The sequence below is a fragment of the Parasteatoda tepidariorum genome, chromosome 5 (genome assembly GCF_043381705.1).
Source record: "Parasteatoda tepidariorum isolate YZ-2023 chromosome 5, CAS_Ptep_4.0, whole genome shotgun sequence".
Taxonomy (NCBI): Eukaryota; Metazoa; Arthropoda; class Arachnida; order Araneae; family Theridiidae; genus Parasteatoda; species Parasteatoda tepidariorum.
The window spans coordinates 49,486,115-49,558,203 of record NC_092208.1 but is presented as its reverse complement, the minus strand read 5'-3'; the positions used below and the strand labels follow the sequence as shown (position 1 = coordinate 49,558,203).

General features: G+C 27.1%; 5 protein-coding genes across 15 annotated transcripts in view; 2 read left to right on the top strand and 3 right to left on the bottom strand.

Moving 5' to 3' along the window:
• Nucleotides 1-10,887, top strand: part of LOC107442647 (uncharacterized) — an 88,985-nt gene extending 78,098 nt beyond the window's left edge. Inside the window, exons 2-3 of the mRNA XM_071181443.1 lie at nucleotides 1,421-1,534; nucleotides 9,404-10,887. Coding sequence (XP_071037544.1) covers nucleotides 1,421-1,534; nucleotides 9,404-10,240 — 951 coding nt within the window. The 3' untranslated portion in view covers nucleotides 10,241-10,887. The remainder of the gene's footprint in view (nucleotides 1-1,420; nucleotides 1,535-9,403) is intronic.
• Nucleotides 10,888-19,974: 9,087 nt separating this feature from the next.
• On the bottom strand, nucleotides 19,975-24,958 carry LOC107442646 (sex-determining region Y protein-like). The gene is made up of 4 exons (XM_043049732.2): nucleotides 24,944-24,958; nucleotides 24,203-24,322; nucleotides 22,764-22,925; nucleotides 19,975-20,795 (listed from the first exon to the last, which is right to left on the bottom strand). Exons 1-4 carry the CDS (start codon nucleotides 24,956-24,958, stop codon nucleotides 20,094-20,096), a joined length of 999 nt encoding a protein of 332 aa, XP_042905666.1. The 3' UTR covers nucleotides 19,975-20,093.
• Nucleotides 24,959-38,704: 13,746 nt separating this feature from the next.
• On the bottom strand, nucleotides 38,705-50,127 carry LOC107442650 (methionine sulfoxide reductase SelR). Of its 8 annotated transcripts, none has more exons than XM_016056274.3 (5): nucleotides 49,999-50,127; nucleotides 48,744-48,889; nucleotides 48,022-48,142; nucleotides 46,109-46,281; nucleotides 38,705-41,483 (listed from the first exon to the last, which is right to left on the bottom strand). In XM_016056274.3, exons 2-5 carry the CDS (start codon nucleotides 48,880-48,882, stop codon nucleotides 41,326-41,328), a joined length of 591 nt encoding a protein of 196 aa, XP_015911760.1. In that variant the 5' UTR covers nucleotides 48,883-48,889; nucleotides 49,999-50,127; the 3' UTR covers nucleotides 38,705-41,325. The 8 variants fall into 8 exon arrangements, with proteins under 8 accessions (XP_015911760.1, XP_015911757.1, XP_015911758.1 ...); XM_016056271.4 differs by having other exon boundaries at nucleotides 38,705-41,519; nucleotides 49,999-50,126; XM_016056272.3 differs by having other exon boundaries at nucleotides 38,705-41,519; nucleotides 49,926-50,044.
• A 153-nt stretch (nucleotides 50,128-50,280) lies between these two features.
• LOC122270812 (mitochondrial transcription termination factor 5) lies at nucleotides 50,281-55,593 on the top strand. Its single transcript, XM_043049663.2, has 3 exons — nucleotides 50,281-50,737; nucleotides 52,837-53,173; nucleotides 54,372-55,593. Exons 1-3 carry the CDS (start codon nucleotides 50,355-50,357, stop codon nucleotides 55,194-55,196), a joined length of 1,545 nt encoding a protein of 514 aa, XP_042905597.1. The 5' UTR covers nucleotides 50,281-50,354; the 3' UTR covers nucleotides 55,197-55,593.
• A 450-nt stretch (nucleotides 55,594-56,043) lies between these two features.
• Nucleotides 56,044-71,118, bottom strand: LOC107442649 (NKAP family protein CG6066). 4 transcript variants are annotated; one of them, XM_043049684.2, is made up of 9 exons: nucleotides 70,943-71,073; nucleotides 68,951-68,963; nucleotides 66,984-67,566; nucleotides 63,645-63,722; nucleotides 62,523-62,572; nucleotides 60,247-60,396; nucleotides 59,703-59,772; nucleotides 58,111-58,260; nucleotides 56,044-56,289 (listed from the first exon to the last, which is right to left on the bottom strand). In XM_043049684.2, the coding sequence occupies exons 3-9, from the start codon at nucleotides 67,556-67,558 to the stop codon at nucleotides 56,124-56,126; spliced, it is 1,239 nt and encodes a 412-aa protein (XP_042905618.1). In that variant the 5' UTR covers nucleotides 67,559-67,566; nucleotides 68,951-68,963; nucleotides 70,943-71,073; the 3' UTR covers nucleotides 56,044-56,123. The 4 variants fall into 4 exon arrangements, with proteins under 4 accessions (XP_042905618.1, XP_042905601.1, XP_071037539.1 ...); XM_043049667.2 differs by lacking the exon at nucleotides 68,951-68,963 and having other exon boundaries at nucleotides 70,943-71,118; XM_071181438.1 differs by lacking the exons at nucleotides 68,951-68,963; nucleotides 70,943-71,073 and adding an exon at nucleotides 70,755-70,807.
• Between the last annotated feature and the right edge of the window lie 971 nt (nucleotides 71,119-72,089).

Genomic DNA, 72,089 nt, shown 5'->3' with positions numbered 1-72,089 from the left:
AGGATAAAAATTTTTTTACATTTTTGCTAGGTAAAATAATAAAAAAATTGGAAAGAGAGGGGGATATGAATGAAAACTATATTCAGAAGTATTCGATACTAGTATAAAACTATTACGAATTAACGTATTACAAAGTTAAACTAATACGAATGTAGTTTTTCAACAATAGTACTTAAGCCCAAAAAAAATTTAAATTTTTCGCAACATCCTAGTCCGAATTTCAATAAATACTTGAAGCTTTATTTTTTAATCAAAGCACGAATGGAGCTCATTTTATTTTCCAGTGACAAAGCCTTTCGAAAATTTTTATTTAAATTGCCAATAAGCTCTTAAAATAAACTCTTATAATACCAATAAACTCTTAAAAATTGCCAATACCAACAAACTCTTAAAACTTAATGCCGTAGTGTTTTAGGTCCTCAAAACACTTTTGGTGCATTGAGAAAAATAATATCATCAAAACTACCAAAATATTGTAAAATTTACCGTGTTTATGACTTTATGGTATGGTATAAACCCTATTTTATTGTTATGATTTAACAATAAAATAGGGTTTTATAATATGTGATGAAATTTGGTAAATGAGATAAAAGTTAGTAATTTTATCATAGTACGCATATGATATTTAAATATAGAATTAACTTTTTCTTTAAAGATGGCACTGAGGAATGTCGAAAGTACCAAAATATGGTGAAATTTACCGTGTTCCCGACTCTATGAGTGCTTTGGTAGTGATTTTGGTAAAATTAACAATAAAATATGATTTTATAATGTGTGATAAAATTCGGTAAATGAGATTTTGGTTATTTTATCATGATACCTTACAGCGGGGCACAAAAACCATTTATTCGGTTAAATATACTTTTCAGTTTTTTTTTTTTACTAAATATACTGTAAAAAGTTCAGTCTGAAAATCAGAATTTATGGTAAACCGTTTGTATATGAACGGAAAGATTACCAAATGAATAGCTTAAATACCATATATTTTGGATTATATTACCAGAATTATGGCTTATCTTTTTACCAGAAATATCATCATCAGACAGTACGGTAATTTCACTAGAATTTTTTTATCCGTGTGCAGATTCTGATTCTTCTTCAAGACATAAACTTGAATCCTTTTTACAGAGTTTCTGAAAACTTACTGACCCGATTTTTGATACTCTGTGTCACAATTACTCTGTTAATAAATAAAGTCCATTTATGTATTTGTTTAAACCATAACACTTTATTATATTAATAATAAATTATCTTTTTATTAATATTTAATATTTTTACGAAAATATTTTTTTAACTGTTTGCATATTAATTGTAAGTAAAGCAATAAAAATAAAAATAAAAAAAACTCATTGCTTCGAAAACGTTTTTTGATTTTCTACTGAATTATACACCTGTAACATTTTGTGATCTTTCGTTACAGACTATTCTATTAAGAAATTTTCAAAGAACATCAGCATTAGAAGACGGAAGGAGGTATGCTTCTCCGGCAAAGCGTCTCGAAAGTTTCACAAGTAGATATACAATACCCACAAACGTAAGTATTCATTTTATTTGCACAACTTACTATTGAAAATCATAAATCAAAAGTTAAGGAAACTTTTAATACCACTTCTTTAAATTTAACTTTTAATTTTAATTACTTTTAATTAATAACCTTTAATTATATCCGTTTATAGTAAAAAAACGTACTTTTTCTCACAACTATCTGATTTGAAAGATGTTCACGGGATTTTTTGGATAAAACAATAAATAATAACAATAAATGCTTTATATTGTTTTAATTTTTAAGCAAAAATGATGTTAAAAATTTTAAAACATATCCAGTTCTGATATCTAGAAAATATACATAAATATTCAGTAATATTAATAACTGACTTATTGTATATTCACTTATCTAATGTGGTTCTCATTCTTTTTCTTTTTTTAATTGAAAATTTTTAACGATTGCCTTTTAAAATGATATAACGATGTTGCGTTTATCTAAAAACAGTATATAGATAGAAAGCTGTATAAATTTATGTTAAAAACCCTTAAGTTAGCTGAAACTAGTGAATTTATTAGTTTTCTTCCATAGTCATAAATTCTATAAAGTTAAATAGTACAGTTAACTCCGTTACAAATCAATGAATTTAATTTGTATACATTCTTTTGTAAAGATAATTTTGAATGACTCATATCTTGTTATAAAAAAATCATTTCTAAAATATATTTTCTGTTCCAACAAGATATATAATTAGTTCCAGATTTATATAGGCTAGACTTAGCTCCTCTTCCATACTTCCAGACCTGGAGCATCGCGAACTTTAAATCAGTTCCTGAAAAAGTATATTTCTTTTTTATTACACTTCAGTTCATTATGTTTCTCAATAAGTAATCTATTTTTCTGATTATCTTTAGACAGTAAAAATTTTAATAATGGATCTATTTCTTTGCTGTTCCTGAAAAATGATAAGTTAAATGTTTCTATTGCAATTAAAACAATCAAGAAGAATAAAATACTTACATTTTTACTTCGGAACAGTTATAGATATTATTGGCACTCAAAGAAAAAAATTATGGTAAATTTACCGTACAGTACCGTAAAGACATTTCTAGTTTAAAAAAACAAAAATCTAATTCTGGTTAATAAAACCAAAATATACGATATTTAAACCATTCCTTGATAATTTTTCCGTTCATATGATATTGATTTACCGAAAATTCCAGTTTTAAACTTTATAGTTCTTATTACCACACATTTAGCGAAAAATACAAAACTTAAGAGTAAATTTATTTAAATAAATGGTTTTTATGTCAGGCTCTAAAGTATCATGACAAAATTAAAAAAATTTTAGCTCATTTTACCGAATTTTATCATAGATTACATAACTTCATTTAATCTTTAATTTTACCAAAATCATTACGATGTGCTCCAGTAAAAATTATCGACATTTTTGGTGTTCCCATAGAGGCAGAAACACGATAAATTTTACCATAATCCAGTAGTTTTGTCCATATTTTTTTCTCGATGCATCATAACAGCTGGAACAAATTCATTTAAATCAATCTTAGTTATTCGCAAAATGCGATATTATTGAGCATTTTTTATCCATTTGATAACTTCGTTGTCTTTTTTATTATTCAATGCCAATTCCTTTTTGGTCTCTTTCGGAAAATAAAAGACTATATTAAAAGTTACCACATTCTGAAAATAAAAGAATAAAAAACGCTAACAATGACGGTGATGGATCTGTGCAGTTCTTGGTCACGAGTTTTCACACTGATGTTAATCTGGTGATTGCTTTACAAAGACACGGAATGCAAAAAGAGCAGTTACTGTTTTCTATTCAAACATTATTCCTGTCCAAACAAATGCTACTGTGTATCAGATACTGTTCCAAAGATTGAAGTTTTGAAACGCTCAATCTATCATCCAGCTTGAAAGGTTTTAGAATCTGACACTATTTATTCAGTGGCGTGATAACTTGAGGAATTATTGAATTCGTGCTTAACGGGATACTTACAAAGTCTATAACGTTGAAAAAATGTATGTGGGTATCAATATCATTATTGTTATCTGCGTTTAAATAAGCAAGCGGAACTTTCAATAGTGTTTTTGCGTGATAACTACAACATATCTAAAAACAGCATACTGAATTAAGTTCGTGCTTAGCGATATGCTTTCGAAGTTTACTGTGTTGTCAAATTATACCCGGAGAAAAATATTTTGGTAAAATTGCCGTGCTTTTTGGTGTTTCCAGAGAGTCAGAAATAATGTGCATTTTACCATATTCTGATATTTTTTACCATACTTTTTTCTCAGTACCTCATAACAGCTGGAACATATTCCTTAAAATCAAGCCAATATTTAGTTATAATTCGCAGTATGCCATCTTGTTGAACATTTGTTATCCATTTGATGACTACGTTTGCCTTTTTTTATTTTTCGAAGGCAATTACTTTTTTATCTCTATTGCAAAAGATTTTATTAAAAGTTTCCACATTTTGATATAAACAAAATTTTAAAAAAAATAATAATAACTAAACGATAGCGGTGATGGATCTGAGCAGTTCTTGGTTCACGCATTTTCACACTGATCTTAATCTGGTGATTGCTTTACAAAGACGCAGAATGCAATAATAGCAGTTACTGTTTTTAATTCAAACATTATTTTTGTCAAATCTAATGTTACTGAGCAGCAGATATAGTGTCAAAACTGAAGTTTCGAAACACTCCACCTATCATCCAACTTGAAGGGTTTTAGAATCTGACACCATTTATTCAGTAGCGTGACAACTTAAAGAATTTTTGAATTCGTGTTTAAAGCGGTACGTTATAAGTCTATAATGTTGAAGAAATATCGATATCATAATCCGTGTTTAAATAACAGTGTGGAATTTTAAATAATATTTTTTGGGTGACAACTACTAGAAATCAAATTATACACGGAGAAAAAAAATCTGGCAAAATTACTGTGCTTTTTGGTGGTGCCGTAGAGGCAGAAACGCTATAAATTTTACCATATTCTATTATATTTGACCATACTTTTTTTTCTTAGTATATGGAGAAATAATTAATGAATCCATGGGGATCAATATCATTATTTTCATCTGTGTTTAAACGTAAGAGTTCAAATAATGTTTATGTTTCAACATAACTGAATCATATTTAACAACAACATGCAAAATTAAAGTCGTACATAGCAGGTTTCATTCTAAGATTAGAGTAGTGATAAATTATATGACGAAATTATTAAATAACTCAATGGGAATTAACATTGTAATCTCCATCTGTGTTTAAATAGCTTCGTAGAATATCTAATAATGTTCTTGTTATTACACACCAAAACTGGAGGATATTAAAATAGTTAATTAAGCCAGTTGTCTGTTAAGCGGGTCATGAATATTACGGCTCAACGATTATAAATTAATAGCACGATAAAGGCAATGTAGTTAGCATTACACATCAGTTCAAAAGTACGTATTTAACTTAATACAAGCCGTTAATGTAATATTAATATAAATTTATAATCGCTTAAAAGCATTTACTATACGGTATTAAATAATCTCAACAATAAGTCGTATAAAAGATCTATAGCTTTTAATTAGGTTTTTCAAAGTAACTCAAACGAAGATGGAATTTCAACATCAAGGTTCAATTATTACGGCATATTAAATATTAATTTTAGGTCTCAAAATGTGCTTTCATATAAAATAACATACAAAAATTTTAAATCAAAAGTAAAGACAATATTTATTTGCTTTAAAATTCATTGAATAAAGCTAATTTGTCCGACATTTGTAAAAAAACATGCTTATTTTATTACTCATTCTATTGTCTCATGAGTATAATCAAATATAATAAAATTTATTGCATTTTAATAGTAAATATTGATCGATATTTTATTCATTGTTTAAAAGGATTAGGATATCAAATCACATGTTCTTTCACAGTGACCCTTGTATTTAATGAGTAAGAAATGATAAGACCACTATCAAAATCATTAAGAAATATCAAATGATTTGTGTCTTAAACAGAACAAATCCTGATATGTTATTAAATTAATGTAAAGGTGATATTCCTTTTTTTACATTATAAGCGCAATAATGCTTGTTAAAGTATTTTTATACGCTATAAAAAATTTCGATTGATAAACACGCATTACGAAATATTATTAAGGATTTCATCAATAATTTTTTATTCTTAAATAAGTTATTTAATTATTTTTAGCTTGAAAGTGTTCTCACAATTAGAATTGTGGAGAAAGAAATAAAGGATAAACTATGAAAACTTAAAAAAATTGAAAATTCTTTTTTCGAGAAACATTTTTGGTCTGGTTTTCATCATAAAAATTTCCTTTATGAAAATTAATTATAAATTGTAAGAATAATAACTAATAACAAACTAAAATATTTCCTAAAAATCAATTAAATTTTTTTATGACAGAATTCTTTATGCTTCCCATTTACTTAAGTATAGTATCGAAATTAAAGGATAATTTTTAAAAAAAAACACATGCTGATGATTGGTTATTTAGAGCTTATTGACATACTACGCCAATGCATCACTAAATGTATGAACAGCCTAATAGTCAACAGCTGATTTGAAACAGCTCTACAGCAAATAATTATAGTATTTTTAATTATTTGGCTCTAATCAACAATATGCGTCTAAATCAGAAATGTTACAAAAAATAGAAAAATTTTACCGCATATATTACACTGACTAAATCCAAGGCCACAATTTTTCCCGGTAACAACATGATGACAGCATGGCAGCACTAATATAAAAGAATGAAAACTCAAGTTGCCACTTTTCCCGTAGTTGTAGAAAATATTAGTAATTGAATAAAAAGTCTTTAGAACCAGTTAAAATTTAGGTCTTTATTTTTTAACTACTTTGAATATTACAAGAAAATAATAGCATCAAAGTAAAATTTAAAAATTCTAAGCAGTGTTCTCTCTAAGCATTTTTAGAAGGTCGGCCCACCTTGCCTGCCCTTTGATCCCTATAAATGCCCTCTCACGGCCCTTTTTGTAAAAATAAGCCGCCATACCTTAAAACACTGCCTTTTTATTCATATTCCATTTTTGAGAAAAATTAATTAACTGTTTAAATAATAATTACACGCACAAATTATCCGTGTTTATAGGTTTAATTCTGATTACTATAATAAATATTTACTTTGTTGGGATTATTCCGAACTGGTTAAATTTTTGTAAGTTTTTCTTTTTTGAAGGGAGTATATTAATAAAAAGATTTATTTGAAGAATAATTTCAAATTTTGAAATTATTCTTCAAATAAATACCTGTTTAAAAAAATCCTCTTTAAATGTTTATTTTCTAATAATTTTCAGTACAAATTATAGAAAAATTGTTTTAAGCTGTTTATCAGAAAATATATTTTTTTTAGTTTACTTTTTTTTAAAAAAAGTGTATGCACATAGATTGTCTCTTAGCATGCCTTTCATTATTATTTATGAACTACAAATTTTTCTCTTATTTAGATAATGAGTAAAAATTGCTTTTTGAAATATAGTTATAAAATAGTATAAGACGGTAATTTAAAAATTGTAGAGGATCAGATTCAGTTATTACATGATATTACACGTTTTGATAAATATTTACGGTGTTAAGCGAGATCTCTTTCAAAAGTCAAAGTGCATTTTTCTATGAGAAAGCATCCTGCCTTTTTTATTCCTGAGGTGAACTCGGAACTAAGCACATATTATGTTTTTATATAAACGGAATTAACCACTACCCGTGACGTTTACAATATCTCTACGCATTGAACTTGCTTTAGAACTATTTTTTTTTTCATTTTTTCAATAGGTAGTCAGATGTACCCGAACCAACAGGTTTAGTAGCATTGTTATAAAGAATTGTATCATCATTATATCTCATTATCTTGTCATTCCATTTACAGTCTTTCTACTTACAAAATTCTTGGTTAGAAGTTGTCATTGCAAACCGAAACGAGCATTAAACTTTAATTGATAATCTAAATATTTAAAATTATATTGTTTGTTCTCTTAATCAGTCGAACAATAAAATGAAATAAATACACTTAATTAGTTTATGTGCATAATTTTTTTATTTGTATTTCGGGACTTTTTAAATAATAGAACTAGAAAATTAATATTAAATTTTATAGGAAATAAAATAGAAAAATAATACAAATGAAACTTATGAATTAGAAAATATTCTTAAAAATGTCCCCAAAATATTCGCTAATACAGAACTTTACATCTATATTTAAATTCTACTTACATTAGTGTGACTTGCTTTTTATTGACTATATGTTTAAGTTGCTTTTTAGAAGCTGAAACGGAAAATATTATTGATTTTGCCATTAGCCAAGGAATGTAAGTTCTTCATAATTTCAACTTCATAAGACTGTAAAACTTCATAAGACTTTTTAAATTTAAAAATAATTCATGTAATTGAAATGTAATACTTTTACTAAATAAAATCACTACGCCATTTATTCAAATTCACAGAGCATTATAGATTTTTCAGATGGATAGTTCATACTTGATTAGCTATGCTACAATCACTATGCGAAGCATAACCATTCATTGTATGACGAATTAGTGTTGTAATAAGATTCAACTGTTTTTAGTATAGTGAAAAGTCCTAAGACTGAAATAGGTTAAAAATAGTGCTCGTGATAAAATTTTAAACAACGAAAAGGGAAAATTTTAATTAAGATTTGGCCACTAGCCAAGAAAAGTATGCTCTTCATGAAACTTATCCGGTATGTTCTGTCTTGAAGATACGCTTGTTTTGTGTAAACTTTGTCAGAAAAGTATTTGACACTGCTTAAGTTAAAATACCATTGCTTCATTAATTAGATATTACAATTTGACTCTATCCACTACAAAGTTATCGTTTAATTACACATTCTTATAAGTAATTTATCTTTTCCATCTGCGACAATAGCGCACAATATTGTTAATTAGGTAACCTAAACCCTGCACAAATAAGTATAATTTGCCCCCCCCCACCACCACCCTAAATAAAGTTCGCCAACTACCTCAATAAGAGTTGACTGATTTGATTACCAACTGCTCAAGAGGTAAAATTACTGTTTTACCACCAATGTTGTGGAAAAACAAACATCTCATTTAAAAAAGAAAATTAACCAGTCATGAGTTCTAGCCAAAAATACGCTTTGCATTTTTAATTTTGAGCAATCTTATACTTATCTTGAGCTAATCTGTACAGCGATCTACTCTGATTGATCTTTAGAGTTATCTTATAAAGTGTTTATCGGCGTTAGCTGTGGAACGGTGAAAAAATGCGAACATTGGAATAGTAGATATCATACATTAAAATATGATAGTACACTCACAAAAATGATCTAGCACCTGTTGGGAGATTCTCATTATTCTTACTGATTAAATTATCTATGTAGTTAATTTTTTTATTATAATACTGTCACATTAAGACCTAACAGACGAGTACTAAAATATTATCTCATTATTCTCAATTTTAAGAATATTTAAACTCAACTGCATTTCGACAAACTATTGATTGATTCAAAAAATATGTTTATGTAATATATATATATTGTTGAAACAATTATACGAACTTCCAACGGAATAAACTAAACGAAGTAAACGAATTAAAAAGGAACGTGGAAAATCAAATCAAAGTAATTAAAATTCACTGGCCTTTGGCTATTTCCTATTCTCTGTTCTCAAGTTGTAATGATATTAGTTTAACAAACTTAGTGAATTTACAGCCAGAATAGATTCAATAAGGTTATCAAGTGATAAATATTCTATTTAAGTACATTAAAGTGAAACGGAAACAATACGGTGCACTTATTCCTTAGGACGAATAAATCAAGCAATCGCTATAAGGCTAATATCTTTTTTTTTACTTTTATGACTTTCTCTGTTTCTTTTCTAATTTCAGGATCCTGCTTTAGCAGCCAAACTTCCATTCACTTTTGGTTATCGATTCACTGATGATTACGGCACCACACAAGTTCGAGAAGAAAAAACGGATCCAGATGGTGCCAAAACTGGTTCATACAGCTTCATAGATCCATCCGGAACTTATAGAAGAGTTGATTACATCGCAGATCACCGTGGATTCCGAGCTACCGTTAGAACTAATGAACCAGGAACAGTACCAGTAGATCCAGCTCATGTGAGTGTTCGAGTCGAAGAAAATTTGAACAACAATCAGCCACAATTGCAACCAATTCGAAATTCACCACAGCTGGAGTATAGCAGTCACATATTTTCTCGCTATAATTTTACTTCGAACCCTCCCCAAGAAAATAATCATTTTAATGAGCCATTACAAAATTTAAGAGTTGTGGATCAAAACTCTTTATACAACAATGGCCCTATATTTGAGGCTCAGAGGAATTTACCCAGAAGACAACAAGATACATACAATCCTCCGTTTGGTTCGAATGCAAATTATTACCAAAATAACATATCTCCTAACAAACCACCGGTTTTCCATCAAAATGTGCCAAATGATTATAATTCAGAATTGAAATCAGATATTTACTTTGATGCACCGAATGTCAATCAAGAATATATTTTCAGAGAAAAAACATCAAACATTGGCTCTAACACTCCAAGTTATTCTTTGATTAATCCGGCCTTACCACCTAACCGATATCCAAGACGACTCCGGAATCCAAGACCTAGACCAAAAGACAGTCCACAGTATGAAATCCATACTCCTAAAGGCTTCGAAAATTATCCGGAGTTGCCATTGTATAGAGATAAATAGTTGACAAAATATTAAATTGTTGGTTTAGCTTTCATGCTAAGAGTAAATTTGCTTAAGAATGCTGAGACATATTGTCTCTGTTTATGAAAGATGAGGCATGTTGTCTGTGATAATTTGAAGGTAGAATGAGGCTGTGTCAGATCGACCAGAGAGAGCTACGAGCTTGATTTAAAAGTTGTAATCGTTTGCAAGTTCAGTCCTGATTAAACTTTATTATTGATGTTAGGAACTGAATCAGCTTAGAACAACAGAGAAGAAATCGTATTTATTGCTGGTCCTGTGTATTTTGCAGCATGTAACGTTTCAATAATGTATCAGGACACTAGTCTTTTGGGTATAACCTAAAACTTTCATGGAAAAAAATGTGTAGTATTTGCCATAGAACACTTGACGGAAACAGTCGTATTAAAAACAGTTTTGACATCAGTTTTCACAAACTATAATTTGGTCGTAACCAACAAATGGTCACAGAGGAAAAGAGAGATAAGACAACAAAATGATTACTTTTCCATACTTTTAGAAAAGAAAACAAACGTGCTAGCTATGAATAAAACTGTTTCAGAAGTTTTGAAAAATGTAAATTAAGAATTCTATTCAGCACTACAAAAGATATGATTAGCTTTGATGCAACTTCCAACAAAAAAAAAGGATATTTGAAACTAACAACAAAATAATTAATGTTTCTAATGTAAAGTTCTTTCCAATAGTTTACAATTGACCAAATCTAAAATCAAAAAAATCCTTTTATATCACATAAAAATATTAGTCTCGGTTACTGAATCTTTTATTTTGACTTCTTATGCTATTTACAAAGGATTTTTTTTAAATATCTCATAAAAATTTTAAATATACCTTAGCAATTAAAGAGATGAATTTCCGATGTCTTTTAAAACTATACACACCTAAGTTATCTATTTGACGAGTTTAATTTTGCGAACTCAATACATGTTGGTTATAAAAATTAAAAATAATAACATGAACATAATCTTCAGAAAATCGCAACTGGCTTAAAGAAGGTATCAAATATTTACTAATTATTAAGATTATTTAAAACTAGAAACCTAATATATCCGAATAATTGTTACTTTTTACTAGTTTAAAAATATTATATTCCATTTGGGTTCAGGCATTAAATCACAAAGATAAATTGCTGCGAATACCATCTTACAAAATAACATTGCTTTAATAATTAAACAAAAAAATATAATAAGTACACCTAAGTAAATGTAGAAGCAAAGGCTTTGTTGGCACCATTATGCGTGTGTGTTATTTTAATCAGATTGAAAGATCTTTTTTATTTTAATTTTCATAATAACTATTTTATAATCATAATAATAGTTATTAAAAAATGGCTAAATTAAAAAGTGACTAAATTAAAAAACAATTAATTAATTAGTTATTAAATAGTACTTACTTACGAAGTAATTAAATAATATATAACTAATGAGTAATAAAATAATATATGTATATAAATGATAAAAATTAACGAAATAACAATAATTAAGTAAAAATAAAAAAATAAATGCTTAATTATTTAAAAATAAAATCATCAAAAATTAAGCAATTACAAACAATCTTTTTGAAGAAGTTTTTTTCACTGATATTTTGCGCTCCTTTAATTAATAAATAAAAAACTAAGAAGTTTCTTTAAATATCANACATTTTTCTAATTAATTACAAAGACATAAAAGTATGGTGGGGCGGATAAAAGAAATAAAAAAAATTCAAGATTATAATTTCCAAGAATTTTCATTAAAATTTGAAAAGTATTGAGCGATAATTTAATTTACGAAATTAACACACCCTTAGTAATGCACGAAACGAGAAATGTGTATCCCGACAGCTTATAAAATTAAAATTTATAATTTTATCTTTTCTATTTGTGCTTTTAAAGAATTGCGTTAGTTTGCTACTTACGTGATCAGATTGATTCATATAAATGTTTACTGAATATTAACACAACTAATCATTTTATTTACAAATTTTAAGTGTTTAATGGAACACACACAATAGATGAGTACTTGAGATAAAACCAGACCAGTTGAGTTTTTCTTGGATCATTTTCTTACTAAACTTTTTTAAATATTTTGTTCAAGCTTGCGATTGTAAATAAATGAAGCAGAAAATATTGCACTCTTATATTTATTATATTTTATTTGCAAATGACATCAATTTAAATAACATGAAATAATTTATATGTTTTTGTTATTGTTTCCATTATTTTGTTTGGAGCACGCTGTTGAATAAACCATTTTCCTGAATTACTTTTCTTTTATTTCATATCAGAAACAAATGCAGTTACAGATAAAGTGAAATTATTCTTTTGCATTATTCTTACAGATATATTACTTTCAAAATACATACACATCTATGAATTTAATGAAAATATTATTCTAGTTATAATAAAATAAAATAAAAATTCATAAATACCCATTACGGGAAATTTAAGTTCAATCTTTGCCGATACAGTTTTATTACTCTTGATTTAAGGCGTAAGCTGACAGATCTTAAGTGATGATGTGACATATGTTAGTTTAAATTTATTGACGACTACTAGATTAAATCCTTAAATACGCCTATCCTTTCAAATTATTGTCGTAAACGTATCTACTTTGCTGCAAGCAAATAAAACTTTGAACGCAAAACTCACTAAGCAATTCCTTTCTATAATTTAATATTGCAACAACTTAACATTGCCAGACATTTTAATAACAAGTATAACTAAACTCCGCTTTGCACCAAATTGAAATACAGAGCTTTCTTTGTTTCCATATTGCTTTCAAATAAAGTACTAAACCGATTTCATAATAATAAATCTAATTTCAATTTAAAGGACGGCAGAATAATTTGCCTACTCGCCTACGATCTAAGCGTGCAAATAAAACCGAAGACATAAACTAATCTTTAAGGTTGTGTCATCTCGTTCATGAAATTATCACATTCAATTAGATCTGAAATACGTTCGCAAATAAAACTGATTACTTTTATACCCCGAGGATTTGTGTTGAAAGGTCAACAGCAGATTCACTTTTGGAAGAAAAAAAAAGAACTGCAACCTTGCCCATCAGAATCTTCTTCTGTTCAAGAGAATAAATATAGGCCAGTTTGCTGCTACACCCCCAGAACTCATCACTTTGCAAGAGCTTATCACTCTTCAAATGTCTAGATTGAATGGAATTTTTTTTTAGAATTTGTTTGATTCATTTCTGCTTTTAAAGTGAGTAACTTGAAAGTAAAACGACTGCTTTTTCAGGTTTCTTTTGTTTTATTTGTGCAATTAAAAGCTTAGATGACGAAGTGAATGTCTGCTTTTAAGGAATAGATTTTTGTTTCTGATCAAGTGACACGACTGTACAATAATCATAGCTAAATAAAGATTTACTTATCGAGTTTTATTAAAATTTAGGCAAATGGATCACGCGTCAGTTATCGATGATTTGTTTAGGAGGAAAAACACTTTGATATCAATAAATTGGACCTATCTTTAAATTATTAAGCAAAAAAAGAATAAAAACAAGAGTGGCGTAAAAATTTATGAATAATAATACGATCAAATCTAACGGTAATTTCGAGCGAATTTTTACGAAAAAAAAATTTCTGAACATTGGCTCCCCTCAGAATAACATTCAAGAAATTTGGATTGTTGCGTTGAAAAGCACCCGGGTCAAATGTTTACAGTAATATCAATTTAATTAAAGTGATTCACAGTATCTCTTACTGTAGAAATTACACTATATCAGGTGCTTTGTTCCGTAACAAGTTTCGATAAAAAAGGATTTCACGGTGAAAAGTACATCACCTGAGTGTCGGTACTTTTTACCGTAATTTGATTCGAGTGTTAGAACACTTCAATTTAAAAGCTAATGTTATGAACACTATCCCAAATAGTTATTTGTCTTCAGATTTACCTAAGTTAAACAAAATTAGAAACATTCAAGCGCCCCTCCTTCAATGACACTTCTTTCAAACTTCTTGTCAAAAGTCACAGAAGTTTTCTTGTCTAAAAGAACTTAAATATATTTTTAGATTAGCAAGTTCGAATTACTTCTTTTGAAGATATATATTTGTGGGCTGAAGATATATATTTGTGATATATATTTTCTTCTGAAGATATATATTTGTGATCATTATTCATCATAATGATCATTATTTCCCAAAATTCCTTCTTGTTTTAAAAATTGTGTTTTCAAAAGTGAAAAAAAATTTAAAATATAATAGCATGTTCACGTTTTAAAAAATAATATTGATAATTTCATGAAATAAATATAAAAAAGTATTCATACACAGAAAAGGCATATTTTTTTCTTCTGTTTTGTAACGCTTTTCCATAACTTTTAATCTTCTATAATCAAATATGTTTTACGAAAGGCCTTTTATAACTTAAATTATTAGATTTATTTTATGAATAGGCTATTTACTTTTTTACTTGCTATGATTTTTATATCCAAAACATTTCTATTTGACTAAATCACCACTCTTAAATTTTTATCTGACTTTCAAAAAGCCTTTCATAAAAAAAATCATTTATTTGTGATCGATAGATCTTGCAATAGCTCACATTTAAGAACACATATAGATGATATTGAAGTTATAAAATATAATAAAATTTGAATCATTTTTAATATCTGTACAGTAAAATCGCTAAAATAAAATTATCCATATTGGAATATGCCTTTTAATTGCTTATTTTTCAATTCTATTTTCAAATTTTTAGATTACAATTTGCTGTAATGTTCTCAAATCATTATTTCTAATAGCACAATAATTGTCACCTTGTAACAATTCATGTAATTTTTACCACACTTCTATGATTTCATAAACGAATAAATTTATTCTAATTTACTATAAGATAGATCAAGACATACTTAGACAAATTAATTATAAGATATATATTAAAAATTCAAATATAATTTATCTATTATATTAATATATATTAGATAAATTATATATAATATATCAAAATTGCACATAGTGAAAAAAATTCTGATAAAATAACCGTATTGTATGTTTATAACATTTCTGGTAAAAAAAAATTAATAATAATAATAAAAAAATAAAAAACATAGTTTTGATCAATAAGAACCAGAATATACGGTATTTAAATAATTTATTAGGTAATTTTTTCATTCATATAGTTTACCAAATATTCTGATTTTAAATATTACAGTTTTTATTACCACACATTTTGCAAAAAATAAAAAAATAAACTGAAAATAAAATTTAACAGAATGAATGGTAACTATGCCATGACATAAATTGTTATGATAAAATTACTAGATTTTTCCACATGCACCTAATTTTATCACGTTTTATAAAATCATATTTTATTGTTATTTTTACCAAAATCATTACCAAAGCGCTTTAAAAATTATCAAGCTTTTTGGTGTTCTCATTGAGCTAGAACCACGGTAAATTTTATCAAATTCAGGTAGTTTTGATCATACTTTTTACTTAGCGCATATGTATTAATTTATCCTATAATTCCTTAAAAATTGGATTGATATTATTTACAATCCTGTTTCAAATCACTGAAAGATTATTTAATATCTGATCTTTTTATATTACTTTGGTTACAGCTTACATATTTCATAACATATTTTAAATCCAAATTTATCATTCATTGTTCTTACATTTATTTTATTTCACTTTTCTCAATCCGATCTTTATAGGTCGTAATCATTGTTTTATGGAATCATAAACTTTTATTTTTCACAACAATATATTTCTGAGTACGCATTTTTGTGATAGTTCTTATTTTTTTATAAAATTATTGTATGTATTTTGTAATACTATAAACAAACTTGTCATTATTTTGTTATTAATATGAGAAAAAAATTTGCTTTAAAATTTGAAAAATTACATTTTATTTAAGCTGATAATCCTTCATTAATAGTTTAAAAATTATTTCATATTCTACTGCATAAAATATAACCTATTTACAAACATGCCCTGAAATAGACAGTTAAAACACTGAAAGAAATATTTATGAAAATACTTCTAATAGTTATTGTTTTATTTGGAACGTTAATACTTAAAACTTTCATATTTATTTAATTATAAGTAACAATAAAAACTTATAGCAAATAAATTATAATTTACATGTTTTCGACAACAGTTCTTGATCATGCTCCAAATTGCTTTTAACATTCAAAATAATTTACTTATAAAAATTCTATACATATTCAGGAATATTTTTAATTATTTTATGATTCTTTGACCAGCAATACTTATCTCCTTTTTGGTAAATTTGATGATGAATCCTTTTTTCCAATATTTGCGGTTAAATTTAACCTTTTAGCAGAGCGTAAGTTAAAACTCAATGCCATTAAGATTATGTTTTTTTTTACATTTAATTTTACAGCAAAAATTATAATCATACTGCATTGTAATTTTACGGTTGTTTTCTAGGAATCTCTGTTCTATGAATCTACTGTCAATAATCTTACGATTATAAAGCATTGTATGATTTGTATAACTGCATGTTTTATTACTCTATGATTCGAAATTTTCTTCAATATTTTAATGTTTTTTTATTTAAGTACTTTTGATCTGGAACCTTTTTTTTCCTAAATAAAATAAAAAAATTTCTTTACACAAAAACTTGAAACAGTTAAAAGTTAGCTTGCTTTTAAATGAATATTTAAAAAAAAATATGCCATCTCATAGAATTGCTACGATATATTCTGTTTCACTTAGTATTAAAACATACCACTGACATTATTTATTTTTGTTTAATTTAAAACCTAATTAACTTTATGTATATTTAATATATCTACCCAGACACATACGTAGCTATAGAATATGGATACGTGTTTGGATAAAAATATTAAATAAATATTTTCAAATTTATATGTTTCACGTATATTTTCAACTGTCAAGACATTCTAGTTGCATTTTTTAAACTCGGTGCATGACTATTTTGTAAGAAAAATACCAGATCAAATTTCGGTAAAAATACTCATATCCTGATTGCGGAATCCTTAAAAATTTGTCCTACCGCAAAATCTATTTTGCATTAAAATTTTATGTCGTGATTTTTACAGTAATATTTATGTAACTCTAGTGATTTTACAATAAATATTACTGTAAAAATTACGGATGACAGATTTTTTTTGTTCCGTAAAACGTTACTATAAGAATGAATTTTATGGTAAAAAGTACTGCCACCCTGAGTGTCTGTTCTTTCTACCGTAATTTGATCCGTAATATTTTTTTACAGTGTAGAGGACATCCTATGCAGTCCTCAGGGGTCAGAACTAGTAACACTCATCCTCCAAGCTTTTGGAAACATTGAGCGCTGAAATAGACACGACAACAACAACATACAAATTAAATAAGTAAATAATTTGTCCATATTGAAGTCCTAATCAGCTTGTTGGACAGAAACATGGTCTTGTATCATTTCAAAAGGAAAAGTTATTCTGCAGATGCAATAAGTTATTATATACGAAAACCTTTCATCTGCGATCAAAATCTGTTTCATTTATCAAAAGAATACTTCAAAATAAATACTTAAACAAATAGCTTTGAATAAATTGGTTCAATTTTTTACGTTACGGGAATTTATGCAAGCCTTCATATGATTTATAAAAATTTATTACTTATCATATCATGTGCAATTAAATAAAAATTGTATCCTGGGGGAAAAAAATAACTGCTAGACAGTTTCGCCATATGTAGGTTTAATCCAGTTAAATTATTATGAAACGCAAAAATCACATTCATTGTAAACAACAGACAATATATAACACCAGCAACAAATTTCTCTTGAAATAATAGCTTTAACCTTTGCAAACTCGTAGACATTCAAACTTCCCACATTGGTTGGATATTGAAGGTTTTTATACTCGTATTTGCAAAACCACTCATACTGCAAATTATAGACATTCTTTTTAGCATTGTGTGAATTTTTCGTTTAGAAATTCACGAAAGCGAGCACATAAAGCTGTGACCTTTCGCAACTATCGTATCTATGGTCATCGGCAAGAAGTAAAAAAAAAATAAAGTAAGCTAGACCACCTACTTTTTTGTAAAACAGAATCTAAATTACAGCTTTCGAATAAATAAAAAATAAAGTGAAATTCTTTTAATAGGGGTGTTTCTGGACAAAAAATTGCTAATAAAACAATGAAATGGCGGGTGATCCTGTTTTCGTTTTCGGCAATCGGGTCAAAGGAACAAAAATGAATGCAGATCTAAATATTAAGTCGTTCGCAGAACTGAAGTTCTTTGTTCTTGTTGTCATATTTTGACATATAAGGGATAGTAGTTTTTAAAGAATATGTATGCGACTTGGGCAACTTAGGTTGCACGGAATATAACACCAATTAGCTTGGTCTGCGAGGGTGGCAACAGCCTTGAAACTCGATACATCATCGAATGACTATTTACAAAGTGAGAATTGTTTTATCCTCACTAATTAAAATAAAAAAAGGAGGTTATAATAGGTGAAGTTTTGCATTAGGCGTAAACTTACGACATTTTTGGGAGCGCTGAATTTGTCACAGATTTGTGTTTACCCCATTAATAAAACTGACTGTAATATAAATTAAGAACACTATCTAAGAAGATAAGAGTGATTCATTTTGCAAAACGTAATTTATTCATATTTTTTAGACACCCACAACAATTTAGGATTCAGAATAACTTTTTCTATGGAATACCAAGTTATTTGAAAAACCCGATAATTACGCGCTGTTAAAAAAACTGGTTGATATTTCACTTAAATAACTCACTTTAACCGCTATAAAGAATAAGTATTGTAATGCAAATTCTGTCTTTTTACACAGGATTTTATGTTAATATTCCAAACGTATGTGAATAAAAGAAATTGTCACAGCTCCACAGTCTTTTAATAATTACATTACCTGTATTTAATAAAATATGCAAGTGTCATCTTTGTAAGATTTGTCAGACCATTAAAATGAGATAAAGAAAGAAGAAATTAAGGATATTTTTTTAGTTCAAATAGTATTTAAGTGCAAGTTGCAGCTTTTCGCAGATTTACCAGGACTAAAAAAAAGCTTGAACTAAAATATAGTTCAATTTTACTTCGTACTATTTAAGTTAAGTTATATAATTTAATTAACTATAATTATTCTACCGACATAAGGAATTCAGCAACTAAGTTTTAAGTTAAACCATGGATCAATTAATAAACTCAGTCAAAAGTTAAAATATTACAGAATACATCTTAATTTTTTGTTCTCAATTAAATTATTCTAGAATGAGTTGAGTCCCTAGAATGTTTTTTTTACTTATGCATCTCTAAATTGTCTGATTTCAGGTGTCTGATTTCGTCACACGAAATTAAGTTCTTGGATTATTATTTTTTTAACTTTCAAATTAAATGTTCGAAAAGGTTACATCTTTTAGTAATCTGTGAAATTATAAATTATGCAAATGGGGTTTCCGATTCAATGGTTTATATTTTCCTCATAAATATTGTCTGTTTGGAAATAATTTAATTTGATAAGAAAGAAAGTCTAAATCATTTAAGAACCAACTTTTATTAAATATCTGTTTATGAAGTTTAACTACTTGCTCCTTAAACGTTCTTAAACAAATGAATTTTTATGAGCATTAATGTGAAGAAAAAAAACTATTTTAGAACCATCAAGGCAAACATAAAAACATTTAAAAGTCTTACTAACGTAAATGCTTATATGAAATTAAACAAAAACAAATAATAAATAAACACATAAAAAAAATAGAAATCAAACATTTTTGTTGTTTATTTGAATATATACAAGTTTAAGAGCGAGATTATGCAAAAGTATGATGATGGAATGAATTTGAAAATGGAGAAAATAAGAAAACAATTTTGCATATTTTCAAGATCCATAGCTATTAATTAATGATTGTAAGTAGCATATTTACTTTTTGGTGGAGAATAAATAGGTACCCAAGAACTGTGCTCACTCTTATAACTTTTTCCCTTCATGGAATGATGATACTTTTCTTTATGTCTTTGTTGTGGGTAATGTTGGATCAGAGTTTTTGATGGGTAAGCAATTTCGTCATGGTACTGTTTTTGCTGAATCGGAGTTTTCGAAAAATATTCTTCTTTTTCGAAGTACTGTTGTTGAATCGGTGCTTTTGAAGGATAAACTTGCTCTTCCTGGTATTGTTGTTGCAATTGTTGAATCGGGATTTTTGGATAATATTGCTTTTTTTCATAATTATTTTCTTGAAATGATAATTCTTTTTGGGCAGGGAAATCAGGTATTTTTGAATGGTAAACATTTTCTTCGTGGTATTGTTGTTGCAAATGATGGGTTGGAATTTGCGGAGGATATTTCTTTTCTTCGTAATTTTGTTGATGGAAATGCGGTGTTTTTGAATGATATTCCTTTTCCTGATGATATTGCTGTTGCAAATGATGCGTCGGATAATCATATTTTGTATGCTGTTGTGTGTAAATTTGCTCCGGGTACTTTGTTTTGGCGTATAAAGTTTGCAATTTGTAGGGAGGTGGCTCAGCGTATATATGTACGTCTGCTGGGTCTTCATTTTCAACTCCAGGCTCGTTAGTCTTGATTTTCGCACGGAAACCCTAATTAAAAATAATAGGAAAAAAAGAAAAAGTGAAAAAACTGAACCAATAGTAAATTAAAAAATATAGAAATTGTTTCTCTACCTCTAATGCCTATAACTTTTCACTTCATTTTTAATAAGGACTTTAAAAACATACTTTAAGAGATATGCATGAACGGTGAAAAAACATTTTGGAAAAACTACCGTATCATTTAAGTTATTAATTCTTATTGCCACACATTTAGTAAAAAATAAAAAATAAAGCTTAGAAGTAATTTTAATCGAATAAATGATTTTTTGCTATGCTCTAAAGTATAGTAACAAAATTACAGAATTTTACCACAGTTAGCAAATTTTATCACAAATTCTAAAACCATATTTTATTAAGGATTTTATCCAAATCATTACCAACGTGCTTCAGTAAAACTTGCCACAGTTTTTAGTATTCCTCTCGAACCAGAGACAGGGTAAATTTTACCATTTTGTAAATTTTACCAGGATAAATTTTTCGAATTATTACAAAATGAGTCGGTCGGTAAAAATCACAGAGCTTGTTGTTCCCATGGAGCACGGTGAGCGTAAAGAGCAATTTGGTGTTCCATACTCTTTTTTGCTGTGTGAAAGTACATTTTATGAAGCCCAAATGAAACGTATGTACTTAAACTTTTGATGCTGGCTTCGGGTAAAGAAGTATAATTACTTTTTTGCAAAAATATATCGAAAGAAATCTTTCATTCTATTACCTTTCTTAAACTTTTTCAAAATTTCTCTCACGAAGTTTACCCGAAAAAAATTTTCAAGGCTTTTTCAGTTATCTTATTGTGTTTTAATTACAATTTCTTATATTTCCCTATCTTTTAGGGTAGACTTTAAAGAACTATAGTCATTTTTTCTTGGAACTCCTGATTTCATTTTGTTGAAATGACAATTTGCGAAAAACAAGAGAAGTGAAGATAAACGGATCATATCTAGTTTTCTTCATTATCTTCAGAATGTACTCCATTCTTCATTAATATAAATGGCAAATTAAGTTGCATATTAAAAATTCCTGAGGTGTAATACAATCACTTTATTAAAAAACTAAAGATATTTCAGATCAAATAGTGTGTTCATTGAATTATAAAATATTTTTAAGTTTCAACACATACAGATAGAGACGCAAATGTGATTTTAATGTTAGCAACAACATTTACCTCAAAACCCCAACAAAGTTTATAAATGATTATCAAATAAACCAAACAAGCATGAAATAATAGTAAATTTTGCTATGCTAGTTTATGTACTTTGAGGTTCGCATTAAGCTTGCATAAACAACCCTTTTATATTGAGATTGAATTTGCATTTACAAAACAAGGCTAGAAAACCTTCTGAAAGCGATGATGTACTATGATTCACAAATCAAGAGTAGAAAGCATTCACAAACAGAAAATAAATGCAACTTCTCAAGATCTATATTAGGTTTCAGAAATCATGACTAAAGCAAGATTTATTTCCGTAACCTTTTATATACTTTTTTTAACACTTTAAAAGTGAAGGTTTGCCTGATTATTAAGTTTTCAACACAAATAAAATGTTGCCTGGACAAAGCTATATTGTAATGTTTACAATAAAAGCTAAAAAAGTAAGATTTTTTGCATGTTTTTATTCAATCCTAAAGAAAACAAGCTCGGATTACTATTATTTCTACTATTTAAAAAAATTATAAATTACTCAAACTTTCCATGCCAACCAAAGGAAAATAAAAGTACTACGTTTTCGATAAGGTTACTTGCTATCCGGGTATGTATATTCTTAAGTATTATTTTTGATACATATTAAATATTTTTCTTCTACTCTTTCATTTAAAAAAAATAACGTTGTTATTAAAAGCAGTGTTCTCAAAATCTTTTAGTTCATGCTATTTTAGGTGGAGAAATGTTTATTTTACTTATTTGACTATTATTACAGATTGCAAGGACGAAATATTTTTTTATAAAAATAATCTTACCTCGTGATCAGCTATGTAATCAACATGTCTATAAATTCCGTACGCATCTGTATATCCATAAGAACCTTTTTTGTAATTGTATTCATCACTCTCTTCTTTGTGAAAATGAGCATTTCCTTTACCATCTTTAATTTCATAGCCGAATTGGTAAGGATCGGTTTTCTAAATAAGGAATATAATATTATATGTAATGATATATAATAAACTAATAAAATTTTAAGATGTTTTGACAGCAATGTTACAAAAAAAATTAAAAGGGTAGTAAAAAATTTTAAGTCTTCTCATAACTTGTTTTTCTAGGAATATTTTCAAATTTCTCTACTTCTCTTACTTATATTATCCAATTAAACTTTATTTTAAAAAATTCATAGTTTCGATCATAATATAGGATAAGCAAATAAATCGTCCCGGATAAGCAAACATCCCGAATAAACCAATTTATACAAATTTTAATGGATAAATGGTAGAAAATTTAAGATTATCATACAATTAAACATTAAGATTATCAGTTCAATCCCGTTAAACTGCAGGGCTAAAAGGAATGAAAGGGCTGGTTCACTCCTTTGAAGAAACTCTCGCTGCGCCAAACCTCCGATTTTCGCCTGTGACGTCACGGAGGCGCAAAGCTTGAACTTTTACTTTAAGAACGGAGCGTTCTGTCTAACTAACCGTAACTTAAACGCTTGTCAATTGCAAACAAGCTACCTAATCTTTCGTAAAAGTATGCATAGAAATAAAAATTTCAGAAATTCCGAAAATAATGATATTCTAGCCAACAAAATATAATACATGACTTAACTAAGTCCATTCCTATGTCTTGGGATATTGACCTTAACTAGGAAAAGAAAATGATCAATTCACAAGAAAAAGAAGGACTGAATTATATTGCTGGTTAGATAGCATTTCGCCTTAAAAATATTGATTCAAAAATTAGAAATAACATTTTCTCAGTACATCCAACAACAAGGGAACAATACGGAATGGATAAATTTTTCTAAGGTAGGATTAATTGTTCCGTTAGCAGCATGGATGGAAGTGCGTCCGAAAAAGTGTCATCAAAGAACTTATAAATGAATTAGAGGGACGATATCCCGCAGTGAATAAAACAGCAACACGATTATTTTGTCTAACTTTTGTATAACTTTTTGGCAAAAAAAAAAATTATTACGTAACTTAGTCTGTAAAATCAAAATCAAAGCATAAATATGTTTAAGTTTACGTACGCATTTTCCATTCATAGCACGTTCATGCAATAGTGAAGTGCATTTTTTTCTTTTTCTTATTCTTATTCTTTATACTTTTTATACCTATACTTTTCGAGTTCCCTAACTCGAAAGATGATAAAATTACATGAAATCAATAGAAAAAAGAAAAAAATTATAGTCACAATATCGTTTATCTTGAAAAAAGGCAAGAATGTTTCATATTCAATCACTTACATATTCGTGATGTTGAGGATAAGATGTTTTCAGTTCATATCCATTTTCCACAGGCTCTGTGATGTATTTCTTATGAGAAAATACTCCACAAAGCAAAGTAAGGAACCATATGTACGTTGTCTAGAAGAACAAAAAGGATACATAAATTTATTGTGATANTTCATAACTTGTTTTTTCATGAATATTTTCAAATTTCTCTACTTCTCTTACTTGTGATGTATTATCTTCACAGTATTATCCAATAAAACTTTATTTAAAAAAATTAATAGTTTTGATCATAATATAGGATAAGCAAATAAATCGTCCCGGATAAGCAAATATCCCGAATAATCCAATTTATACAAATTGTAATGAATAAATGGTAGAAATTTTAAGATTATCATACAATTAAACATTATTAGTTCAATTAATACAAAATAAAAAGTGCTAATAAGACATTTTAATTTTATTTAGATTCACAATTCATGTAGTTAAAAGGAAAAACATAGATGCAGTTTACCTGACTGTTTTGAATTATGAATTTATATGAGTTTGTTTCTTATTTACACTCTTCTGTACATTTGGCACTCTTCTGTAATTATATTTTGATTTAAAGACTTTGAATGAAATGAATTTAAAGACTGAATGAATTTAAAGACTGTGAATCAAGTCTTTGAATGAAAGTATAAGGTAAAAAAAAAATTTACGTAACTAAGTCTGTAAAACCAAAATCAAAGCACAAATCTGTTTAAGTTTACGTACGCATTTTCCATTCATAGCACGTTCATGCAAAATTGAAGTGCATTTTATTATTTTTCTTTATACTTTTTATACCTATACTTTTTGAGTTCTCTAACTCGAAAGATGCTAAATTACATAAAAGCAAACGAAAAAATAAAATAAAAAAATTATCTTCACAGTATCGTTTATCTTGAAAAAAAGCAAGAATGTTTCATATTCAATCACTTACATATTCGTGATGTTGAGGATAAGATGTTTTCAGTTCATATCCATTTTCCACAGGCTCTGTGATGTATTTCTTATGAGAAAATACTCCACAAAGCAAAGTAAGGAACCATATGTACGTTGTCTAGAAGAACAAAAAGGATACATAAATTTATTGTGATACATAACCCAACTGAACACAAATTGTACAACTATCAGAATTTGTTTCAAAACTATAAATAATACAACACCTGGGCAATTCAAAACATTTTTAATTTTTTTCCTCTTTAACACAACAACGTAAAGTCATCAAAAAAGTATTTTTTCATACATAGGAAGTTATTATTAGTCATGCATTATGTAGCATTGCGTTAGAAGTTATTATTGTTATTACGAAAATGCATTTTTAAAGAAAAAAATTTATTGATTTACAACATATTTTCCATAAAACGGCACTTTTATTTCTTTAAGAGGATAAGTTTTCTTTTAATAATTCTCCAAAAAGGTTATTAAATGAATATGAAGGGGATGGATGAAATAATGGAAACTGTTCTGCACCAATACATTTTTTCATATTTCTCAATAAATAAAAGAATCCTTTTATAACTTAAGAAGAGTTTAGATCATGCGATCTTATACTTCTCCTTAAAGTTTAAAGCTTTTAGAGGTTGAGGGACTGTCAATAAATTACAAACGGAAAATAGTATTTTTGAACACCCAATGCCAAAAACTGTAGGAATAAATTAGTAACTTGTAATAATTATTTTGGTAATTATATACGATAATTTCAAAAATTTCGTAAACCTAGCTTGATATTTATGGAGAGATTGATATTTTATGAAAAATAATATTCTTTGTAGTATGCTTTTTTGTTATAACTTTAAAAATATTAAATGAAATTAAGTCAAATTTTTGTAGCAATTTAAAATTAACTTGAAAATTATTGCTTTAAGAAATTTGTTTGAAATTGCGCAAAATATGAGTAATTAAGATAATTATTTTATAATGCGCATAAGCAGGAATTTTAAATTTTTTTTCTCATTGTAATGAATCGTATTTGGCAGCTTAAAAAAGAAAAATCCGACTTGAATATCTTAAAAATTTAAAAAGTTCCAAGCAATTTTCAAAGTAGTTTTTATACTTTTTAAAAGAAATTAAAATGATAAGAGGTTTTCCACATATTTTATTTTGTACTATTAAACAAGATTTATTAAAAATGGCTCCGGCAATGTTGGGGATCATCCTCCATTAAAGCATCTTTTCTTTCACCTGTTTTCTTTCCTTATACAATCATATTTTGATGTATAAACGCTTATTATGAGGAATTATCGTGTTATTTAATTTTGTCTTATGATTAAAAAATAATATTTAATAAATAAAATAATTTACGAAAATAATATTTAAGATATTCAAATCGAACTTTTTTATTAGCTGCTAAATACAATTCTCTACTAAATTTTGAGAAAAAAGTTTCATATTTTTCCTGCACATGTGCAGTATTAAAAAAATACTTTGATTTCTAGTATCTTACGCAGTTTTAAATAAATTGTTCTAAAATTTTAAAGAAATAATTTTTCTATTAATTTTAAATTGCTCTAAAAATTTTGTTTAATTTTATTGAATATTTTTAAAGTTATAACAAAAATCCGTTAGACAAAAAAATAATTTTCTATAAAAATGTCTACATCTCTATAAATATCTAAGCTAAGTTTACGAAATTTTGCGCAATTATCGTATATAATAACCAAAATAATTGTTACAAGTTACAAATTTATTCCTACATTGTGTTCAAAAACACTATTTCCGGTTCGTAATTTATTATCAATCCCTCAAATCTCTAAAGCATTAAACTTCATAGAAAATTGTGAGAAATCGCATGATATGAATACTTCTCAAGTTATAAAACAATTCCCAATTATTTCTTGAGAAATATGATAAAATATATTAGTACAGATGTGTTTCCACTATTTTGCCCAACCCTTGTGTATTAAAAATATTTATTAAGAATTATATGTTACACTATTAGAAATTTCTCGGGAAAATGGTTAAATAGCAATTTTTTTAACTGTAACCTTACCATATTCAAACAAAAAAGTCAAAAAACCATAAATAAAATGATAATCAAATACTATTAAACAACAAAAATTTTATCTCACCAACTAAGCCCACCTAACGAAGTCACTTAGTTCCTTGCAACTGCGAACATTATTATAGCCGAGAGGGCTAATCTGTCAGTCTCGTGACCTACAGAACTTGGGTTCGTGTCTCAGCGTTCACACCACAATATTTCCTCCACTCCCTTCAACACATGAAGAGAATTCAATGTCCTACACTCGCCGATTTGTGTCATGCAGTCTCCAATGCCATTTCCGAACAAAAAGTCTATCTCTTATGTCCAGTTAAATTTCTTTTTTTTACGGTATTGAAGCTATAGCTGTAAATGGTTAAAAACCGTATAATATTGCATTCTTGGTGTTATAACCATACTAGTTGCAAACGGTTTCAAAACCGTGAAAGTAAAATACATTCCTTACCATAAACTTTACAGTAAATCGGATGGACAGACTGCTGCCTTAATTTTACCATAATTTTATAATTAAAATACTAACAGTATAGAATTAGCCTTAAACATCTACTTACTTTTTTTAATGAACACTTTTACCATTGGCGTAATTTTAAAACATTTCTCTGATATTCTATTTCAAACTTTTATTAATAAATTAGCATCCTTCGATGGCCAGTCGATTCGCCCTCTCCTGGGCCTTGTTAAGGGTTTGTGAACGGGCAATCATCCAGGACTAGCGAAAATGAGTTTCTTCACGAGTTCAAACTAATTAAATTCTAAAATTGAAACAATTCATAATATTTTATGAATTTAAAATGTTTACAGTGTTGCAATGTAACTCAATTATAGTTGTAACTTTTCAATGCTACTTTTAAATATATAATGTTTTAAATTCACTACAACAAATTGCCGCAGTGGCTAAATGGTTAAGGTACCCATCTGATATTTTGTAGAACAAGGGTTCAATTCCCGAAGACGGCTTAAAGCATATCCTGCTTCAGATTGATGAGTGGGGTGTAAAGGCAGTTGTTGTGCAATGCTAACCGATCAAGACAAAATTTTCTGTACTTTAACAATAAACAACAACATTCGTTATAAATAGTTTAATAAAAAATTTGAGCTATTTCATCTAACATTGGGAGTGAAAGGAAATTTTACATATTTATTTCCTTTAAAAAAAAAAATCTGAAATAAATATGTAATTAGCTCTCACAATTTGAGCAACTTGCAAGCTATTTCTGTTGATGTTATTTTATTTTTCTATTTCTATTATTTTATCTATAGTACAAATAGCTTTTAAATAATTATATTTCACTCAAGTATAAAATTAAAAAATGATTATATAAAAGTGCTTTCGAAGAGGACAATTAATTAATATTAAAAAAATTTAAAAAAAAATTTTTTGTAATACAACATACTGTGTTTCTCTTGATGTGTCTTAAAATCATTGTTTTAAAGTTCAATAAATTTTACATTTTAGAAAATTTAAAATTAAATGGCAAATTTATCTCCTTTTAATATTTTATTCAGGAATAACATACTTCAATATTTGCCCATTTTACAACCATTTAATAAAACTTTATTCTTAACTTTATTAAAACTTTGTTTACACTTTATTCTATAAGAATTGCGCTGAAATATGTTTCGAAAGTTTACATAAATTTTATGAACTGGTAAAGAATCATTTATATTTTATAAAACATTTTTGCCGTAAATACATATACTTCATAATAAATGTTTGATGTAATTTTTACTTCATAATAAATGTTACTTCATAATAAATGTAATACTTCATAATAAATGTTGAATGTAATTTTTAAAAATCGTTTTCAAAAATTAAAGTTAGTAAAAATTGTTTCCAAAAAAAATCATAAATGCCCATTTTCTAAAATATTTAAATACTTCTTTCAAACAGGAAATAACTGAAAATAGTATTTTTATTTTGCTTATTAATTCTTCTTTAATTGTGAAATAAAATTAAAAATCACTTGTAGAAAAAAATTCAATAGTTTCCCCAAGTTTGCTTATTTTTAATTAAAATAACCAATAAGGACTTTTCTTAAAGAACAAATGGTTTTCCTATAGTAATTTGTAAAAAGTATATAATTTGAATTTAAAATAATTTTATAATTTGAAGTAGTTTTTGCTGAAAAAATGTAAAATTTAAACACATCAAGAGGAAAAAGCTTCAAAACCAACAAATCTTTGCACTCGTGATTAAATATAGAATTATGGCTTAGAAAATAAAAATATTTAAAAATTGTTTTCAAAAGTTAAAATTATTAAAAATCGTTTTTGAAAGTTAAAAATTAGCAAAAATTGTTTTCAAAAACTAAAATTAGAAAAACTAATTTCAAAAATTTAAAATGCAAAAACTCGTTTTCTAAAATAGTTAAAAATAATTTTCCAACATCAAATCATCGAAAAAACTTACATTGTTCATTGAGATACTCCAGGTAAGGAGCCTAAAAACCAATTTCTTTCAAAATTCCCAAACGATTGATCTAAAAAGATGGGTTGATTTTTCTTTAAATAGAGAAAAGATGTCCTAAATTTGAGATTTTATCTAATGGACATGGTCAGCGCCCTGCAGCTCCTAATCTCAAACGCCCTATTTTTTTATTTTTATTTTTTTTTAACTTTCGGACACGTTTTTCAAACGGACAGACAACACCCCCAGGGGCCTCATCTACTGATCTTCAAATATTTGATACGAAAGGAAAATCGACATTTTTAGTTTTAGTTTTTTTTTTTTTTTTTACCAGCACTTTTCTAGTTTATATATTGGTTGACTTTCTTTTGTTGGCGATTGTTTCGCACGTTTTGTTTCATTGGTAACTTTTATCAATTATTGAGGTGGATCGAATTACGGACAGATCCGTAATAAACTAGGATTAAGAAATACTTTTGTTCCTCCTTCCTCTTTCGAATATAATGAGAATTAAAAAAAATCGTCTGATAAGGATTGTTTTGTTTCGTATTTATCTTTTGAAGTATATAAAAGAGTGTGAACAAATTGGTTTAATGTCTCTTACTTTTTTCTTCGTTCAATTTTTTTTTATTTGAGTTCAGTAATAAAACAAGATAAAGAAATTCGAGGAAATATATTTTCCACACACATTTTAATGAAATACTGTATTGCAAGTTTTTTCTTTAAATAATAGAAAGCTTTTTCATAGAACCATTAAAAATGTAGCTATAGATTTAAAATGTCGAACTTTTTTTTACACAGTTGTAGTAAATATTTAAAAGAAATAGGATAGCAATTGGTTTTAAGTTCTTGTTAAAACAGTTTTAAAGCTTTAAAGGATTTTTTTCTTTTTTATAAAAAAAAAGGGATAAAATAAAAATTCCAGAATACAATTTGGAAAAAAAAATTTTAATACTTTATATCCATAACATTTTGATTTATAAATTTAAAAAGGAGCTTAACATTTATTTGAAAAGATTTTTTTTTAAATAGAGGCTAATATGAAAAATTCAGAATGCAATTTGGAAAATATTTATCTTTATTACTTTATATCCAAAACATTTTGATTTATAACTTTAAAAACGAATTCAACATTTAATAGCAATTATTCTAAAGAAGTTTTATACATCAAAATGTAAAGCACTCTTTGAAATTTTCCAATGACATGTTTAAACTACATGAAAAGAATAATTTCAGGAAACTGAGGCTGTTAGACATACTTGTCAATGGAAAAATTTCATTTTCTTCAAAGGAAAACATCAGAATGCTTCGAGCACTCAAAACAAGGCGCTCCTTCTCAAGAACAAACAAAAGTTTCATTCATGTTTGGTAGGCCTTGAGAATCCAGAAGAAGAAGAACTTAACCAAAAGTAACAAATAATTCGTAACCGTGTCGATTCTGTAACCGTGAGACAAATCTAGCAACTTGTAACATGGTAAAGAATTTGGCAGTTCGGTCAAATCCAATAACTTTTATTAATTAAATTGTATAAAAATATATTTTTAAATATTAAATTAACACTTTTTATTTTAAAATTTCAAAACATTTTATTTTATTTTAATATTAAAATTACATTATATATTAGTATTTAGCTTGTAGTATATATAGAAGTACCAAACTAAAAGTAATTTGTTTCGTTTCAATACTGCAATTCTTTTCAACTTAAGAAAAAAAATTGCTAGAAAAAGATTATCAAAATTATTTTCGCAATATCACCGAGTATCAAGCTATCAGGATCGGTTGTTTGGTGTCGTGTTCATAGATATAGTTCCTGCAGGACAATGGGATTAGTGGTTCGCTCAGCTTTAGCCCTCTTTGGGCTATCATTTTTAATCATGATAACAACTTTGTTAAAGCTAAAATAATCCCAAACTTGTCCAAAAAAAATGAGAGATTACTGAATTTTTAAAGAAGAAATATATTTTTGAAGAAAAAAACTTAATTAATAAACTTGTACTAAGAAATGCATCGCAATTTATATTTCAAATAGTAAAACTCTTTTAATTTAAAAAAAAATTAAACTAGGTTTGGAAAGAGAGAGTTAAAATACACAAATATTGAAAAAAAAAGGCATTTTTGCCGGTTCTAACTTTTCAAAAAGTGTATAATAGTTTATTTTTTAAATTTTTAAAAATCTTAAAGCGATAAATGTTTAGTAGTTTTCTCTTTGTAACATATTTCACAGTTGCATTACTTTAAATGAAAGTGTACGTTTAAATTTTCTTTTAATTCCGGCACAGCGTACTAACACGCTTGCGAAGAGCTACTCTTTCATTTTATCTACATTAATATACGAAGATCTGCGGAAATAAAGAAACAATTACCTTATTAACTTTTGATTTAATAATGTGATTTTTTTTTCATGTGGTGTTGTTTGTCAGACAGCTCATCATAGGTATATTTGTGTCCCTAAACGTAAAGGGCACAATACAAAATAACAAACTCTTAATTAACTTTTGAATACATTGTGGGATTTTCTCGTTATATGTACGACTTAAGAGTCGTATCTTTAAAAATCGATATCTCAGGAACTATTCGACCGATTTCCTTCAAATTTGTATTTTGCTATTTAAAATTACAATTTTTAAAAATGATGGCAAAAAATTATATACCTTACAATTCAAAACTTTTTCGTCTATTATTAACTGAAATAATGAAAAATAATGGATATTTACTAAAAGTTGTGGTAAAGGTTATATTTTGCATGGATATGTTTGGATAAACGAAATTTATAATTGTGCGTGAAAATGTTTCAATTCGTTTAAAAAGCTCTTGAGATATGGTGTAATACGCAAGAAGTAAAATTAACATTAAGGTATCCAAACTTTAGACCACTGTACTGAACAAATTATTGTGATCATATTTCCCAGATTACGGCTACCCCCCAATACTTTAGGGATCAGAAATCTGAATCCGCCGGAAAAAGAGTTCTATTTATTCAGAGAAAATAAGTTTTTTGTGCCTGATTTCGTCAATCATCTAATCAAAATATCATCTGCGTGTTAAAATATCATCCGCACTAATTAATTAGCACATTTGAAGTCACCCCTTTGAACTTTTAAGATTGAGTCCTGGAACATGAGATCCGATCATTAGATCATAAGTTATTCAGGGTAGTCCGTTTTTTATTTTGCGCACAGTACAATGCATAACGTAATAACTATCAGTCTTAATGTCCTAACTTTATATGTGCTGCTTAATTAGTACAGACAGTACAGGTACTAAATCAGACGCAGAAAAGTACTTTCTCTGAATAAACATTCATTTTTCAAAGGATTTGGACTTTTGATGAATATATGAGTGTTCGCTACAATCTGGAAAATTTGGTCTTAACAGTTAAAATATAAAAGCGGTCGAAAATTTAAGCCTCTTAATGTTAATTTCACTATTTGCGCATTTCATCATCTCAAAGAAGTCGTAATTTTAAACTGTTTAACACTTCAAATAGTTCCAATAAAATAAATTAGATTTCTCTTTTAATTGATATTTGCGTATTTAGTTTTCTACATAAATTTAGAATTTTGTTTTATAAAATTACGAAAATTAAATAAGGGTAAAAGTTATTATGCATTAAAATTCAAAATTTTTATATCATTTGATAAAAAAAATAACAAATATAAGTAATTTTCTACTCGGATATCTTTGGATAAACAAATTTTATAACTGTATGCAAAGAGTTTTTATTCGCTTCATTAGTTCCGGAAATATGGAAATTTTCATAGAATTCACAGAAAATTTCTCATGCGGACACATCCAGGAAAAATAGTTTAAGAATTTAATGATTCAAGAATGATTTATAAAATCATTTTTCTTATAGTATGTCTGAAATGCATTTTTACTAGCATACATCAAAATATACAAATTACATTTTAATAATTAAAAAGTTAATAAAAATCTTATTTTTAATTAAATAATGTTTGAGGACAAAAGAAAATAACAAAGAGTTCTAGTGTTTTATAATTTTTTAATTTTCCATTATTATTTTTTTTTCTGCTATATCTTCTCAGTAGCAAAAAAAAATAAGTTAATTCTAGCTTTAAATTTAAAAATATGCAACTTAACTTTAGTACTTAGTTTATGAATTGGGGTGGATTTAATGTAACACATAACTAGCATTACTTGTGATTGTTTAAAATTAAAAGAAATTAATAACATTTAAGAGCAAAGTATAATTTTAAAAAATATTAAAAAAAGGAGTAGAAATACAAAATATGATTTTATACAAATACATGATGTAATTTTAAATAAAAGTAAAGGGGATAAAAGTGCCCACATGTTCCCCTGTCTAAACTGTTGGAAATTGTAACAATTCTCCATATTTTGATGGTCAAGAATTCAAATCCAAAAAAAATTTGTGTTTATTCAGAGAAAAAGAAAAAAACATTTTTGAGTCAAATTTCGTAACTTAAAATGCCCTCTGCTCTATTTAATTACCATTTTAAAGCTTAGACCTTCGAACCATTAAGTCCTAGAACGTGAAAATCCGATCATTAAATCAAAAGTCATTTAGCTCAAAATTTCATTTAGCGCACTAAGTACTTAAGAAACTCATGTTCTGTTTAGTCCACTAGTCTATAATCTTCGCAAAACATGCACACGAAACTGTTAGAAATTTACAGAGTAGAACAATAATACTGTACAAACTTGGTGCATCCTTAATATGGTGCTAAATTGTAGTTGCACCACGTCAACGTACTTCATAAACATTGCTGTACGATACTAAGTTTAAATTTGAACAGAAGCATTGTTCAATCTTAAACCTCACAAATTTTATAGCACTGCTTATTACGACTTAAGGTATTGATATGGTTCAAAGCAGAACCGATATTTCTATGATCTTATAATACATATTTAAATATATCTGAAACAAATTTCGCAACTTTATGGAACAATAAACACAAAAGTATAGTGCGTTATCTTCCAATTAAAATTTAATTCGAGGAAGTACCTATAATCTCAAACCCTGGCGGCTGCAATGGTTTAATAAATAATAACTGTTATGAAACAGAAAGCCTAAGGTCATGAAGAAGTGCTTTATCGTCTTCCAAAATTAAAACTTTCGATTTCAATCAGTCATCTTTTTCTTCCCACCTTATTTCCTACTGTAGTGAAATTTTATTTTGTCCCCATTTCCAGTTATCATTTCTACACCGATAATTACTACGACCAGGAAAACAAATACACGCATCCGTACTTCATATACTTAAAAATTTCGTTTTCGCAAAAACGTGATAATTGTTTAGCACCTGTATCTCAAGGACGTTTGAAAAATGTGTATGTTCTACATTTACAGGCCCTCGTAATTTATGGAACAAAAAAAAGCGAAAATCGTCACGATCGGTAGCCGTGTTAACTTGTATATTATGCCTCTGGAGGAAATATTAAAAAGCAATTTTTTCGTACTAAATACAATTAATAGGTTACATGGGGTAATCCAAGATAGGAAAAATTGATATTTAGAAGGAGATAACACGAAAACGGAATGGAAGATACATTGTTATGTTATCATTAATTGTATCCCAACTTAATTTATATTTTAACTAATTTAATTTCGTATTTATTTTAACTCAATTATTTGTTTAATTGCCCTTTTTCTTTACTTAAAAAGTCGGGAGTTAAGATAAATTATTGTTTTTGGAACTTCTGCTGGTAAGAGCGATTTATGTTTCCTGTGCAACTGTGAGAAAAACCCAATTTAAGGAGTTATTATAACCTTTGACCAGTGGGTTGTTCGATGAACTCCGCTAGAAAAAGAAAAGAAAAATCAGGATTGGTTAAAATTATTTAAGTTTTGATTGGAGCTTTACTGTTAATCTAAAATAATCTAAGATAATTGGGTTTTGACTTTTGAAGGGGTGGATTTTTAAAGGACGATAAAAATAAAAGAAATTCCTGGGGGTGGGGGTGATGTGAGAAAGAAAGTGAAAATGAAATGAGTTAAGTTGGTTAATGAGGAAAAAGAACTGAGTGGAAATTGTATTAAAGTTAGTCAAATAAGTGGAGAGAATAAAATAGAAATAAGTAGTAACGTTGATAAAAATGATGTGTATGTATTTCTAAAACAATGAATGAAAGACAACGAAAAAAAAAATGCAGTTTGAAGGTCTACAAAGAGGTAATTAAGCATTTTCCTTTCCAATCTCGTGTATGTTCTTTAGAAATGATAATTCTTTTTCTGTTTAAGTAATTGATTGTAATACCTTCTTTTCTACATTAAAAATTTTAAATTTGAATAAAAGGTATATTAGTTTCTACGTTTGGGAATTCTAATCTTTTTCGTGGTCTCTTATTTTAACTACTATTCCTGGCGGCAACGTAATAACATATATTCCTTCAATTTAAAATTGCAAGATTTGCAAAGAAAAAATCTGGATCTTTTTTTTTAAATCTTTTATCTTTTTTACTTATAAAAAATTAAGCATATTGGAACAAATATTTATCAATTAATTTGTCTCAGGGATTTGGAGTCGATAACAATTTTACGAGAATCGGAGACGAGAAAAAATTTTCTAGTCCGGTTTATAATTCCGGTTCATTAAAATTTAAGTCTGATAGATAAAAACAAGAAAAAAAAGTTTCCGATCGAATGAAAATAATTTAAACATAAATATTTACAATTATTTAAAAAAAAATATTAAAAACAAAAATATTAAAATCATTAATTAAATTAATAACTTATAGGACAATTCTAAAGCAGTCGAACTCAGAAATAATTAGCGGAAAACTGATGATGTTTTAAAAGCTGTGGGTTAAATATGGATATCTGAAAATCGCCTTTCCTTCGAGGTGAGCTTTAGCTGCCATAGTATTGTTTTGAGCAGTGTAATAATAATAGATAGAAAATAGAACCTAAATAAGGATTAAGACACTTAAATTAGTATAATCAAACAGGTAAAATTGTTCTACAGATATTGGGTCCAAAATCACAACTTTTGAAACAACTTTCAGCTTTTTCTTTTTTTTTGTGTGATGTAAGAATTGATCTATTATGTAATTTATATCTATACAATTATTAATAATTATATAATGATATACTAATTATTATATATATAAGCATTAAAAAAAGTAGGCTTCGTCTCCTCAGAAAAAAAAGTGTTATAGAGAGGGAAAAAAATACTTAGTTGGAGATTTTCCGCTTTTGTTGGTGACCCATTGCGACATAAGTTACACTCAGATTGCTTGATATCAATTCCTTAAAAATTTCATGTCATAAGTCAGGAAAAAATTTTCTTTATTTTCTTTGCATCAGAATTTGAAGCCTTAAAAAAAATTTGGTTATATATAGATAGATATTTCCATGGAGCTTTTCCATTCAAAATAATATGAGTTAAACAATGAAGAAATATGCCTCCTTGATAACCATTATCTTTTATTACAAAAAAAACGAAACATTTTTTAAGCTTATTTTATTCTCTTATTTTTTTTCCTTGTTTGCCAGGTTATAGTTCTAATTTAAAAAAAATTAGTTTATTGCGGCGCGTTCCGTCTTATTTTTCATTCGTTATGACAGGTTATTTGAATGATCAATAAAAACGTGATAGCAAAGGCGGACCGCTTCACCAGATTAATACTTCTAATCTGAAACCACATGTTTATTTTGTTTATAGTTATAATTTTAAAACGTTTAGCTATAAATCTAAAAAAATTAAAATCAAATAATGTGAATGAAATTTGAATAATATGAATGATAATAATGGTAAATGAAATTTTAAAAATAAAAAGGTTTTGAACTAAAATTCAAAGTTAAGGGAGAAATGGTACATATTTCTTGCGGGGAACAGTAAAAAGTCGCCCTCCTATCATTGACATCAATGATGCTTAAAACTGGCATCATTTTAATTGGAGCAGTTTTAATAGGTATAAAATATTTTAAGAGCAAATTTGGTGCCTATAACAGCGGCACCAATACTGCACATTTTTGTGACAGATTTTTTTTATAGCCCCACGAAGATAGGAGAAAGTAACTTAGTGGTGGTAAATTTTAAATATCATGAGTTGCCTTGAGCAACAGCATCATGCTAGATGATACTGAATACAGTTAATCTTTATTTTGATGAAATGAACAACTAAATACATGTTTTACTTAATCTAATAACGTAAAGCCACCGAGAAAGGCAACAAATAGTAATACATGAAAAACATAAGAATTATTTTGTCTTTAAGTTTTGTGCACGATTTTTTAGTATTGTTCAATACTAAATTATTGATGCTTTCTACACCCCGTACTAAGAACAGGTATTCAGCTAGTAATAAATAAAATATGTAGTAACTTACTACTTAAATATGTTGAAAGAATTCTACATTTTGTTGCATATTTTATGATACCTTTTTCTGAAAAATAATTCTTTTTAAAAACCTTAATTAAAGATAACACTTAATGTAGAAACAATTCTTTTTTTTTCGAGTTTGGCTTAGAAAAGGATTTTAAACTTTATTTATGAATAAGATTTTAGTAACAAAAATGAAAGAAACTCTGATAAGTTTCTCTAGAAAATTGGTAATTTTTCTTCAATGTATTATCCATAGCTGCGAACTGCTGAAGATATTATTTCTGTATTTAAAACAGTATCAAAAACAGAGATTTTATATTTCATTCTTGCTTCGATAAATTTGATTTAAAAATATTTAAACATCTATAAAAGACGTTATAATTATTCGATGAAATTTTCGACTGCTGGGAAAATTTTAAATTACAAATTATCATTTTTAAACAATAAATTTTACTTATAGATGAGATTTAATACATGGAAAAAGAAACATTACTGCAAATAAATAATGCATAACCTCCTTAAACGTAAGCGTAAAAATCTAAATCTATTCTCAGATTTGGCAACACAAAATTTTAGCGAATTACTTATAACATTATACACTTCGAATTTTTTAAAAATTTCTGAGTGATTGAGATGTCGTGAATTTTCTTCAATTCTTATTGTCTGATTTGAAAAATAAACTAAATAACGAATACTAAACTTTTATAATTTCCATAAATATTGTGCTGATTTTATCTTTAAATTGTAACAAGACAAGAATTTACAAATTGCAAAAGTCATAGAAGTTTCTTTATTTCAAACATAATAAATAGAAACAAATGAAAGCTCAAATAAACAGTAAAGTAAATAAATAATACAAAGAAACTAATAAAGAAAAATTTAAGCATTCCATAATTTCATTTTAATGCAATATATAAATAAAAAAATTCATCAACTAATAGTAAAATAAAAATGGTCTATGTAAATTTTGTACAACCTACTTTAAAATGTAAAACACTTTGAATAAATATAGAGCATTAAAATTAAAAGTTTGTTCACTAATAATTACAATTTTAACTAATAGTTCAAATTTTTTTAAAAATATAAGCTCGTTCATGAAAATTTTTTCAGGCAAAATCCAAACTGAAAAATTTGTGAAACTGAAACTGGAGTTTTTCTTCCTAACTATTTTAATTTAATATTGTCAGTAAAAAGATAAATTTATCAACAAAATTATTTATGTACATAAAAAATATCAACTTTTAAATCCTCTTTCTGCATACCTCATGATATAATGCCATTTTTATGTATAGGTTTCATGCAGCGTTTCTATTCAAGAATAGTTTTGCAAAAAAGGAAAATATTTAATGTATTCTAATACATAACATGCCAATTATTAAAATAAACAATGAGAAGATTTTGTTTGAAATGATTCAAACATAAATACTTTTTTCAAACAATATAAACTCATTACCTACAAGGGCTGTTAATAATTCTGTGTAATTCTCTTCTGACAGAAGTCTACTGTTTTTTTTATTCAGGCAGTGAAAAATGAATGCATGTGTCATGAATCACATGTTATCTTTCTCTTTATTTATTTTTATTTGAAATATTTCTAAAGCAGTTTGGATAATTTTTTTCTAAATTAATATTTTAAAAATAAATAAATATTTTTAAATAGGAAAATAGGCTCAAAAAACTTGATTAAAACTGGACAGGCTATGAGAGTTCTGATTATTTTTTGTAAGAATAATATGTTTTTGGAATTTGCATTTGATCAAAAATGCAAGCATTAGCAAATTTTCAACAAAAAAAAAATTTATAACCTTCTTAAAATTAATTCTGACATTTTTAAAAAAACTATTTTAACACACAGATTTATCAAACAGCCCTTCTTTAAATATCTGTATCATTTTTAAAAGACTGTCATATTAGGTTGGTGCAAATAAATAATTTTGTTTTTGATTAATCTTAAAAAGCAACAAATTTGATAAAATTACATACTTAATATTTGAAAGCAAGATTCCTGAAACTGAACGTAAAAAAAGAAATGCAAACTGTATTAGATAAAATAGTATTAGATACAAGTGTTTAACCTTTAAATAAGTGATGAGTATTTCATATAAATTATACAAATTTAAATATAAATGTTAAAATAAATATTATTCCATATACAGAGTATTATGGTAAATATATATATAATATATATAAACTCTTCAGAAAGAAAAAAATTTAAACCGAAATAAAATAATATTTTTTAAAAAGAAATTATTCTAAGAACATATAATATTAATACAGCTTAAATTTTAAATAAGACTTGAGTTATTTAAAAAAGAATAAAACACACTAAGAAAAGAAGTCCATAAAATCATAAACACATAGAATATTTAAAGAACTAAATTAAACAAAATCTACCCACCTCTTGCAATTCAAAATTATTTTTTAAAAATTTTGGACATTATAAATAGTTAAAATAGCATTTTAAAAATTTATTGCAGCAACATACGAAAATAAAAAATAAAAAAATACATTATTATTACATGGTTACATTAACAAGTTATATCAATTTTATAGCAATATCCTTAGTCAGACTGCATAATCAGAAAAATAAAACAAGATATAAAACAATAATTAGAATATCTGAATATATATAATTACAATATTGTTATTTTGTTATTTTTATATGAGTGTGACAGTCAGAAAAAAAGGAAAAACATTTCATGAACAAAATAACAAAAATAATTATTATATTTTCTTCATCAAAATAACAAAAGAAATCTATATTATTAACAGAAAAATTATAATTATTCGTTTAAAACAATTGAGCAAATTTTTAAGTACAACAGCCCAAGAGGCAATTACAAAATGTCAATCATTTATTTACATATAATATAAATATAATCTGTAAACTCACAATAGTGCATTAAGAATCAAAATAAAAATGTTTTAGGGTACTTCATAATAAGTAGTAAAAAGTATAAGAGATTGAAATTAATAACCTGTGGAATTTATTTTAAATTGAATTTAATTGTCAGACTATAGGCAATAATTTCATTTTGAACTGGATTACATATAGAAAATAAAATGATCCACTTTCATGATGCTACTTTTCTTACTACAAAAAATTAAAAATATTTATATGCTCCAACCTAATACTGATAAATAAAAAAGGTACAAGAATTTTAAAATCTCTCAAATTAAGTGCTTATGCTTATACAAGAAAAATAAACTAAATTCATAAGTTACTTTGAAAACATGAGCATATTACCCTATCCAAAATCAACTAAAATTTGCACAAACAAAAGGTGAAAATACAAAATAGCATGAAGTGTAAACAAAGTGTGCTTAACAACATCTATAGCTAAAAAAACAACAAATCCTTCAATTTGTAAAATAGTCGTAAATCTTATTTTTTCAAGAGTTGGCAGTATCAGGACTTTCTTCAGCTTTTCTGAAATCAAGAGAGGCAGAGTTGATACAGTAGCGCTTCCCAGTTGGCTTGGGTCCATCATCAAACACATGGCCAAGATGGGCTCCACACTTTGAGCAAGAGGCTTCTATTCTTTTCATATCTGGTTGCATAGTTAGGAGAAGAAGATTACAACTAACTATAAGAGAAGGGCATCACAAGGGAACAGAAAAAAAGAAATGTATCCTTAAGTGTTTATCTTGAAACCAGTTAGTAATCTACATCTACTGCGTTAGGTTTTTAAAGCTAGCTTCAGCATGCAAGATATACAGTGTCCCAAAACTCATGGCACATATGTTAAGGGGAGATAGAAAACAACTAGACAAGTACAAATCACCATACAACCCATAGTCCTATCGCACTAGAGGGCATAGACTTTCCTTCGGGATCTGCACTTTAAATTTCATATCTGAACTTTTTTTCGTGGGGTCATATGAAAAGCCTCATCTATGAGGATAGTCCCATAGAATGGCTCAGGAGATAGAGTGTCAGCCTTCCAATGAGGTGAACCGGGTTTGAATTCCAGCAATGATTGGTCAATACGAATTTCGCAACTGACTTGCACCGACCACAGTGCTGACATAAAATATCCACAGTAGTAGACTGATCATGGGTTAGAGTCCCTTTGCTGTCGGGCTAACAATGGGAGGTTTTCATGGTTTTCCCCTCCACGAAATTCGGAGAGGATCATGATTTCATGGTTTTCCTCTCCACATAACGAAAATGCAGGTTATTTCCTTTAAAAAGTCTTTCACAAAGACAAATTTCTCCTAATACTTTATACTGGAGTTCCCTTGTCTTCTGGATTGTGCTCAAAATCACATGGCTACAGAGTTGAACATTAGTAGTTGTAAACCCAAAAAGTTGAGTCGGCTGTTCAACGATGGTTATAAAATAAAATAAGATATTTCCATAGATTCTACTCAAGACATTGTAGCCCGGATATCTGCAGCTGCTGACACCAAAAGAGAGAAGCGTGATTTTTTTGCGTGATTCGGTGATCATTCCTACAACAATGTGAAGCCTGCATTAATGTTAGCGGCAGCAATTTTGAGCAGTTCCTGTGATGGGAAATTGGTGTAGTTTAAATTAATTTTATTGAATAAATTGTTTTTCTTCATTTTATTGGTTTCTTTTTATTCTATATCTGTCTTGTTTCCCAACATTTTGTGACACAGCATTTTCCATGTTCTAGTGCTTGACGACTTGCATTCAACCATGGATTGTATGGCGATTTGTGCTTTTCTAGTTGTTGTCTTCTATCACACCCTAACGCATGTACTATGAGTTTTAGGACACCCTATATAGATTTTTTTAATTAATTATTTTCTTTTAATATTCTTCACTGTTTATTATCAAAATTTATTTTTAACTACATCTATTTTGACAACTCTTTTTTTCCCCGATATAGTTTAAGGGGATACCATAAACACTTTTAAAAAATTAAACAAAAAAAAAGATGAGGAAAAAAACATAAAACTAATAAATTTAAGCCAATGAAATATTTATGGAGGTATGAAATATTAATTTTCATAAAACTTACTATAATTTTCCCAAAACTTAAAAGTTATAAATTGTTGACATTATATTAAATACACTATTAAAAAAAACTAAACATTTTCTTTTCTGATTCAACAATGAAATAAGTAAACCGTTCCCATAAAAATCTGATTAAAAACAAAAATACAGAATTTTTAAAATGTTTAAATTGTATTTTAAAAAATAACAAAAACTTAATCATGAAAAAGAATGCTATATACATTTACATTAAGAACAAAAAATTATTACTGTACAATTGCATACATACAAATTTATAAAAACATACACATAAAAATTATAATCTAATATACTTGAATTAATACTCTTTTAAGCAACCAAATTAAACTGAAAAACTAAAATAAAACTGAAAAACTAAAATAAAATTTTATGCAAAATACATAAACAATTATTTTTGAAGGATTCAGTTTAACCAATCTAGTAGGTTAGTACCAATAATAAAACAAGAAATGTGCTTTTATTAAGTATGTAAGCTAATAGTGAAAATAAATCCAACTATCAAATTGAATTTAAAAATCAAATATTTACTAGCAAAAGTCAAATCAGGTTTTTAATTTCCAATACGACTTGTATTTAGTGCTTGATTATCATAAGGCACAAGAGGACCAGGTCTAGGGCCCCCTAAATGTTACAAATAATTTCCTTTCGTGGTTCTTTTTTCAAGAATTGTTTGTTAAAATTATGAGTTAACAAAGAATGAAATAGATACAAGCCTAAGTTTATTAATATATCATAATTTATTTATGTTATAAATTATTTAAAAACGCTTCATTACTAAACAACCGGGAAATTTTGATTTAAGTAGCGACCAGAGGGCTCCTGTCAGTTCTGTCCCTAGGGCCTCCACATTTTTACATCAGGCCCTGCTTCTATTAGTCTTCACACATATGAGTATTAATTACTTTTAATATTTCTACATTACAAAAATCCAATATTTAAGAATTTCAAAAAGTTAATTAATAACATTTTTTGAATTCAAAAGTAAAATTACCCGATTAAATATCACATTCGACAAAGGCATCTTGAATAAAAAATGCTCTGCACAGCGGTTTCAATATTTATGTATAAAGAGGAAAACCACCTTTCTATGAAGATAAGTAAACGAGGAGAGTATTGAACTCAATATGAGGCACACAGCTGAAGAGTTAAGAAAAATAATCCGTTTCTCTAGGAGGTCAACTACAACCTGCAAGGGGTTCATGTCAAGTGAAAAAAAAATTGGGGGTCCATGAAATAAAAGTGGGGTTCAACAATAGTGGATTTCATATAAGCAGGTGATGACTTAATTTTGGCATTTCGTGAATGGAATAATCAACATACACTGATAGTATCTATTTACTTACATTATATTACCTTATAATATAAAGACATTTATCTATCTACATTCTACATAATTTATAAAAGTAGCTATGAAGAAAAAATTTTATTAAAATTTAAGTTATTAGGATTATTTTTTGATTTACGAAACTGAATTATTATAAACTAGCAGTTGTCTGCAGCTCCAACTGAGTACAATTTTATTTTCTCTGTGTGTAAATTTTTGTTTTGCAACAAAAAAGTATTTTTCTGCGGTAAATTGTAGTCCAGCAAGTGTGTCAACTCTTTAGCCAGCTTGACCTCCAATTTTTAACTGCGCACAAGATATGGGAGATTTATTGCTTAGTTTTTATGTGAAAACGTAATTAACAGACCAACAATACACTACGGTTTTGTATACAGACTTATTTCGGAAATTATAATATTAGTAATGGAATACGGGTTTTATAGTGCACTATTTTATTCCATTTACATATTAATAAAATTAAATTAGTAATTTAATTAGTTTGAATTTAATTAATAAATGTATAAAATTAACATGTGCTTTTTCTTAAGTTTTTCACACTACATTTCCTTACAGTTAGAAATTTAAATCTTTCACAGAGAGTAGCACTATACCAGCTGTCAAAAATACATTTGAAGTTGATGAATTTACAAAAAATCAATATCACGTCTACCCGAAACCGAAAAACATGGCAAGGGGTCTACAAGACAAAAAAGTTCAGGAACCACTGCTTTAGAGCTAGGAAGATGCCACGTAGCACTGAGTACAGTAAGCTTTTTAAGGGCAGTTTTGTTCACCAATCATTGTCCAACTCAATGCAAAAATTCTTCCTCTAAAAAACAGCTGATCTAGCTTGACAGCTTATGCATGGGCAATCAAACAAATTATTGCATGATTTGTTTGCCAATTCACAGCACTTCCTACAGACTGTTCAGTCGCAAATTACAATTTATGAAAAAAATATATGATACTAGATGATAACTATTTCATTAAAATAATAGCCTTTGTTTAAAACTATTTTAAATACTTCGAAGACCCTAAAGCAGAAAATGCTCAAAACTTTAACGTATGTCACAAAACAATCAAGGTCCCTGCAGAACAATTTATATATGAGGCAGAATTAAATATATTTGTCCACATTTCTGCAGAACAATTTAGGACTAAGTGGAGAAAGAAATCATTCTTTTCCATTGGAATTTTTTCTTTATTAAGCAAACATTTAAAAATAATTTAATATTTAACTAATAATGGTTCCGTTTTTTTCAGTTTTGGATTGAAAATAAAACTATTCATCAATTAGAAAAATAGTAATAATTTAACTAAAGAGAGTTATTTATTTGATGATAATCATAGAATATTTATAATAATCACAAGTCTTCTGATTGTCGAACATCAGACATAATTCTGCACTTGAATCACAGATAAGATTAACATAAAACTATTATCTCCCTCTGCAGAGGGCATAGCATAATTTAGAGAAACAAAAATTCTATGCACATAAAAGAAAACCATTGAATACTCAAACTCAGAGTGAGGCAGAAAAATAAAAAAATACTTAAAAAACTAATGAAATAAAATTCTTATTATTTTGTTCTAATTTCACTAGAATAAAATAATATTAATTTTATTTATTTATTTATTTATTTTTGTTTAGAAAACTACGACAAGACACTCAGTAATTCTTAGCTCAATATCAGTTAAGACACAAATATATTTAAAAAATATATAAATGTTGAATATTGGTTGTTAGATACTATTTTATTCATATTAGTTTTTAAATTCTACTTAAAAAACAAATAATTAAAAGATATAATTTAAAATAAAATGAAAAAGGAATTTTGACAGCTTACCATGAGTTAAATCATTTTTTAATTTAACATTATCGCTACTAACTACATCAAAAAAGGCAGGCCAGCCACATTTTGACTCGTACTTTGATTCAGAGGAAAAAAGGTCCTGTTTACAAACAACACACATATAAATGCCTTTTTCATGATGATTGCAGTATTTTCCACTAAAAGGTCTGAAACAAAATACAATACTTAAAGATATTTATACATAAAATGCTTCTTAGAAAAAGAAAAAAGGTTTATAAAAAAAAATTCCTCAAAAGGTTTCGACATATATATATATCTATAGATATACATACAGGAGTCTGTCTAGGTTTTACAGAGAGGTACATATTTTGCGAAAATTTAGGCATCGTTTGCGAAAATTATATTAAAAAACCAACACAAAACTATGGTAAAAATATGGATTCATCGTTTCTTACGGGATACAAAAATAAAATTTTAAGAAAAAGTATTTTGTGAAACTACTGTTTTTCCTGAAGTTGAATTTGTGAAGGTTCCGTTAACGGTAGTAAATTTGGCCTGAACAGATCACTGATATATATATATATATATATATATATTTCTACATCACAAAGAACAATAATATTAAAAAGATTTTATAATTTAACAGACTTCATTTAAAAACAATTAGGTTTCCAAAAAAATATTGCAAACAAAAAATAAATATGATTTCTTATTTATGACACATTACTTTAACTGTTGCCTTCCTACAGATATAAATAGTAATGTTACAAATTAAAAATGCAAACATAACAACTAGAAAGTATTAAATCATTCATGCTATTTTACAGGGGTGATTGTGAGCCCAAGTCAAAATTCCGGAAAATTTCTCGAGTAAAAAAAAAAAGTTTAAATCAAAAAAAATTTAAACAAGGTTTTTTCCTTTTTAGCAATATTTCTTAGTTTACTTAAAATATATTTAAAATTTTACACATACCTATGATGACCTGGAGAAGTAATTGAAATTTACAAATATGTCTTTCTTTCTTGAGTTTATCATTATAATAACTAATTACTGATACAAAATGAATATTAATCTTGAATATAAGCTTATAAAGTATCTTTCTGGCTCGTCCTTACAAACAAATAAATTAAACTGTGCTTTTAAGTTCAACCTTTGAAAATTTGATTTCTGGAAACTTTTGTGATTTTTTGTTCAAGGATTTTTTGAAACCTCTGAACTTTCGATCTTCGGAAACTTCCGGATCACGGTTAGCGAAAAATCCGGATTTTTTCCGGAGCACAATCAGCCCTGATTTTAACAACACAAAAAATTATAATTAGCAGTTGCTTCCATTATCATTAAACTCAAATAATAATAGCATCAAAAATACTTCAAACAGTATAAAAGTTAATGCCTTCTAAAATTAAATGTACCTCCAGAATGAAATTTTTCTTAGTTTAAGCTTCATATTCTTGAAAGGAAAATAAATGAAATACTATCTTAAAAATAGCACAAATGGTATAACACTCAATGGTTAAGTTTACTTCAAAATGAGAAAAAACATGGGTTATTCATTAAAAAGTTAATGTAATGACATTCTAGACTAATAACAAATAAATCTTTTTACCTTTAATATGATATACATTTAAATATAGCAAATATACTTTAATGAAAAAGTTTTAAACTTTATTCAATATCTAAAATTTAAAAAACAATTATTTCCTTAAAATATTTTCTATTGTTCAAAAAAGTTAATCTTACAGACAAAAATGTAATAAAATCAGAAAGAAAAAAGATTTGAGCTTGGGAGATCTTTATTAGAAAATAAAGCTGCTTTATTATGGAATTTAGCGCAAAACTTTAGTTTAGATATAGTAAAATAATTTAAAATAAACTAAAAATTTCTCTACATCAATGTAAAGTTGGGCAATTCAAATATAAAGTTAAGAAGAAATTAATAAATTACCTTTCGGTGTCATTTTCTTGTGTGACCTGATACTGTATTGATGTCAATCGCTTTTTAAGTTCTTGTTTACTGAAGTCAGACCCACAACTATTTCCGCAACATGCCATAGTTCGGAATAAATCTAAAATAATATATAGATTATGGTCTAAATTTTAAGGACTAAGATAATAAATAAAAAGAATAATAGAACCAAATAAGATACACCTTCATTCCAAAGCATGATAATGATGTATTATAAATGATTTTTAGCAATATTATCGTACAAAAAAGTTATAAACTAGAAGACCTGCTTTGAATAAAAATAACAAAAAATGCTGGTGCTTTGAAACATAAATTTTCCAAAATTAATTTGTATAACAGCACATTTAATATTTATCATGATCGATTCTAAAAGCTAACAAAACAAGTAAGTATAACATTAAATTCTAATGAAATTAGGTCAAGAAAATTAGTTTTAATTGCTTACTTATTGTAGGTAGGTGATATAAGATGTATTGTACTAGAAAAATAGGTGTTAGTATGGTAAGCTCAAGATCAAGAAGGTTATAATAAAGGCATAAACTAATAACTAATTATCTGCGACTAAAAACATAATATCAATAAATAATTAAACTAGCAGAGTAAACTTTCGTCCCTTCACTTTTCAATTTAAGAGTTCAATATATGTTTTTGTAAAAGAAAATTTTAAATTTTAAAACCATTCCAATCAACTAAAATCTTACATTTTTGCTGCAATTCAGGCTTCCACTGACTTTGAAAAACAGCTCTACAATAATGTGACCAATAATCAGTTATTTTGTTTCTGGAATAGTGATAGACTACTGGCAGTGTCAAAAGACTCTTGACTATTCGAAAATGCATCAGCTTTCTGAAAAAAAGAATATACTAATTATAAAGAATGTAAAAAATTCACTGCGCACTTAGAATTTTGACAAAGGTTTTACAATTAAAAGCAACCTAAAAATTAGCTAAGTGCTAAAGTAATAACTTATTAATTGAAAGTAAGTAAAAACTTATTTATAAATTGTACTATTATTAATTGTACAATATTATTACTTATTATTGTAAACTTTATACAAATACAATATTGTCAACCTATTACTAAAATGCACAATATTGTTATTTATAATGTAAAAAAAGAACTATCTTTTTAAAAAAATTCTTTCAATATTTTAGATAACCTTATGATGCAAAGTATTTTACCATTAAAAATTTATCCAGAAATCCTGTCATCATTTTTTACTCACTCTACTATTTAACAATAACAGCAAGCATGTTCCAGTAGTTTAGAAACTGCATATGTAAATAAAATAAATAAATGTTGGACAAACCTTTCAGTTGCTAAAACATTGTTTTTAGAGGTAAAAAATGGAAAAAAAATAAAAATTAGATCAACTAAAAACATAAATATAACAGTATTTATGTAGTGCGATTATACAAAATTTAACTAAATTAGAATCTATTGCTAGTGATTTGAATAGTGATTGCTAGAAGTTTTAACTGGTTGATTATAATAATTAATAACTCAATCTTTAACAGTACGCTAGCAAACAATTTTGAAGCTAAACTTTTTACAATTACTTTCTTTAATGCACCGCATAAAGAAACTAATTCATATTCTTGCTTTATTTAAAAGAAATGCTTCATTCATGCTAATTAACAACGCAACTATTGTATTGCTCCGTAAACAAGACAGCTATGTATTGCGTTCATGTCACTTTTTCAAAATTGTCCAAGGAAAAAACACATAAAATAAAAATGCATAAAAAATAAAAAACTATATTTAGAAATAATCCTAGATTTTGAACACCCACGCCACATATTAGATTTTGGTTTTAAATTCACACAAATGTATAGCATAAATCTGTACATAATATCGGAATGAAAAGAAGAATTTTTATTACATTAATAAGACAATTATATATATAGTTGAATAAAGTTAGTTGATGATTGACAGCTTAAGAAAATGAAACTCACTGAAAAATTATCTCAGCTGAAAAAGATACATTTCAATGTTTGCGTCTGTAACTTTTTAATGTTGCCAAGAGTCTCCACTATTTCCCTAAAATTTCAAAAATTATGCCAACTCTATAAGAATCTGATACTAATAGTAAAACGCGTAGTTCCATTTAGTAATTTGAATTATAAAATTAATCATATTTCTGAAACTTATGAGAAGAAAAAAACGTTTAAAGATCGTGTTCAATTTTTTATTTCGTTGTAATGATGCAAAGTGAAGTGAGTCTTGCGTTTGCATCATAGAGCAAAAATAAATAAACAATCAAATGTGCTCAAAATTCGTAAGAGCATAGATGCCTTTATAACTCTTAGAAATGGTATTTTTTCTAAAAAGTTTAAGTTATGGAGAAAAAATATTTTTAGGATATAAGCACATTCGTTTAAAATCGTCTGCCTATTCATCATTGACTGAACTCAATCTCAAAGAGGCTGTAAACTGCCGAATCACAAGACTCTCTGAAATTCTTGATTGTACTTATTTTACTGCTAAGAAAATAGTATCCCATAACTCTAATATTATTGCTATAACTTCTGATACCTTTTTACGAAATTCAGAGTTTTGCCGGAAACATTTGAAATTTAGTGATGTGGTTGAATTTCCTCTCATTATATCATATAATCCTAGCTTACTACAGCATCGTTACTTTTCTCTCATGGAATTAGGATGTTCTAATATCTCTGTTAGTTATATCATTAGGTATGTGAACTTGCATCTAATTTTCTCACAAATTGATTTCATACCTGTACTTTGGTTCGAAACGTTTCCTTTTTCAAATGTCCTAAATTGTTCATGATTTGTCAAAAACATACTTATACTATGATTTTATATTTTCAACCTGAAAATGTTAATATTAATGAAAAAATGCAACTTAAGAGCATTTGAAACTTAAAGCTCGGGGTTCGTTGCCGTCATGAAAAGACGGATCTATGAAAAAAATTGAGCTTCTACAAAAATGATCTCAGCTAATATAATTACGTGTACAAACAAATTTTCAAATTATGAATGATAAAGCTGTTTTAAATAAATAAACAATTAAGTTTTTTGTTCAAGTTTGGATTTAATTTTATATCAAAAAAGTTATTTAGCTTTAAAAGATGAGAAAAAGTTTGTTTGTTTAAGATGCTTATATTTTTTAAAATAACTTTGTTTTCTAATTTAACTCTCTACTTTAAAAGTAAATCATTGATAGCATTGTCTTTAGTGCACTCTAACTGCCACATGAGGTTGACTCATTAAAAAAGAGCTCTCTGAATAAGAGCTTCACACAGATATTTTGAATGCATTTTAATCTACTTATTAGTTTTGTTAAATTTTTTGTTTCAATATTTTTTGGTGTTTCCTTATTTGACCTTTTTCGCATTTGGTGCAGATGTTTGCCTGGTCACTAGGTTATGTTTTAATGGTCTCTCTAAAGAGTTCCCTTCAACACAAAGCCTATGGAAAATATTCTGTGCCTCCCAAAAGTGATCGCTGCATAGAGGTGGTCTGTCCTGAAGGTTTCACTGTAGTAAAGAGATTTTACTGAAACTCTATTAAAAAAAATTTTTTGCTCTAATGTTTTAATAATTTTTTTAAAGATTCAATCTTTAATGAGGATTTTCATTAATTTTTTATCTAAAAGTATTAGATATTTTTCACGATTTGAATGTGGTTTATGATATAAGTCTTTTGTTAAAATAATTTGTTATAAATTCTTCAAAATGTTGTGGATTATTTAAATTGAATTTTGATTTTTAGGTGTAATAATATGTGAATATATAATAATAATGAGTAATATGGCTTGAATTTCGCATTGGTAATGATGCACGCAATAACATTTTATTTTTCAGGCTTTTAAGATTTTGTTGATGTTTTTGTTTACCAACATTCTCATGTTTTCATTAACTTATTTATAGCATTGCTATATATAATATTTCTTGCAATTGTTGCTTGTTCCAAACAGAGGTATTTTTTCCCCTATAAATTAAATATAAATCTTTAAGCTGTATGCAGACTTAGGTAAAATTAAATACTTTATGCAAACTAAAAATTTCAATTTAAAAAATATATATTTTCCTAACATTTTACTAACTTTTGAAACTTGTTTTAACCCTTTTGGCTCTACCTAATGTTGAAAAAATGTGGCCGAAAATCACTGATATTTTTTAAAAGCATTTTAATTTTTATAAATCCCTGTATTGATTATTATACATACCAGCATATATATATTTTTTAAATATATCAGTTTTCTTATGATATGAAGTTAGTTATTACCAAAATTTTTCTGTTTGAATTTTCTAAAAAATTTGCCAACAAGGTAGAACATGAGGATTTTGACTTTTTTCGTTTACATCTTAACAATGAGTAATATTAAAAAAAATTTATGATAATTTTAATTATAAAAATTTATAAACTTTCCACGAATGGCATTTGAGTACATTATGCTTATCTGGTTGTGCGACTTGGATGATATAGTATTTTACTATTATGTTAAAAGTTAAATTTAAAACTAAGTTTTTATCTGATTTCAGAACATAAAATATTGCTGGCACTAATTGATTTGCATATTCAAGGTATGTCCTCGAACCTATAAGTTTGAGTCCTAGTATGTGAATATCTGATTATTAGATAAAAGTTATTAAAAGTGTTCCCTTTTTTGTGCACTTTTCAGCTAGTTAAAAACCATTGTTGTCTAACTATTTTTTGCTTTATTATTAAGATACCGAAAATAGTTATTAAAAAATAACTAATTTTTTTTGCCCATTTATTTCTTTGGTTACCTAAAAATTCAATTTTATTTTTTTTTATTTTTTCAGATTTCCTCAAATTTTAAAAAAATCTCCCACAACCCTAAGAAAGGATGGAATCATTTTTAATGCTGACAGTTTTTTAGAAACTTATTTGCATTTGATAGACTGTGAAAATCAAAGTGAAGTAGAATCACGTTTTTACAAAATGTATAGAGATGGAAGCTCTTTGTGGGAGATCAAAACTGCTATGAATGCTGAATTCTTAAGCTTAAAACTCAACTGCTCTCTTGTTGCAATCCACAGGATGTTCAAGAAATATCCTCCTCTGAGAACACAAAGTATATTAAACACAAATCTATTATTAGATGTACTTTTTAAAGACTTCCAATTTCCTCTTTCGAAAGTAAGAATGAATTATATTTTAGTTTTGAAAATTTCACTTGAAAAAGTAATAAGCTGGTATAACTTTATGTAATAATTTGTAATTTTGAATACTTTTGCCTAATCATTAATTTTTTCACTACTTCTGATTATTAATCACTTAATCTTCTAATTGGGATAAAGCCATAAATCTACAGCACTCTAAATACCAAAAAAAAATTTAGCTATTGCTCACAATTGGTGTAATATAAGTAAATAATTTCGAATTTGTTTAGGTAAATAATAACTAATTATAAACTAATGAAAAACATTTATCAGCATAATATAAGTCCCTTTTTTATGAAACAAAGTTGGAACATGTTGTAATATTGTGATTATATATGTAATTTTAATCTATACATTACTAGTTATTTTCTTATTGTTATTATTTTTCTTTTAGAGTTAAAAAAAATTTTTTTTGAAACAATGTTTATAATTAAGTTGTCCAGCATCCTTATTAAACTAAAAACACTGGTAGAAAAATTCCTTAAAGAACTTTCACCTCTTTACTTTACCAAATATTTTAAAAGAAAATATTTCTGTTTAAGAATTCTTTCAAGAAATTTCTGTTCTCAGAATATTAAATTGGAACAATAAAGCAGGAAGTTTTTAAATATCTGTATAGAAATTATAGTTTTTTTAGGACGCTAGTCAGCTTTTTTACAATTCTATTCCTATGAGGATTTGAAATATTTCAAAATTTGGATATAATTTCAGAATTTGAGGTTTAATTTCCTTAACATCAGAGTATTCTGTACATTTTGTTATAAAAACAACGTAAGCTTAAGGACATGATGGAGGAAAAAAAATTTATAGGAAAAAATAACTAGAATTTTCAAATTTATGAACCATAATTTAAAAAAGATTTTTCCAAAAACCTATTACTTTGTTAAATAAAGAATCTGCTATAATGCAATGCTCTTTTGAAAATGTGACAAATAATTGAGTTTATTTAGCTCTCTATGCAAGTTTAAAGCCTCTGAACAAAATTGTTCTAAAATCTCCCTGCTATTTACCGAAAGATACAAAAACAAGAAATTTTTGATTAAAATAAAAGCAATTAAAGAGCTAAAACAACTTAAAGTTGTCCAAATTTTTTACATCTTATACTTGGATTTCTTGTTGAAATTATTTTTCACCTTTTATTATGATATATTTAAGGTTTTTGTTCTTGCTTACAGGTATTCTCGGTTCCAAATTTGTTATCGTTGCATCCTGAAATCGCCCTGAAATTTTTATCTGATATTCCCACAATTCTCGGAATTAATACTATTGAATTAATTAACAAGTTTCCAATAGTGTTACGAAGACCCGTTTGTTTGATAAAAAGAGCAGAAAACATTTTAAAAGAATACAGTATAACTGGGGATCAACTTATGTGTTGTCCCAAAATTATTAACTTCAATCCTTCAACTCTACAACAGCGTCTTGAAAAATTGTGTAATTCTGAGGATTTTTCCTTGTTGATATCTTACAAAAAATTCTTGTGGCTAGTATACCACTATAGTATTCTTGAGCGCAGATTACATTCCCTAAAGGAACGTGGTATTCCTTGTTCTATCAGTGTGTTAACTACTTCTGAATCACAATTTGATCAATATTTGTCCGCATCAGATTATCGTACTTGCATCAAAGAAATCTGTTTTTACTTAGCTGGTGTCTTTAGTTGCACTGAAATACTAATTAGGGAAAAATTGAAAGAATATCCTAATATTTATGATTCATCCCTTACCAACTGTCGAAAAATAGTTGAATTCCTCCTCGATGCTGGTGTTTCAAAAAATCAACTCTTGACAGGAATTGGTGTGGTATTCTATGATTTTGAAGTAGTAAAAACATTTTTCCATGAGATGCAAAATCATGATGACTGCCAGCCATTTGCAGACTGGATCAATCATTACAACCTGATACAATTGCTGATATATAAAATAGAAGTAGAGGCTGGATTATACAGAGTGACAGGTAATTCAGATGATTATGAAGAGCTGAGTATGGAATCTGTATAAATTTAACCTGAGAAATTTAAAGAATATCCCAATGTGTATCATTAATCTCATAAAAACTGTCAAAAACAGTTGAATTCATCCTTGAAGCCAGTGTAACCAAAAAGCAAATTTCAATTTCAGAAATTCTATGATTATGTAGTAAAAATGTTTTTTACAGTTAATACAGAATCATCATGACTGTCAGGCATTTTAAGATTTGATCAACTATTACAATTTGATGCAGCTGCTGAATCATTAAGTGACTGAAATTCAAGCAACTTTAAGGAGCTAAGCATGGAACTTATATAAATGTTATAAATCTTGAAATTAAAAATGCATTTAAATAAAATTGATTTTACCCTAAAATCTAAACTGATTATTTTGAAATAAATTATAGGTTAAGTTTTTCATTAACCAATTGACAGTTCATGCTTTTTCTTACACATAAAAAATTTCAACACTGATAAACTGAACAATTGGACTTCACCCTTGATAACATTCTTCAACCATATTTGTGGAACTCAATTTTTCACATAATTTAATATGACTATTTATCGCATGGAACAAAATATATATATCTGTACAAGTTTTAGCATATTTTTCGTGAAACAGGGCGAGTTTTCACAAAATACTGAAGTTTTAAATATAATTTTTCTAAATGTTCGGCACTGAAAAAGATATGTAAATGCATATTAACACAAAATATTATCAGAGTTAATAAATTTGTTAATGTTCTCTTTTAAACAGTACAAAATTAGGATAATTGAAGAAGTTTAAATTTGCCTGAATTGAAATTGCCAAAAAACTGTTTCCTGCAAAAAAGAATTGAATTTGACAAAACTGTTAAGAAATAAGAACACATAAAATATTAAAGGTTTATATAAATTTTGTTTTATTTACATGTATTCATATTTACAAGAACAAAACACAATTTTTCAGAAATAGTTTTTAACTTTTATCACTGGCAACTTTAATCATCTCTTTAAATTGAGAAAGAATTTTAGACTCCCTCTTTTGCCTCTCCTCTCTGTTGAACATGGCAAGTGCACGTTTTTCATCAGCACTATAAATTTGGTTTTCTTTTCTTAATCGCACAGCTTCCATACGCCGATGCCTAGGTAAAAATAAAACTTAGTTTAAATATTGTAAACTAAACTCCAGCACAAGTAAATAGCTTAAAAAAAACTTGTTTACATCATAATTTCCGTTATGTTACAACCATTATATTCCAAATTAATGATAGAATTTACTAAAGATAGCATGCATGCAAAAGTTATTTAATGTAAATGGTAAAAACTATATTAGGTTATTTTATACCTTGGAGAATATTTGACTGTATATTTGCATAGGAAATATTTAAAATGGAGTATTTGTGTCCATTTTTTTTTCAATATTATGTAAGTAGAATAAATAATATCTCAGTACAAAAGAGAAGCATAGTAAATTAAAGTTAACTTTAATAGTTACATGAGATTTCACTTAGATTTGATTCTTCATAAAATTAACTTGAATTATATTATTGATAATTTGAAATAAGATAAAGATTTCTATATACAGTAGAATCTTGATTATTTGAGCCTTTTTCATCTTAACTTCTGTTAATGAATATTTTTTCCAAAGTTATTTTAAACATGAATATAATTTTTCCTTAATTTCAATAAAACTGTCTTATTTCAGCTCTAAATAAGATATTCCCTGAGGCAAAGAGTGTTGGGAAATAAAATAGAAAAGCACTTTTTGCTTTATATGACAAAATAGAATTGATTATTTTATGCAAATAACTAACATTTTGATAGTTGAAGTCTATTGTTTTGATTTTGCTACAAAATCTGAAAATCATAATTTTGTTGCTCCAACTTTTTTTCATTATTAGGAGTAGTTTAGTTTGGCCTTCAATGCTGTTAAAAAGAAGTGCATCATATGATCTTTGCTGGAAAAATTTAATATGATGTAAATGGAATAAAAAAGATCTTACAAAGGAATACAAATCAATAAAATCAGGAAACGATTGATAATGAAATGCTTTGTACCCAATGATTTTTCACAAAAATAAAAGGAATACTATTATTAGGAGTAATAAAACAAGCAAATTTTAAAATTAAACATCTTTATACCTATTTGACAAAAACACAATTTTAAATCATATTAAATAATAGTACTATTATTTTTTTTTTAAAAAAACCCTCAATTTTCAGAGTTTCTTGATGAAAATACATTTTTAAAAAAATTACCTCTATAATTTGGATGATCAAGATCCTACACTACATAAAAAATAAAATATGGGCGGTTTAGATTAATTATTAACTGCTTTACTGCACACTTAACCCAGTGGTGGTGGTTGTGGAGATAGAACGTTTTTTTTTTTTGTTGTTTTTTTTAACCCTCCCAAATGATTGCGCACATGAATAACCTCATTCCATTTTCAACCTACAAACAGTCCTTTACGTAGAAATAGCACTGAATTTTTTAACACTGAAACACCCACCTATCTAGAATAAGATATTAGAAAAATTTATAAAAAATAGTTGATTTTATTGGTATTCAATTTGAAAAACAAAAAAAAATTTGATAATTGCTAATATCTTAGAATAGATGGATAATAGCTTGAATTTATAACTGATTACTATTGAATAAGAGACTTTAATAACATGTGAATCAATTACCAATATTACATAAATTTGCAGAACTAAAAATAAAAATTATTATTGATTGCTAGTCTTAAGTATTGATCTGTGTAGTAAATTTTTTTTAAAACTAAGGTAGTTTTATTGAGATCAAAGTAAACGTCATGATGTACATATATTTTGAAGAAAAAAATGGAGACCTCTGACTAAATGATATCAGCGTTATACTTTTACATATTACTAACATCAATTAATGCATGAATACTCTTTTATAAGAAGCATCATTAATAATAACTAGAAGGGAAACTTACCTGCTTCCGCTCATGACATAACCAACAGCTTCATATGCTTGTATCTGATCGCTTGTCAAACCGATTTCTCCTCTTCGGGGAATTCTTTTTCCTTCAGCAACATAAGCAGCCATAGCTGCACCTTCACCAGGCAATAAAGCTTTGCCGTAACTGTAAAAATACATATGTTTCAGTGTTGAATTTGGATATTTATGATGCAACACTTATTAAATACAGAAATATGTGAAGAAAAAATTCAATTTCGAACATAAATACATCATATAAAAAACAATACATATAAATATACATTTGGTCAAAAATTTACTTATTTAAATCTTGTACAAAAGCTGAAATGTAAAATATCCCTGTACTGCAGCATAAACCCAGCTACATTTAGAACTGATCTCACAAATGAAGTAAAAGATGAGGACTGTGAAATTTAAATAAATATATTGCTGTACCAAAAGAACTGGGAGTTTAGTTCAAACCACCAAATAGTCATTTTCAATTAGCTGTAAGGAATGCATGAAAATCTATAATATGGTACATATTCTTGAATAAGAATAAATGCTGCGCCTGTAATTTCATTAAACAAAAAGAATTCGAATGAACTAAACAGATTATTATTTTAAAGAATTTTTAGTTGAACAAAAAAATTGAACTATCATCTGTATATTTTTATTATAAAAATTAATATAATCATAGCATTACCTTTTTTTAAAAAAAAAATGTTATAAATATTCAAAATACTTTCTTATCAAATAAAATATAAGTATAAAATATAGAATTGCTGAAATAACAAACTATTAATGTAATGTAATGTAATGTACTATGTAAGTATTTATAATGCAATTAACTTATACAATATAATTATACAATACAATACTTATACAATATAAGTTAATAATGCAATTAACTTATATAAATGCAATTAACTTATACAATAATAGTACTCTTAGAAAAATCTATTCATAATCCTAAGGTTAATCTACACTAAATATTATCTTCAATATAAAAATTAATAAAATCAGCAAAGTTCTAAAAATTTGTTGGCACTATATATATAACAGCAAGCTTATTAGATTTTTTTTATGACAATAAGTGAATAAATCAAATGTTGAAACAAAACTTTGCTACCATTTTAAATGTTTGGGAAAAATCCCCTGATAAAATCTAGAAGTTCGCAAGCCTCAATATCTATTATGAAATTAAAAATCTTATGATCTTATAAATTTAATACAATTAATGTTAATTCTAAAGCGTGAAAATTTCTATAAGGTTTATAAGAAATTATTTACAATTACAATCAGAAACTATTGGTACTCAAAGTTACTATTAAAAAAAATATTTTCTTGTAATTATTTAGTAGAATTGGTTGAATACATCTGTACTGTACCTGACCATTTTTGCTAACTGAAGAGAAATTGTTATAAATTCATTTGCAACTCATTCTGCTTCAAACTAATTAAAAAAATTAAAATTTGAATTAAATCTCTTAATTTTTGTTAGCCAAATAAAAGTTGAAATATTTCATGCAAAGAATTTAACAAAAACGTTTAAATATTCTTAAAAAGCATTTCTTAATCTTAAAAATAGCATTACATAGTACTTACTCTTTAGCAGATAGCTGAACATGAGTTTTTGGTACAGGTCCAATTATATCCTCTTCTTCATCATCCAGTTCTAAAAGTTAATAAATCAGTGTTAAACTTATTCTTTTTGTCAAAAATAAATATAATAAAAATGTATACGCTTAAGGAATAATGCTCTTTTCATTTTAAATTACTCTAAATTGTAGCAATAAGAAATGGATACAATGGAACTCAAAAAATGAAAAGCTTACTGCTGTAACATTGATGAAAGTCGAGAAAAAGAAAGTGGAAATTACCTGCTTTAACTGATAATATAAACTTGCTATTTTGAACAAACAATAATATGGATTCAAACTGTTTAAAACTTTTAACAGAACAAACACACACAAAAAAAGAATTAACCAGTCATCTTAAGTCTAATTAATTACAGATAAACAAACTAAGAAAGAAAAAGTGTCATTTATAGGTGAAGTGAGAAAATGTTCATCAAGACTAGCAAATAGACTGAAGAGAATATGATTTAGATGCAAAATGGCTAAATCAAAATCTTTTTCTTATCACCTACTTTTTTTCTCTACCCAAGTTTCAAATTCTTTTAATTCCTCTTCTGACTCACTGGAAGAGGAAGAAACTTTCTTTCTCTTGCTTTCTTTTTTCTCTTTCTTCTTTTTTTCTTTCTTCAGCTTTGACTTTTTCTTTTTATGCTTTTTCTTACCTAAAATATCAAATAAACTTTAAGTAATAGTTATGAAATCAACAAAGTTTGTGCAGACACATATTTGTAAAATTCTCTTATAATTGTACCTCCGATTGAGTAAAATAAGACTAATGAGAATAATATCACTGTCTGGACATTCTTTCAAGAGCATTTTTTGTTAAGGGTACTGCTTAATATGAAAAACTCATTAAATATGGGCTAAATTTAATCAATGTATGTGTTAATGTAATGATAATCCCATAAATGATCAAACTGTTTTATCTACAAGTTTATTATCAACAACTACTGTGATACCAAATACATTTAAACAGCTGTTTCAGTTATATATTTTACTAAATCAAACTAGATCATTTTGTTTTTATCAATAAATAAAAAAAAATAGTATTTTAACTTTAATTAAAGTATAAAATAACTTATTTAAAGCTGTTAAGTCTAACAAAAAGATGAACTCTTCTTCTAAAGTGTGATGGAATGGGAGTTCTAAATGGTGATTAATTAAAGAAAACACTAATTACCAATGGTAACTTTAGGTATATAACTTTAGGTTATACTGAGGACCATACACTTTGCAGTAAAGAAATTGTTGATTTTGTCAAATTTTCCATAACAGTTTTCAAATTGCCATTTTTATTAATATTTCTACAAGTAAGAATAACAACGAACTTCTAATAAAAATGGTATACACATAGTAGTTCATCGTTGAGGATACACAATGCTGACGACATTTCAAACATTCATGCCGTTGATTTTAAAGTTGCCAAGCCTTAACTTCCCAATCCAATTGTTTCTGCAGCCAATGGCAGAAAACTGGCTGCATTGCCCCTTTACAAACATTACTTAATTTTAAAAAATGTCCGTTTTAAAGCATGAAAGATTAAAATTACCTTAAAAAAAATTTATTCTAAATTGAACATTTCAAATTCACAATTTAGTTATATTTAATACATCATGGGTATAATGTCAAAAGTGGTCAAATCAAATATGATGAGAAATAACATTTTTAAGTTTAATGTCATGTGTAAAATCAGTACCTTTATTTTCCATTTATATTTTACCAATTTTCATTTTTTTTTATTTGCTTTATTATTTGATTTCTACTTGCTCATCATTGCTACTATATTGTGGCTTGGTTACTTTTGGCAATTCACCCAAAATATTATAAAAATCAATAAGATTTATTTATGAACAAGACTTTCAAGAAAAAACGTGATGCAGGGGCAAAGATTTAAAGAAAAAACAAAATATGTTAGAAGATGACAAGGGAAAAAAAACAGTCAATAAATATAGTCAGTTTACTTTTATAGATTTTTTAATATTTATTTATTTACAAATTAGTTTAGAATATGGCATTAAAATTCAAAAATTTGAAAAACATTTGGTGAAGTAATTAGTTGAACAATACCACCTAGTAGTGGGCAAACAAAAAATGTAAAAGGATATCATTTTTCAGAAAGAAAAAAAAATTCAGAAATTTTTTGTAACAATAACTCATACCAGACTACTTTAAGGAAAAATGACATACTGAAAAAATTTATTTGTTTTAAAGTATAATAAAATCAAATTTTATTATAAAAGAATAACAAAATATATTACTTTTAATTTCTAGGTTACTTTATTTAAAACAGAGAGTTATTCGTATAATTTTATTAATGGGACACTGAGTAACTCATAATAGTTTGATATCAATATGCAAATAAAGTTTTTACAATGCTGTATGTTGACCCCTGAATTTATCAACATAAAAAATTAACAAAGTGAAATTTTTAATTCAATTTCTTTTTCATGAAATGATTAAATTCTGAAATAGTTGAAAACAATGAATCCTGCAGATAAGTCTAGATGCCCCAGTCTATATGTAATTATTTAGCGATTTTGAGGTTTGAATAATTGAATTTAGCAATCTTTACAAACATTATTAATTAAAATGAAAAGATGTTACATCGAATCTTTTGATTTACAAAATTTGTTATTATAAAATCGTCATTAGTATTTGTAAAAAATGAGATGTTGTAAACAAACATCAAAATTATAAATATCAGAACAAAAAGCTAAAAATCAGAACAATATATATGTATTCAAAATATCAGGAAGATTTTTTTTATACTGTACATTAAATAACTTACTTTTATTTTTCTTCTTTTTTACTTCATTTTCACTATCATATTCATCAGAACTGAAATAAAAATTAAATATAAAGTAAAATTTATATCAATTAAAATGATTGATTTATAAGCAGACATTACATGCAATTATTGAGAAAAAAAAATTATTTTTTAGTAATAATGTTGCAAAAATATTAATTTTAAGAAAAAATGAAAATTTTAAAACCAATTCAGTTTAAATAGTAATTTTAATTCAAGGATTTTTTTTTTTAAGTTTGCTTTATTATCTCTATTATCTGCCTTGAATATTATTATTTTTTTTTAAATTATGCCGAACTGCAGTGTAAAAAAAGGCAATATTTGTTGTATAAAAACATATAACTTTATAAAAATGCTGCTAAAAGTAAGAACTGTACAACTGTAAATATATTAACATAGTGAATTAATAAAGCTACAAATCCTTTTATTCAAAGACATCGGATTTCCCATGCGGTAGAAATAGCAAAAATAATGGAAGTCTTAAATGTATGCAAAGACAAAATTTGTAGATTTCATAAATCACAAAATTCTTGATAAAAAAAATTACTAAATAAAAATAAAAAACTTCTTTTTTAATGAGAATATCAGAGATTTTGCAAAGATTTTTTAGGTTTTACTTAACTTTAATGCTATTTAAGGTTCACATAATTATTCCACAAAACAAAATAGCATCTTTTTAGAAAATTGGAAAATCAAAGAAGAAAAAACGCATTTAAAATCCTTGAAATAAGTTACAAATTAAGAGCTTTTTACGAACCTGTACTTCTGCCAGTGTTGTTTTTCACTAAGCATCAATAAAAATAGCACTTTTTTAACATGTTTCAAAATAACATAACTTATTCTCAACTCAATCTTAAACCCCATTTAATATAATGAACACAAAGCTAAATTTCAAAAAAAAAAATTTTACACATTTATTTCAAAAATAATTTGTGGACTAAGTTTAACTCTTTAACATACAATATTGACATGAAAATTGTGGCATTATAGAACATAGAAGCAACAATATAAAATATGCAAAGTATTTATCGCAACATTTTTACATCAAATTCATATAAAAATGCTATAATAAATACTTCTGAATCACTATAAATATAAACTTACTCAGATATTCTTTCTGGAGAAACACCCCAAATGCTAGGCACACCCGATTTTCCAATTTTTTCTCTTTCCATTCGCCTCCTGAGGAAAACAATAGCTTATTTTAATACTTCAATAAAAATATGCAGTAATAAATATATATCAAATTACTTCACATTATACTGAAATAATTTATTGCACTGAATAAATTCAGAAATTAATGTTTACTTCAGCACCTTTATCTTTACTTCTGCAACAATCTATTTTTACTAAATTTAAAATTCCTGATATACTTTTAAATGGAAAAATGCATGGATCCAAATTAAATGTTTTTGTAAATATTATATACAATGATTATGAATAATCTGAAATTATACCATTAATCTCTCAGAATAATCTTGCCCATGTGCCATTAAATTGTTTTTCTAATAGTTCCAAGTAAAAAAGGTTGAGTAAAGTATTAGTAGTTATTTCACATCTTTAAATATTATTGAAATGTTCCAAAATTCAAAAATATGTACACTAAATTTTCTTCAGTGTTATGCTAAATTTCCAGTTTTTAGGTATAAGAAAAGGCGAAAAAAGATTAAATATTTTATTTTTGAAGGAATATTCCTTAAGTGTAATGAACAAGAATAAAATTTATGTTGACGGATTTGTTAAAAATATATGCGATGAAACATAAATTATGACAAATAAAACAGAGTTGGAAAAACTCAATAAGTTGAATTTTGAAGCAAAATGAGAATGAATTTTTCATAATTGTATAGTGCTCTGGAATTTCAAGATAAGATCAAATAATGATTCTTAAAGAATGTAATTTATTTGGGTTATTTTAAATACCATATCAAACGCATTAATGCAGTAAAATAACTTTTTGCACATTTTTTTTTAAAAGATTCTTCAATACAAAGTACTTATACAAATTTAATTTAAAAATTAACTGAAGTTACACAAAAAATTTCATTTAATAATATTTTGAATTCTTTTTTTTTTAAATAAACAAAAAGCTCAATACACAAGATCCTTCTTAAAAAACTTAATTTAATGCCAACTGAATATATCAAGTTTGTTTGTTTGTTTTTTTTAAATAATAATACTAAAAAGAACACTTGTATAACTTTTAATTTAAAAATCAAATTATAATTTACTAAGATGTGATCTTAATAGTTTTAGAGATTGACTTCAAATGATAATTTCAGCAGATGAATTTAAAATTACAAAATCAATATGGCTTTTTGTATAGAATTTAGATCATTGACTTTTAAAATATAAGGATTGGTCACAATATGGAAAACAGGGTGTCAATAGCTTAGACAGGAGAGTGCTCAAAAGTTTGGACTTAATATTAATTACAAACTTTGAATACTTCACTATTTAAGAGAATCTAAAATATTTTTAATACAATTGTAAAATTTGTTTGTATGAAAATAATATCATGTAAAATATATATTTTTACAATATTTATAAATTATATTTCACATGAAGTGTTTCTTTTTTATTTAATTTAATATTGGTCATAAAAATTTTGAACTATAAAACACACAAATTTTTATTACTAACTAAACTCAGCGACGCGACAGCCCACAGAGGGCCAAGGCCTACAGTGCCCATCTCAGTTTTCTTGACCTTTGGGGTCTGGGATGCAGGAGCAGATGTTCCGGTTAGGTGGTCAACCGAACGTGAAACCCCCAGTGTTTAGTTCCCAAGCACGCTTGGTACTCATTTATCGACCCACTGAAGGGATGAAAGGCTGAGTCAACCTTGCCCGGTCCGAGGATTGAACCAGGGACCTGTGGCACGACACCGCGAAGCGCTACCGCTCAGCCACCGGGCGTCAATTTTATTACATTTCTGTCGAAATAATTGTAAAAGATAAAATACAAAATTTGAGCAAAATTGGGCAAATAATTTCTGAGTAATATGAGAAATTCTCAAAAACTATTTCACATATTCAAGTCAAACATTTAAAATTAAACAGTTAAAAGTTATGTATATATATTTCTGTACCTCTAATCAATAAATCATTAACAACTCAAAAGTTTCCTAATCATTATTTTACGATAAAAAAAATAGTAGAGAATAAACATAAAATATCTTTTATGTTTGGATTAAGGGAATTTTAACATCTTTGTTTAAAAAAAATTTTAGATACTCTTAAATAGTTATAGAAATAGGGAGTAGTATGTCAAAATTGTAATCAACATTAAAGCATAAAATTTTTATTAATCTCCTAACCTAGACTTTTGAAATATTTTTTTAGATTGTGACTAAAGAAAAAAAAAGCATGTTTATTTAAAACAGAGATGCACAACTATTTTAGGGTAGGCATCAAAAATACAGTGTTGGGGGCCAACATTAACATAATGCCAAAATTATAAAAATTTATTAAAAACTGTTTGAAAGTAATATGAATGAGTTACAAATGTGTAATCAGTCTTTGGCATTTGCTTAAAAAAAATTTAAGGTAACAAACATTTAAACAAACATACTTATTATATTAAAAAGCAAATAATGGTTTATGAGGAAGTTAAAGTCATATTAATCAGAAAAGTTAAATTTCACTATTATATAACAAACAAAATTTGTTACTAATACAGAATTAGATAAATGTGATGATCATCATTGCAAATAATTATTTTTTTTTTATTTAGTTACAATAATATATGAGTAATTACATTTTACTAGAAACACTGAATCCATGGCTTAAATAGAACTTTCATAATGAAAGAATCACATTCTGATATTTTAAGAAAAACTGTGAGCTAGATCAGTAACTTGCTGCTTCAGACCACGGTTTAAGAAATTATCCGCAAGGCCAATTAAAAAGGTTTTGTGAGCCACTTTTGGTCTTGGAACCTTGCACCCTGATTTAAAGAAAATACATTTTCATGTCTGATACTATAATTTAAAATACAATTCAAATTAATTAGCATATTTCAGGTCAATCCCNACCAAGATACTTAAATTCTTTAACCTTTTCAAAGGAATGTCCGTTTATCTGCAAAGGTTCACTATAGTTTACAATTGAGCTTGAAAACTCCATGAATTTGGTCTTGTCTTCGTTAATGGAAAGGTGCATCCTGATTTAAAGAAAATATATTTTCATGTCTGATACTATAATTTAAAATACAATTCAAATTAATTAGCATATTTCAGGTCAATCCCTTGAACCAATAAGAATCGCGAACCAATGAATCGTGATAATACATCTTAAAACGTGATAATACAATCATTAGATAAAAAAAAAAAAATAACGATTCTTTAGTTAAGGTGTTTTACTTCACAATACAGTATTTAACCAAACACCAAAGAATTATTTGATATCAAAAATTATCATTAAAATAACAAATTAAATCTAACCTATCCATGAAGTCATCCTGATGGGTGCGATTTTTCCTATGATGATCTAAATTTCTGTCAGTTCCATCGTATCTTCCTTGTTTGGATACATAATGCTTACCATTGTCATTAAATTTTCCCATATAGGACCTTTCTCGTTTCTGAGAATCCTCATAATTGTGTGCGGCCCTTTGTGTTCTATCATCTTCACTTTCTGAAGATTTATCCCTATATCTTTTCTTATGATGCTTGTTTGAAGAGTTTTCTGAATTTGAAAACTCTGAATGACTCTGCTTAGAATGATTTTTATCTTTATGTGAATGAGAATTATTGTTTTTTCTGGATGCAGGTGAATGAGAAGACCTGTGATGATTATTGGAGGATGAAGTAGACTGATATTGATGTTTATTATAATTTGAATATGGAGACCTTGAATTTCTTCGGTGACTTTTTAATTGTGGTGAGCGTGATCTTGATCTATACTTATGTGAAGACGATTCAGAATACTTTTGAGAGGGTTTCTTGATTTTATTTTTTCTACGTGATTCACTTTCGCTGCTTAAAATAGAAGAATCTTCACTGCTTTCACGTGCCATATGGCTAACTATAAAAGAAAAATAATAGCTTTTATGCAATTGTTAACAAATTACATTTATCTAAATGTAACTTTTAAATATGAAATTTTTCTTTCAAAACCTTTGTTTCTCGAATATCTAATAATCAAGCACAAATGCCCAGATATGACAAACAAAGAAGGTTAAGAATCAAAAATCTTTAAAAGGAATATTTTCAGTGTTAAAGGTAATGTTAAAAAAAATTTTATGTAAATAGATATATGTGGTTTACAGAAATGCCTGCATTTTTCTACTAAAAACAATAAGCACTTTTAATCGAATGTCTTAATTAAATTTAATTTTTTAAAGTACCTGTATAACTCGAAAAATCTCTATCTCAAATTTTTTGCCTTTCCCATGAGATTCGAGTCGATCCGACTGTATATGATTAAACTCATTATCTCGATAGTGAATTTATAGCATCTAAGAGCATAAAATAGATCAGACATAGATAAAAGGAAAAACTACCAGCAAACACAAAATTTTAATTTAAAAAATTTTCTCAGAGCAATTTATTGACTCTTACAACTAGTTTCAACCTTTTTGCCAGAACCAAGTTTTTAAGAAATTTGTACAAAAATCAATTTTAAAAGTGCTTTAATTTTTAAAAAAAAACTATATTTATTATAATACATATCAGCATATTTTTATTTAAATTAAGAAGTTTTATGAATAGATGAAGAAATGAAGAAAACACTGCCATGCGAAATGTTCAGCATGTTGGCAATTTCCCCCAGTTTTATGCTCCGACCTGTCTCTAATGATTGCAGCTACGTGGTCAACATTTGCAACAGTGCTAGATGATGAAGTTTTCATCTATAATATACATTCATCCGGCTTCAAATTCTTAACTCCACTCTACAATACCTTGATGAGAAATTGAGCGCTAACCATATACAGCAGTGATTTTCTGATTGTTTTGTGTTGCAATTAACCCATTTAGCCCCATAGAAATCTGATTGCTGTGCACCTGCCCAATTTAGACTGAACTTCTAAATGACACACCATTGATCCTAGCCCACCATACACAGAAAACAAGACAGAGGAAAAACAAATTTTCTCATCAGACATCTGAGCACCTACTGTCAGTTTCTCTGCATTGTTCAAGATTATGACACATTCTTGCTGCGACTCAGTACAAACTTACTTATTGATCTGCCCTCTTATAAATCTTCACTCAAAAACATTTCAATGCTAAGATTTAATAAATATTTTAATAAGAATCAATCTTCAATATTTAAATCTTGTTTTTTTGTGCTACTCATTTTACAATAATATATAATAGTACAAAAATGAAAAGTATGAAAATTGAATTGTTTCACTGTCACACTTCATGTTTTATCACTGAAAAATACTATAATTAAATAGACATACTTGATGTTTCCGTCTAAGAAAAAGAGGGATACATGATTAGAACATCATAATTTCTTAAGTTTTTTTTACAAAAAAAAAACTACTAATGATCAAAAATTTTGGGGATATTTCTGTATCCTGATCTGTAGCGCCAACTACAATCACCAAGGTGCCAAATAGATTCTAAATTTGCAATTTTTTTACAAAAAAAATTTAGATGTTTGCCAGGGGGTAGCTACGAGTTATACCTTTCGAGTTGGTACCTTTCTGCGACATTTTTTTTTTACTTTCTTGCAGGTCACTGCCCAGAAGTTTGCAAGACTTGGCGATTATTCTGCCACAGATCAGGATATGGAAATCTCCCCAAAATTTTCATGATGGTGAAAAAAAAATTTCTGCTAACGGTGATCGGGTATAGTAAGCATATCTGAAACAGACTATACATGACGCTAATGCATGCGCAAGAGCGTAGTAAGAATATTTTCACAAGAAAGATGAATTCTAACTACTAATACATGTAGATATATATTACAATAACCTCATAAACAGTTCTTTCATCATTTTCTTTTTACCACCATTGCATTAAGGAATTGTCTGAGAAATAATATTAGTGAGAAAAAAATGTCGAAGAAAACAGACCCAAAACACATATCTGATAGTATAAATATGTTATGAGTCTACAAATAATTTATGTATCAAATTTGACATGCTTTAAAAACAAACTTTCTATTTTTTATTTATATTTTGAGTTTGGACTAAATTTATTAAAAACATTGTTTAATTTCAATCGCTGTCGGTCATTTTGAAAATCTACTGGTCAGTGGTGAGAGCATGAATCATCCGGGGTCTGTGTAGGTTTTTCTGAGAGGTACCTATTTTGTGGAAATTTAGACATAATATGTGAAAAATTAAAAATATTAAAAAATCAACACAAAAACATAGTAAAAATATAGATTTATCGTTTCTTAAGGATACAAAAATAAAATCTTAAGAAAAAGTATGGGAAAAATATACTTGAGGGTGCCCCTTTGGCGACTTATGTTTGGCGCCATACTTGTTTGCCGGGAACGCCGTGGTAACCCACAAACAGAAAATTTATATCTATTACTAATTAAACCTTCATTTATACACCAGTCAATCACTGCTTTTTTTCCATTGTTATTCAAATCGTACAGAAACTTACGGTTTATCTTATTGACAGTATTCATTTTTACTAACAGAATCAAAAATAACCGTATCAGCCGGTATCCAAAGTAGAACTAACGGATCTCTGAAATTACATTTAAAAATTCATTTAAAAACAACGCTAAATTCTAAACTAATCAGAATCACGATTCAAATCGAAACCAATCAGAATCACGATTGGTTTTCAACATCACCCAGCTTGGCGATCAATCGCGATCACAACTTGGCGGGGGCACCCTCAAGTATAGTCCACCCAAAAGTACTTCGTGAAACTACCGTTTTTCCTAAAGTTTAATTTGTGAAACTACCGTTTTTCCTAAAATTGAATTTGTGAAGGTACCGCTAAACGGTAGTAAATTCAACGTGGACAGACCCCTGATCATGTACAAGAAAATGTGTTCCACAGTGTAAAATAAAACCAAAAAGTATTTTACACTAGGATATATGTTTTTTAATGTAAAAACTTTTTTGAAAGAAACAATTGATAGGAATGAGGGGGATTCTGTGCGTTTTTTTCTCCTGATTTTAAAAAGCTTCTAAAAGCTGGGATATAATTTAAAATTGACACCTCTATCATACCATAAGTAAAAAAATATCAAAATAAATTACATTCGTTTTATAAACAAGAGTAAAATTCTACTTTTCAACTTGAAACGAATCTTGTTGCATCAGATGTGCAATAAACGCAATACAGTAATAAAAATAGAAAAGTGGTGCAAAGTAAATACCAAAATAAAGAAGTACATTTAAATAAAAAAAAACTTCTTAGTTTTTAACATTAATTTTCGAAAAGAAGAAAAAAAATCAGAGAAAAATGTAATTAATTACCTGGCAGTGAATACTTCGTTACGCTGTTTATTTACTTTTAGGCCTAGCCATTTATTTAGATCATAGAATTTTCACAGATATAAGGAATCCACAAGAGGAAGTGAAAGTCCTATTTTTTCTGTGGCAACGAAAAATGGGTTACCTTTTTCAGTCATCGTGGCTACTTTTTCTATCTGTTAAATCGCTTCATCTTCAGTGTCAGGGCCGGATTTAAGCTTGACGGGGCCCTAAGCTACTGAAAATGATGGGGCCCTTTTAAGTTCAATTCTATTTCAATACACCAAAAGTAAACTGTCGTTTTTTTTATTGCTGAATATTAACATTATATTATTAAAAATTTTATAACATTGCTTGAGTTTTAAATATATTGATTGTGATGAGACTATAATGTAGAGCCTTTCTATTATTGCACATATTTTTTGAACCAGGAAGAAAACAGAAACTCTTTTTAAGAACATCATAAGTACAGAGTAAAGATATGGCATGTTAGAAGAACCATTATATGTTTAACAGAGTTTTTTTTTTTTCTTGAAATTCTTAATACATGTTAGTTAAAATTTTAAATGACATTTTTTTTTTTTTTTTTTTTTTTTTTTTTTTTTNTTTTACTTTTTTTTTTGCGAATTTTTTTTTTAAGTTGCCTTTTTTTCTTGACTTTACATTTCGCTTTGCTGCTCTATGACTTAGAAACATGAAATTCTGAAGGTGTGCCAAAAATAAGCAAGGAGTTAGAAGGAGCATAAGAAAATACAATTTGATTATTAATTTTATTTTTTTTATAACCGCCGTTGAACATCCGACTTAATTTTGAGTTTACGACTTCAAATGTTTAACTCCGTATAATACTGAATAATCACCTTATAATTTTGAACTCAATCCAGAAGACAAGAGAACTGGATCAGTACCCAGAGGTATTGATTTGTTGAGAGACTGATTTGTTTGAGAACTTAGAGGACTTTGTGACCACGGAAGATTTAACATGCACCAGTCACCGTTTTATACATGGGTATTCTTCGGCCGGCTGGATTCGAAATTCCGTTCTCACGAACACGAGTTCAACGCCCTACCTACCAGGCTATCCCGGCCAAATTATTAATTTATTTTATAATAGTCATTGAACAACCAACCTAATTTCGAGTTTACGACT

Excerpts from the sequence above, each read along its gene's own strand:
- LOC122270812 (XM_043049663.2), top strand. The coding sequence starts at position 50,355 with ATGGTATTTTTTCTAAAAAGTTTAAGTTATGGAGAAAAAATATTTTTA. Across the intron at positions 50,738-52,836 it reads TCTGTTAGTTATATCATTAG|ATTTCCTCAAATTTTAAAAA; the intron begins GTATGTGAACTT and ends TTATTTTTTCAG. Across the intron at positions 53,174-54,371 it reads TCCAATTTCCTCTTTCGAAA|GTATTCTCGGTTCCAAATTT; the intron begins GTAAGAATGAAT and ends TCTTGCTTACAG.
- LOC107442646 (XM_043049732.2), bottom strand. Across the intron at positions 22,926-24,202 it reads ATCCTCAACATCACGAATAT|AAAACCGATCCTTACCAATT; the intron begins GTAAGTGATTGA and ends TTCCTTATTTAG. Across the intron at positions 20,796-22,763 it reads ATTACATAGCTGATCACGAG|GGTTTCCGTGCGAAAATCAA; the intron begins GTAAGATTATTT and ends ATTTTTAATTAG.
- LOC107442649 (XM_043049667.2), bottom strand. The coding sequence starts at position 67,558 with ATGGCACGTGAAAGCAGTGAAGATTCTTCTATTTTAAGCAGCGAAAGT. Across the intron at positions 63,723-66,983 it reads CAGGATGACTTCATGGATAG|GAGGCGAATGGAAAGAGAAA; the intron begins GTTAGATTTAAT and ends TGTTTTCCTCAG. Across the intron at positions 62,573-63,644 it reads TCTCCAGAAAGAATATCTGA|TTCTGATGAATATGATAGTG; the intron begins GTAAGTTTATAT and ends TTTTTATTTCAG.
- LOC107442650 (XM_071181439.1), bottom strand. The coding sequence starts at position 49,426 with ATGTTTTTAGTTGATCTAATTTTTATTTTTTTTCCATTTTTTACCTCT. Across the intron at positions 48,890-49,352 it reads AATGTTTTAGCAACTGAAAG|AAAGCTGATGCATTTTCGAA; the intron begins GTTTGTCCAACA and ends TCTTTTTTTCAG. Across the intron at positions 46,282-48,021 it reads CAAGAAAATGACACCGAAAG|ACCTTTTAGTGGAAAATACT; the intron begins GTAATTTATTAA and ends ATTTTGTTTCAG.